General features: G+C 46.6%; 2 protein-coding genes across 3 annotated transcripts; both read right to left on the bottom strand.

Annotated features, from left to right (window-relative positions):
- Positions 1 to 1,671: 1,671 nt before the first annotated feature.
- LOC147100715 (transcription factor HES-1-A-like) lies at positions 1,672 to 4,366 on the bottom strand. The gene is made up of 4 exons (XM_085967576.1): positions 4,068 to 4,366; positions 3,879 to 3,974; positions 3,635 to 3,716; positions 1,672 to 2,292 (listed from the first exon to the last, which is right to left on the bottom strand). The coding sequence occupies exons 1-4, from the start codon at positions 4,137 to 4,139 to the stop codon at positions 1,793 to 1,795; spliced, it is 750 nt and encodes a 249-aa protein (XP_085823702.1). The 5' UTR covers positions 4,140 to 4,366; the 3' UTR covers positions 1,672 to 1,792.
- Positions 4,367 to 50,432: 46,066 nt separating this feature from the next.
- Positions 50,433 to 70,746, bottom strand: LOC147100714 (vesicle-associated membrane protein 3-like). 2 transcript variants are annotated; one of them, XM_085967242.1, is made up of 5 exons: positions 70,609 to 70,746; positions 58,833 to 58,920; positions 54,750 to 54,908; positions 54,176 to 54,227; positions 50,433 to 53,229 (listed from the first exon to the last, which is right to left on the bottom strand). In XM_085967242.1, coding segments are annotated over exons 1-5 (318 nt in total). In that variant the 5' UTR covers positions 70,611 to 70,746; the 3' UTR covers positions 50,433 to 53,212. The 2 variants fall into 2 exon arrangements, with proteins under 2 accessions (XP_085823368.1, XP_085823367.1); XM_085967241.1 differs by lacking the exon at positions 70,609 to 70,746 and adding an exon at positions 69,791 to 69,812.
- Between the last annotated feature and the right edge of the window lie 295 nt (positions 70,747 to 71,041).

Genomic DNA, 71,041 nt, shown 5'->3' with positions numbered 1-71,041 from the left:
AAGGAGGCCATTCAGCCCATTGCGTCTGTGTTGGCTTTTTGAAAGAGCTCTCCAATTAATCCCACTTCCCTGCTCTTTCTCCGTAGCCCTAGAAATTTTTCCTTTTCAAGTATATTTCCAATTCCTTTTTCAAAATTTCTATTGAACTTTTGTAAACCACTTTAAAATACCCAGCTTCCATCCCAAGGTTTCACCTATAATTGATGAATTACTGCACAACGAATCCATTCACCTCTATATAATCTTACTATTTCACTGGACTGTAAATGCTGCGGACACAAAGCAGAAGGGAATCCTATGAAATATTAGACAGGTAATATTCTAAATTATTAAAATCAATACATATTAAATATTCTTCTAGTATATAGCCACAAGTATTGATGCATTTTAATCCACAGTAGCAAACCAAGTTTCAAAGTAGCCTTCCCACCCCACCACCCCATCCTCATACAACCACATTGCACCTAGCAGTGATGGACTGATCATATCAGTAGCTGTCTGACATTTGATTGCTCATATAGCAGTGGATTGGAATGAGGGAGGGGTGCTGGAGCTCTGTACACATGCACACTATGTTCCACTCACCATACTCTGACTGTTTTCTGATTTTTCTGATGGAGAGGGATGATGAGTTAGTCAGCTCCGAGTACTTGTTAAATTTTATTCTTTGAGTTTAAAAGTTAGCTGGACTGGCAGTAGGAGGTACAATTGCCCCTAGCAGCCCTAGAATAGGAAGGTAAGAGAAGACAGGGTTCCACATCTCATCATTATCCAGTGACTCCTGCTACAAATCAGGCTCGATGTGATGCAGTCCAATAATGTGCTAACACTTGTTGCCGAGTTGAAGATTGGTCACTTGTGAAACCATAACCCACCAAGGATCGGAGCCTTGAAAAGGAGGAGCTGATGCTGGACAGGGGGGAATAAGCAACACCAGCTGGAGCTACAGTGCAAGGGATGCACACAGCACTGGGGTGGGGCAGTGTCAAGGTGCAAGTGCATCTCCTACAGGAGGTTTCATACCCACAGCAACTTGCTGATTTCTCTGAATTTAGCAACATTTTACATAACATTTATAGCACAGAAAAAGGCCAGTCAGCACATCTGGTCTGTGCAGGTGTTTACCCTTCACACGAGCCTCCTCCCACCCTACTTCATCTCAGCCTATCACCTTCTATTTCTTTCTCCCTCATCTGTTTATCTGGCTTCCCCTTAAATTCACCTCAACCACTCCCCGTTGTAGTGAGTTCCACATTCCCACCAGTCTCTGGGTAAAGAAATTTCTCCTGAATTCCTTGTTGAATTTACTAGTGACTATCATATATTTATGGCCCCTAGTTTTGCTCTCCCCCCCCCCCCTTTTTAGAAACATCTTCTCTCGGTCTATTCTATCAAAGCACTTCATCATGTTAAAGACCTCTATCAGGTCACCCCTCAGCCTTCGCTCCTCTAGAGAAAAGAGCCCCAGTATGTTCGGTCTTTCCTGATAGTTAGCACTGGTTTAATAGAAAACGCTCACAGCGCATTGACTCCAGGTAGGTCATAGAACCAGGACATAACTTCCCGAGCCCGGCTCTGCAAACCGTGGAGAGCCCGGCTCTGATCAAAGACGAATAAAACTTTGGGACAAAAATCTGAACGATACAAACTTTATTGTGTTCCAATAGAGGAATAAAATTTCAAATCATTTTTTTTACAAAACATTTACAGAACATCTTAAATACACAAAGCTACCTCAGATCATAGAAAGAACGCTGAATGTATACTATGTACATCGCGGAGAATACAATAGTTACCAAGGCCGCCAAAGGGGTTCAGAGTCAGGGAAAAGGACACTGTTGGTGGGACATTTGCTCTGGGTAATGAGGGGTGGGCACCGCTGGTCTTTTGCTGGTTCTGGGCTCGGTATCTTGTCCGTTTTCTTTTCATTCGATGTGATTTCCGCCACTTGCCGCTGGCTGTTTCTGACCAAGGAGGGAGGGGTGGGTTTGGCGGCGCTGTTCAGGCGGGCGGCGGAGGCGGACAGCTCGCCCGGCAGCGGTGTCGCCGGCTTGATGAGCAGCGGGTGAGGCCGGGGCGACCGAGCAACTTCCACTCGGCAGCCGCTGTCCACGGTGCTGAAACGCGAGCCGGAGAAGACGGGGAAAGCGTTGACCAAGTGGTTCAGCACCCCCAGGCGCAGGTGCTCGTCGGTGCTTTTGCTTCGGAGCAGATACTGGCTGACCCCGTTCAAACAGCTTCTGAATCCAGCCTGGTATTCCGCCACCCCTTCCTGAGTCAGCATCAGAACTCCTGAAAACCCAAGTACAGTCAATGTGAGAAACCTGCTTGGATCCCTTCACCCGCCAGTTATTTCCTTCTTTTAACACCCTCTCATTGCCTCACTGATGAGATTTTTATTTAAATGTTATATCGGAGTTCTCTATTTTTCTAATAATTTTTAAAAACTCATTAACCCCCCCCCCTCTGTGCTTGGAGTACCTGTTCTTCCCCCTCTCGCTTTATACCCACCTCTTGGAGTTGCTTTCCTACATTTCAACAGTGGCTACACTTCAGAAAGTACTTCATTGGCTGTGAAGCGCTTTGGGACGTCCGGTGGTCGTGAAAGGCGCTATATAAATGCAAGTCTTTCTTTCTTATCTTTCAATTCCAACGAAGGGTATGCACCTCAAACCCGTTAACCTGCCTCTTCCCAGACGCCTTCTGTCTATTTTCAGAATTTTCTGTTTGGATTTCATGGAATGTACAGCACAGAAACAGGCCATTTGGCCCAACCGGTCTAGGCCGCTGTTGATCCACACAAGCCTCCTCCAACCCCTCTTCATATCAGCCTATTCCTTTCTCCCTCATGTACTTATCCAGCTTCCCCTTAAATGTATTTCATTATTTTAGATGCCCCAGCTGAATATAGTTTAGTAGTCATAGTTTCCCCACATGTCTTCCTGTAAGAGCTCCAACTCTCCCGTGTAGACAGGAGCCAACTACGGTGCAACCTTAACATTCTGCCTCTAACTGGCATTGACTGACCTCTACTCATGCCTGCACATCTGATAATTAGACACAGCTTGTGGAGGATGGGCTTAAAGGATAAACTCACGAGTCAAACGCTAAATCTAACTGAACGAGACTATAATAGACAGACTTCCCCCCGGCAAAGATCACAGCGCCTGAAAATTGCCAACTCCTTTATTATATAATAAAAAAAATACTTCTCCCCCAGCTACAAAATACTTTATTCCATTGCAGGGTAGTGGAAATCTGAATCTCTCTCTCTCCCACCCAACTAAAAGGCTGTGGGTGCTGGGTTTTTTGGTAGTTAAGGGGTGTGGAGCAAAGGCAGGAGAATGGAGCTGAGGTGCCGATCAGCCATGATCTGATTGCATGGGGGAGCAGGTTTGATGGGCTGAATGGCCTCCCCCTGTTCCTAAGTTTGCTATCAGGAACAACTGTAACTGTTATCAGGTAGCAGCACAAAGATTGTAGAAAATGGAGTGAAAATCCCTTTAGAAATAAACAGATCACGTGGGAGAAAATGAAACTTACAAAAGAAATTCCTTCCCCCCCGAAATGTTACATCTCCCCTCTATTGAATACGTTTTGGTCTATTGAAGCTGAGTGGGCCCACAATGCTCACCTTGTCGAGAACCTTGCAAATCCCTCAGATGTTTCACTGTTAACTCCAAGATATCGGCCTTTTCTAGTTTACGCTTCCTGATCTGTTAGGGAAAAGAATATATATATTATTTAGACAAAGTTATCTGAGAGGGGAGAGAATTGAGAAGTAAAGAGTTTTTACAAAGCACATTCCAGAACACCCATCCTGGCGGGACGGCTGCAAGAGAAAGGCGCTGGGTGGTGTCTATAGTTTAATGTCTCACATTATTGGAATAATGTTCCTCCAGCAGAGTTTTCAGTTGCTCCAGGCACTCGTTGATCCGAGCTCTTCTCTTTTTCTCCATCAAAGGCTTTGAAATCTGGAGGCAGAAAATAAACCCGTCTAGACCCTTTGTAATTTCCACAATTAAATCAATATTTTTAAAAGGTGAGGCCAGAAACTTCACACCCACCTTCCTGTAACTGCACGCTTGTGTGGTGAGTGGGGGCGGCAATCGTTCCACCGGCTTGTTGGTATTTTTCATTTCCCGGTCTGGTTTTGGGGAGTTTGTTTTTCTTTTGAAAGCCGGGGTGTACTTGCCCCGTGAGGACGGGTGTGTGTGGTGGAATGCTCTGGTACACCGATGCCGAGGGGCTCCGGGGTTTTTATAAAGCTTCGGCACTTTGCATCTGAATACAGCGACTTGCCGCCCGCAGAAGCAGTCACTTGCTCCGGTTGTAAGCGCCTATTGTAAAAGGGAAGACAAAGGTTCTTGTCTTATTATTCCTCGCCACTGAATTTGAAACGCCGTGCTGATCTTCCATAGTCAGTTGGTCAAGTCAGTGCTTAAATGCTACTTTTAGGGCAGTGAAAGGAACCCTTTTATTAATCTGCGTTCACCAAAACTAGAAAACAATATCCAATTATTAATACATTAAGAGACAGAGAGAAAGGTGATAGAGAAATGGAACGAGGCACATTCTGTAAAAGATAGAAATTGGATTGAATGAAACAGCATTTGTTGCTGTTATTAAGGATTATTTGATACTAATTTTAGTATAGTTACTAAAAAGATGTTTGTGTGCAATGTTTTATAATTTAACTTAAGCACCCAATAAACGAAATGCATTGCGAGAGGTCGGGGATTCGCATCTTGTGCGGTAATGTCCCTCACACAGCGGAAAATGAACCGAAACATTGCTGCTGATCAGTGTGTGAGGGTGACAGGGCGGTGAAGGGGCTGGCGGCCAATGTCATAGTGGGGGTGCTATTCAAAGCTCATTTCTCGCTCTCTGGTAAATCCCAAATCCGTTTCACGCTCTGCTCTCAAAGCCAGCACCGTGCTAATGATCTCCATGTTCTGACACAATCACAATTTTCTGCTCAGAGTCACAGCGGCCTCCAGCTCCCCCCGACCTGAGCCGCTTCCCGCCGTGAACAGCAACAGCCTGCACAAGACAGAAAAGCTCCACTCACAGCTCTCTTAACCAGCCTTTCCTCGTCATTTGGGGCTTTCTCTGGGAAGTAGACACACTTTAAAGCAACTTTCTACTTCTTTTATTGACTAGTGCTGGTAATTGTGACACAGACCTGTGTTATTAAACCTACTTTTAGAAGTGAGACGAATGATACAACTTGCCCTCTCAGTCTTACATTTAAATTGAATTAACAACAACTTGTATTTGCATAGCGCCTTTAACGTAGTAAAACGTCCCAAGGCGCTTCCCAGGAGCGTTATCAAACAAAATTAAACATCCAATTAAAGTCCAAATTACACAGAAATCTTTAGTAAGGATTGAGGATAGATAATTAAATTAATTCTAAAAACGTGTTCACTGTTATTACTATGTTGCCATCATCGGTGATATCATCTACAGGGATGAATCATTTTTGGAAAGCACTGATACCGAGTGCAGAGATTCACTGGACTGAAGTTGGCAGCAACTCTTGTGACTGATTCCTGAGCCCCAAACCCAGGAGTGCGCCGTTAACGCAAGTCTACGGGAGGAGACCCGGGAGCTGATACATTTTTAGGGAGTTTTAAAGTTTTCTCTGTTACAAGTTTCATCTTTCATTGTTTCTTCCAACAATGATTGACTGAAGCAGGGGAGTGGAGTGGGGGAGTGAGGAGTGGGGGGAGGGGAGGTTGGGGGGAATATAAACTAAAGCGTACAATCCTGAAGGGGGGTGCATGAACAGAGAGACCTGTGGGTATATGTGCACAAATCGTTGAAGGTGGCATGGCAGGTTGAGAAAGTAGTTAAAAACAATTATGGGATCATAAATAGAGGCATGGAGTACAAAAGCGTGGGAATTATGATGAACCTGTATAAAACACTGGTTCGGCCTCAACTGGAGTATTGTGTCCAATTCTGGGCACTACGCTTTAGGAAGAATGTGAAGGTCTTAGAGAGTGTGCAGAAAAGATTTACGAGAATGATTCCAGGGATGAGGGACTTCAGTTAAGTGGATAGACTGGAGAAGCTGGGGTTGTTCTCCTTAGAGCAGAGAAGATTGAGGGGAGATTTGATAGAGGTGTTCAAAATCATGAGGGGTCTGGACAGAGTAGATAGAGAGAAACTGTTCCCATTGGCAGAAGGGTCGAGAACCAGAGGACACAGATTTAAGGTGATTGGCAAAAGAACCAAAGGCGACATGAGGAAAACTTTTTTACGCAGCGAGTGGTTAGGATCTGGAATGCACGGCCTGAAAGGGTGGTGGAGGCAGATTCAATCGTGGCTTTCAAAAGGGAATTGGATAAGTACCTGAAGGATAAAAATTTTTGCAGGGCTACGGGGAAAGGGCGGGGAGTGGGACTAGCTGAGGTGCTCTTGCAGAGAGCCGGTACGGGCTCGACAGGCCGAATGGCCTCCTTCTGTGCTGTAACCATTCTATGGTTCTATGAACTGATGAGCTGCCATATTTAAACAGGGTTTCAAACAAGGAAAGAGAATTGGAGAGGCGAAGTGCTTTAGGAAGAGAGTTCCAAATGCCAAGGTACCACACTTGTGAGTATTATGCACAGTTCTGGTCTCCTTATTACAAAAAGGATATAGAGGCACTGGAGAAGGTGCAAAAAAGATTTGCATGGATGATACCAAAACTGAGAGGTTATAACTAGAAGGACGGGTGACCGAATAGCGGTCTTTAAGATTATGAAAGGGTTCGATAGGGTAGATGTAGAGAAGATGTTTCCACTGGTGGGGGAGATCAAAACTAGGGAGCCATAAATATAAGATAGTCACCAATAAATCCAAAAAGGAATTCAGGAGAACCCTCTTTACCCAGAGAGTGGTGAGAATGTGGAACTCGCTGCCACAGGAGTAGTGGAAGCAAATAGCATAGATGCATTTAAGGGGAAGCTAGATAAGTACATGAGGGAGAAAGATATGTTGAACGGGTAAGAGGAAGTAAGAGTGGGAGGAGGCTCGTGTGGATCATAAACACCAACATAGACCAATTGGGCCCAATTGCTATAAGTTCTATGTTAAGCTGGCTGAAGGCTCTGCCACCAATGGTGGGTGGGGGAGAGGGAGTCAGATTGCAAGGACCAAAGGGTGTTGGGGGGGGGGGGGGCTGGGGAATGAGCACGGAGGTTGCTGAGACAGACTGGGCAAGGCTGTGGAGGGACAACACAATAATGAGGAGTTTACGTTGGGGGATAGGGAGCCCATGTAGGTCACTGAAAATGAGGTTAATAGTGCAGGATAGAATGCAAGCGACTGCATTTTGGACAAGTTGGCAATTGTGGAGGATGGGAGGCCAGAAATGAGAAACAATCGGGTGTGAAAGTGTCAGAAGCAAAGATAAAGGTTTGGGCAGCAGAGGGGCTGGGGTGAGGTGGAGTCAGGCGCTGTTCCCTGGGCAGCAAGAGGCAGTCCTGGTGATGGATAGGAAGTGCGGTGTGATGCTAATTTGGGGCATTTAAACCGTCCGTTAATAAATGTTTGAACGAAGTCTGTTCCCCACCGACCAACATTACATTTCCCTCTCTGTCGCGGTTCGCCCTCTCTCCCTCCTGTTTTCTAATTCAGCGACTTGTTCTTTGCTTCAATCTGTGGCTCAGTTTCTCTCTCACTTTGAATCCAGTCTGATCAACACTTTTACTTTCTAACCAGTTTCAAAGAACTTTTTTTTTGTGTGTGCGCGCTATTTAAAAAAAAAGAATCAAAGGAGCGATTTGCTAAACTGGAGCGAATCCCCGGGGCCTCCTGTTTATCATATTAAATGGGAGCCAGTCTCTGACAGCGGCCTTCAGCCAGGACGGCACCTCACAGCGAAGAAAATCGCAGAAACGCCTCCGTCTCATTGAGTTCACACAGCGCCAATTCCGTGCCCACAGAGAGAGACAAGTCGCCAGCTCCGGCCGCACAATAAATGTGGGAGCATCTCTGAAAAATCGATTCGATACTGCGAGAAATATCCCGAAGTGGTAAATTGAAGCCAGTTTTGGGAGCGGCTTGAGAGGGGGTTTGGCACGCGACAGGCCTTTGAAAGAACTCAAGACCAAAGACAACCTCGATGGACTCTTCTGGAGCTTGTTTAAGTCACTCGAGTTTGATTTGAGACATAAAAGGTCGATGGGGGGAATGAATAGCCGAGAAAGCCCCAATGAGCCGCATTAACATCACATTGAGTTCAGGCTAAGAGTTGAAAGGAGTTTGTGAAGAGGCAGCAGTGAGTTTATGGCCATCGCCCGGGACAATCAGATCATTGTCTTTTCTGGGCTGGTAAAAAAAAAGCGGCCGGCCTTCATTCTTAAACATGAGCTGCTTGCAATTGTTGTGGGCTGATGTGGAAACATCTGCTGGAGGAGGTAAAAGATACAGGCAAATGTTGGGAGTGGGTCTTGGCAGAAGAGGGATAACGGAGAAGTGTGTGAAGCAGGTGATCCTGTTGAAACCTGCGTCCGCTCGGGGCAATAACACTCGTCAATTGCACAGTAGGACGGTAGACCACGCCTCACTCATCCCCCCTGCCCCTCTCCTGAAATCAGCAATGCCTCCTCAGTTACAACCCCATCAGCCCGCAGGTACCTCTTCCCAGGGCCCATTTCCCCCAACGCGGGTCCAGTCGGATTTCCAACATCCGCAGTATTTTGCTGTCGTTCCAGTTTGTCTTCGACCCATATCCAATGGCCACTCTGCCTTCGAGCCCAAATAGTTGAGGCACGACTTGACAAAGGCAAGGCTCAGGACCCCCTCGGTGTGCACTGAGGTGCTTCTGGAGTTTATAGAATCATACAACACAGAAGAAAACCATTCGGCCCATCGTGCCTGTGCTAGCTCTTTGGACGAACTATCCAATTAGCCCTGTTCTTGCCCCATAGCCCTGCAACTTTCTGCTGTTCAAGTATATATCCGTCCTTTTGAAAGTTACTGCTTCCACCGCCCTTTCAGGCTACGAGTAAACGTCCCCCTGTTTGTCTTTTCCAGGTGATGCTACCCATTTTGGCATTCGCTCGAAGGGTTTTTTGGAGCTGGATGGTAAGGAAATCCTAGCCCCCAGTGGCAGGTATACCTACCCGGGTCCCATTAATCATCCACAGTGCCCTGGAATAATGGGTTTCTGCGGGGTCACTGAATCAACAGTAGGTTGACCAAGTTGCGAATTGCCATCGCTGGGCGTGTGATCATGGTCTGCCCCGACCCCCACTAACTTCCCCTACAAGGCAGGCCAGGCACCCGTGGGACTCAACCGCAGCAAAGCCTAGAGAAAACGGAGCAGAAATGAACAATACCAGCACTAAAACAATGATCTGTCCCTGACATGTTATGGTGCTTTCAACTGGAGACACTTTCCAAAAAGTTGGCGGATTTATGACATCCTGGGGGTGTCTGGTGACTGTCTTAACCAACACGTGGAGTTCCAGAGGGGCAGAGGAACGCTTTGATCGAGTTAAGGTGACTCCACCTTCTGCTTCAAAGACTTACCATGGGCGGGCCGGTGACCAGGCGTGCGTTTTAATGATTGTTAATTGTGTTACAAAGGAGGACGTGAGCCAAGACCGCTTGGTGTGGTGATGGTTTCTGCCGCTATTCAGATGCAGCAGCGAATGAATGTGGGCTCGCTGCACCTTTAACCAGATCAGCCTGCGGGACTCGGACACACCCAGCCCCGCTGGAGAAAGCGGCAGGGGGGCTGCGGGCATCAATTGATTCGGAGAATGACTGGGAATTGTGCACAAGCCATTTGGGATTCACCTCCTCCGGCCCTAAACTTCGGTTAATTGCTCCTTTGACTCTTCATAGCAGGTTCGGGTTAGGACTCCCGTAGCACAATGTCAGGGACACAATGAACCAAAGTGACTGAACTCTAATCCTCTACATGGCTCATCCACTGAAGCAGAATGGGGAAAACTAAGGTTTAATTGCAGTCTTAACACTAACACACACCCAAACACTAACACACACCCAAACACTAACACACCCGAACACTAACACACACCCAAACATTAACACACACCCGAACACTAACACACACCCATACATTAACACACACGCGAACACTAACACACCCGAACACTAACACACCCGAACACTAACACACACAGACACTAACACACACCCGAACACTAACACACACCCAAACACTAACACACCCGAACACTAACACACCCGAACACTAACACACACCCAAACACTAACACACCCGAACACTAACACACCCGACCACTAACACACACCCAAACACTAACACACCCGAACACTAACACACACCCAAACACTAACACACACCCAAACACTAACACACCCGAACACTAACACACACCCAAACACTAACACACACCCAAACATTAACACACACAGACACTAACACACACCCAAACACTAACACACCCGAACACTAACACACCCGAACACTAACACACACCCAAACACTAACACACCCGAACACTAACACACCCGAACACTAACACACACCCAAACACTAACACACACCCAAACACTAACACACCCGAACACTAACACACCCGAACACTAACACACACCCAAACACTAACACACCCGAACACTAACACACCCGAACACTAACACACACCCAAACACTAACACACACCCAAACACTAACACACACCCGAACACTAACACACCCGAACACTAACACACACCCAAACACTAACACACCCGAACACGAACACACCCGAACACTAACACACACCCAAACACTAACACACCCGAACACTAACACACACCCGAACACTAACACACCCGAACACTAACACACACCCAAACACTAACACACCCGAACACTAACACACCCGAACACTAACACACACCCGAACACTAACACACCCGAACACTAACACACACCCGAACACTAACACACACCCAAACACTAACACACACCCAAACACTAACACACCCGAACACTAACACACCCGAACACTAACACACACCCAAACACTAACACACACCAAAACACTAACACACCCGAACACTAACACACACCCGAACACTAACACACCCGAACACTAACACACACCCAAACACTAACACACACCCAAACACTAACACACACCCAAACACTAACACACCCGAACACTAACACACACCCGAACACTAACACACCCGAACACTAACACACACCCAAACACTAACACACACCCAAACACTAACACACCCGAACACTAACACACCCGAACACTAACACACACCCAAACACTAACACACCCGAACACTAACACACACCCGAACACTAACACACCCGAACACTAACACACACCCAAACACTAACACACCCGAACACTAACACACCCGAACACTAACACACACCCGAACACTAACACACCCGAACACTAACACACCCGAACACTAACACACACCCAAACACTAACACACACCCAAACACTAACACACCCGAACACTAACACACACCCGAACACTAACACACTCGAACACTAACACACACCCAAACACTAACACACCCGAACACTAACACACCCGAACACTAACACACACCCGAACACTAACACACCCGAACACTAACACACCCGAACACTAACACACACCCAAACACTAACACACCCGAACACTAACACACCCGAACACTAACACACACCCAAACACTAACACACACCCAAACACTAACACACCCGAACACTAACACACACCCGAACACTAACACACCCGAACACTAACACACACAGACACTAACACACCCGAACACTAACACACCCAAACATTAACACACACAGACACTAACACACACCCGAACACTAACACACCCGAACACTAACACACACCCAAACACTAACACACACCCAAACATTAACACACACAGACACTAACACACACCCGAACACTAACACACACCTGAACACTAACACACCCGAACACTAACACACACCCAAACACTAACACACCCGAACACTAACACACACCCAAACACTAACACACACCCAAACACTAACACACCCGAACACTAAAACACACCCGAACACTAACACACACCCGAACACTAACACACCTGAACACTAACACACCCGAACACTAACACACCCGAACACACCCGAACACTAACACACCCGAACACTAACACACACCCAAACACTAACACACCCGAACACTAACACACACCCGAACGCTAACACACACCCAAACACTCACACACCCGAACACTAACACACCCGAACACTAACACACACCCAAACACTAACACACCCGAACACTAACACACCCGAACACTAACACACACCCAAACACTAACACACACCCAAACACTAACACACCCGAACACTAACACACCCGAACACTAACACACACCCAAACACTAACACACCCGAACACTAACACACCCGAACACTAACACACACCCAAACACTAACACACACCCAAACACTAACACACCCGAACACTAACACACACCCGAACACTAACACACCCGAACACTAACACACACCCAAACACTAACACACCCGAACACGAACACACCCGAACACTAACACACACCCAAACACTAACACACCCGAACACTAACACACACCCGAACACTAACACACCCGAACACTAACACACACCCAAACACTAACACACCCGAACACTAACACACCCGAACACTAACACACCCGAACACTAACACACACCCGAACACTAACACACCCGAACACTAACACACCCGAACACTAACACACACCCAAACACTAACACACACCCAAACACTAACACACACCCGAACACTAACACACCCGAACACTAACACACACCCAAACACTAACACACACCCAAACACTAACACACCCGAACACTAACACACACCCGAACACTAACACACCCGAACACTAACACACACCCAAACACTAACACACACCCAAACACTAACACACACCCAAACACTAACACACCCGAACACTAACACACACCCGAACACTAACACACCCGAACACTAACACACACCCAAACACTAACACACACCCAAACACTAACACACCCGAACACTAACACACCCAAACACTAACACACCCGAACACTAACACACACCCGAACACTAACACACCCGAACACTAACACACACCCAAACACTAACACACCCGAACACTAACACACCCGAACACTAACACACACCCGAACACTAACACACACCCAAACACTAACACACCCGAACATTAACACACCCGAACACTAACACACACCCGAACACTAACACACACCCGAACACTAACACACCCGAACACTAACACACACCCAAACACTAACACACCCGAACACTAACACACCCGAACACTAACACACACCCGAACGCTAACACACACCCAAACACTCACACACCCGAACACTAACACACACCCGAACACTAACACACCCGAACACTAACACACACAGACACTAACACACCCGAACACTAACACACCCAAACATTAACACACACAGACACTAACACACACCCGAACACTAACACACCCGAACACTAACACACACCCAAACACTAACACACACCCAAACATTAACACACACAGACACTAACACACACCCGAACACTAACACACACCCGAACACTAACACACCCGAACACTAACACACACCCAAACACTAACACACACCCAAACACTAACACACCCGAACACTAACACACACCCGAACACTAACACACACCCGAACACTAACACACCTGAACACTAACACACCCGAACACTAACACACCCGAACACACCCGAACACTAACACACCCGAACACTAACACACACCCAAACACTAACACACCCGAACACTAACACACACCCGAACGCTAACACACACCCAAACACTCACACACCCGAACACTAACACACCTGAACACTAACACACACCCGAACACTAACACACCCGAACACTAACACACACAAACACTAACACACCCGAACACTAACACACCCGAACACTAACACACACAGACACTAACACACCTGAACACTAACACACCCGAACACTAACACACACAGACACTAACACACACAGACACTAACACACACCCAAACACTAACACACACCCAAACACCAACACACCGACATTAACACCAGCACACACCCAAACACTAACACACATTAACACTAACACACACACATTAACACTAACACACACACATTAACACTAACACACACCTGAACACTAACACACACTAACCCACCCCTAGCCTATAATCAAAAGTCATTTGCAAAGTTGAGGATGATATGATTCAGGACTGAGTTTGTGAAGAGGATATAATAACATTTCCTCCCCTGCTCCTCCCTTGAAAGTGGGGACTCAATGTCACAGGTACTGGCTGCCTTCAGATATCCCCCAACCCTGCGAGTGTCGAGCTATTCGACCTCAGGGGACGTCACACCGCATCTAATTATGTCTTCACTGGGCACACACACACACTCACTAGCAGTTGCTCATTAGCGGTCAAGTGCAAGAATTCCATTCTCTTCCCCATTTTTCCCTCCTCCCTCCCTGAACAGTATAGGATGCTGAGTGAATATATGCGGGAGTATCTGGAGAGCTGCAATAGTACACTCATACACAGATCCACAACAATTACAGGTTAACAGAAGAAAACTATCATCCCCTTTGATTAGAAGCACAGATGCCTTTTGCCTCAATACATCACACAGTTTTTGCTCATCATTTTACCCGCTCCCAGTCCCTGGTCTCAACTATGTTGGTGGAAGTCAATCCAGACTCCTCACTCACCTTTAGCAACTGGTTTCAGAGCACCTTTGGCAGATGCCCATGGGTGGGTCAACTGCCTGGCCCTTGAACCAGGGGGTGAGGTTTATCTTGGTTATACCCAAGAGAAAGGACACCAAAAAAAAGTGTATTTCACCCTGGAAAATAAAGGCAATGAGCTAAGACCTAGAACGTGGGTGAGTGTCACCAAGCAAGGTGGAAAAGTGAGGGCAAGGAAACAAGGAACATAAGAACACAAGAAATAGGAGCAAGAGCAGGAGTAGACCACATGGCCCCTCGAGCCTGCTCCACCATTCAATAAGGTCATGGCTGATCTTTGACCTCAGCTCCCCTTTCCTGCCCTATCCCCATACCCCTTGATTCCTCTAGAGTCCAAAAATCTATCTATCTCAGCCTTGAATATATTCAACGACAGAGCATCCACAGCACTCTGGGGTAGAGAATTCCAAAGATTCACCACCCCCAGAGTGAAGAAATTCCTCCTCATCTCAGTGCTAAATGGCCGACCCCTTATCCTGATACTATGACCCCTAGTTCTAGACTCTCCAACAGGGGAAACAACCTCTCAGCATCTATCCTGTCAATCCCCCTCAGAATCTTCTAGGAAGAGGACTGAATTCAACCTTTAATGACAAACAACTTTTACTTAATCCAAAATTTTCCCCCTCTCCTTCCAACCCTCCTCCCATTGATTGTAAAACAGGCACTTAAGTGAAAATAACTACTGGCATCTTTCTCGGAGATTTCACAGCATGGGGAAGAAAGGGTTTATATCAACACCAAGCGAATCTGCGTTAGCAGACAATGCTCTTATTGTTTGCATTAAGACGGTTCAGTTCACCCACTCGAGTACCATAGGGACCAGGAGACCCGTTCTAATATCCAGTTAATCTGCAGTGACTTGGAGTGTTTCGTTACTCAATGGAGGGCTACAATATGAACTCTCGTTTAAAGCCAGTGTTTTCATTAAGATTTTTTTGTGTCCTTTTTGAACCCCTCCCTCTTCTAAGGTGCCAACTCTCCACTTGCCTGGATGGGTGCAGCTGTAACAACACTCTAGATGCTCGACACCATCCAGGACAAAGCAGTCCGCTAGATTGGCACCCCATCCACCACCTTAAACATCCACTCCCTCCACCACCGGCGTACCGTGGCTGCAGTGTGTACCATCCACAGGATGCACTGCAGCAACTTGCCAAGGCTTCTTCGGCAGCACCTCCCAAACCCGCAACCTCCAATACCTAGAAGAACAAGGGCAGCAGGCGCATGGGAACACCACCACCTCCAAGTTCCCCTCCAGGTTACACACTATCCCAACTTGGAAATATATCGGCCGTTGCTTTACTTTATCGTCGCTGGGTCAAAATCCTGGAACTCCCTCCCTAACTGCACTGTGGGGGAAGCACCTTCACCACACGGACTGCAGCGGTTCAAGAAGGCGGCTCACCACCACCTTCTCAAGGGCAATTAGGGATGGGCAATAAATGCTGGCCTTGCCAGCGATGCCCACATCCCATGAACAAAGTTTTAAAAACTTGTGCTGGTGCAAGATTCCATGGCATCAGTTGGCTCCTGGTACCTGGACAAAATGCCCATTCTTCAGGTGTGTGGATGATATTTAACAGTTCTGATGAAAGGTCAACGGCCTGAAACGTTAACTCTGTTTCTCTCTCCACAGATGCTGCCTGGCCTGCTGAGAATTCCCAGCTGTTTTTATGTCATATTCCAGCATCCGCAGTATTTTGCTTTTATAAGATACTTAACATCCCGGGTTTAATTCCCAGTCTGTTACAGCCCCGCAGGTGCCGTCAGACCCCTCTGGTGCCTCCTCTAAGTGGCCCACCGTGTTTTAGCCTGGACTTACTGTGTTTACCTTCGTCTCCGAGTCAGAAAGTTGTGGATTCATAGTCCCACTCCAGGGACTTGAGCACAAAAATCTAGGCTGACACTCCAGTGCAGCACCAAGGGAGTGCTGCACTGTCGGAGGTGCCGTCTTTCGGGTGCTCTCTCAGGTGGATGTAAAAGATCCCATGGCACTATTTGAAGAAGAGCAGGGGAGTTCTCCCCGGTGTCCTGCCCAATATTTATCCCTCAATCAACATCACTAAAACAGATTATCTGTTCATTATCACATTAATTTTTTTCTGGTGCTTGCTGTGCACAAATTGGCTGCCGTGTTTCCCACATTACAACAGTGACTACACTTCAAAAGCACTTCATTGGCTGTAAAGTGCTTTGGGACGTCCAGTGGTTGTGAAAGGCGCTATAGAAATGTAAGTCTTTCTTTCTTTCAGCAAGATATTCAACCAAGTGTGGCATTACAGCTGAGCCTGAACCAGTCTTCACCTGAACCAGCCTTCACCTAATCTCTACAAACATGCACTATCCGGCAGAGGTCACCGGATGGTGATCAGGAGCGGGAGCCCTGGGTTATGTTTCCCGCCTTAGCCCAGGCGCACTGAGGTTTAATGCGGTTTCCCATTTGCTACCCTAAATCAGCAAAAAGCAGGGATCGAAGCCAGAACCTTTGCTCAGTGTCAGATAAAGGCACCATCAATGTGGAGTTGAGCACCCCACATGTATACATGATATAAAAATGGTCCTAAAAGGGTAAGGAGTGGTGCGAAGTGAACAGGTGCTGTCTGGTGTATTATGTTGTGAACAGGCAGCATACATCTAATCGTCTTCTGCATATTTCATGCTTTTTCGTGCACAGCAGGTACTATGAAAGGTTTCTGAAGAGATTGTTCGACTTGTCAACACATCTCTGAACATTTACTAAAGTTTGCAACTTCAGAAATGTTAGGGCAATGGGGGGGTTGGGCTGGAAAGAAAATCACAACTCAGATTATCCAGATCATTCTGTGGGTCACTGCATCAAAACATTGCCGTTTCAGTGTCCCCTGCCCATTCCAGCGAATGTGGGGTCAAAACCTTTGATCCCAAGAGGTCAGCTTTCGTCAACCCTGGGTCAGGTCTTTTTCCTTTGTTCCCTGCACACCTCTCAATGAATAAACACAAATGAACAGGGATAAACATGCTGAGCAAGGGCTGCTGAACAGCTATCCCTATATGTAGTGAATGGCCATTCAGAACATCACACTGGGTTGATTCTATAGATAAATAATTGAGATCTGCGAAACCATACTTTATTTCCCATAACTTATTGGAACAAAGTATAATCAGTAATTGCAAGTGGGACATAAAACGTAAAAGCACCGCTCAGTGCATACCAGGAGATCCCAGGTTTGATCACTCGTTTGCCCCTAGTTAGTTGATCTAAGGTGGGACAGTAGTTAGGGCGCGAGGGAGGGAGCTCCCTCTCAATCGCTATCCAGTTGTGGTATCCATCTACGAATCAATGTCCACAATCTGCACTATCTTGCTGGAAAGAGACCGTGGACACTGAATGAGGATGGGATTGTGCTCATCTGTAATGCCCTACATGGTTGAATGGTCTACTGATACTGAAAAACAGGCTAACCTGTGAGGACTGACCACTTACAGCAATTTGCGGTGGTTTGTGGCTTTGGAATGTTAATAATCTGAACATTCTCTTGAACTATTGCCGAGGTTTTGTGGATATATAGATCCTGAAACTCCTCGGGATTGAGTCTTCGTGCTCGAGCCAGCTTTGCGCCCATCTGTGCCCTCCAGTGCTGACACTGTTGGAACTTGCACGAGGCCGGCAGCAGTATGGGACCACAACAGGCACACCTCCAGCACCCACCAGCCCCATACGGCCCATGCCCAAGAGGCCTGGTCATGTCTTTCTTAGCGCCCTAAGAGGGTCAATCAGTAAAACCCTTTTCTTTGTGGGATCCAGGCTGCATCCCTGCCCTGGACCCCACTGGTGGAGCCCAGGTTTGCCCATCTGGAGGCTGGTCATTGATGTATTGTATCTTCGCAAGGCTACGTATGCCTTGGCATTATTGCTGTATTTGGAATTACAGGACTCAAGACAGGAGTTGGCAGCAGAGCAGATGATCCATCATTTGCGTCTCAGCACCACAGTCGCACATCACTGAGCTGCTCCTCCAATTCTGGTCTCTTGCGCATCCCCAATTTTCTTCTCCCCACCATTGGCGGCCTTGCCTTCAGCTGTCTAGGCCCTAAGCTCTGGAATTCCCTCCCTCTCTCTCCTTTAAGTCGCTCCTTAAAACCGACCTCTTTGACCAAGCTTTTGGTCATTTGTCCTAATATCGCCTTATGTGGCTCAGTGTCAAATTTTGTCTGATAACGCTCCTGTGAAGCACCTTGGGACATTTTACTACGTTAAAATCACTATATAAATGCAAGTTGTTGTAACTCCATTCCTAGATCATTACTATTAAGAACATAAGAAATAGGAGCAGGAGTAGGCCATACGGCCCCTCGAGCCTGCTCCACCATTCAATAAGATCATGGCTGATCTTCTACCTCAACTCCACTTTCCCCGCCCGATCCCCATATCCCTTGATTCCCTTAGTGCCCAAACTCTATCGATCTCAGTCCTGAATATACTCAACGACTGAGCATCCACAGCCCTCTGGGGTAGAGAATTCCAAAGACTATTGAACGACCAGTCCCATTGCAAAAGTGACCGAGGCATTGGCAGATGGGCCACGGTTCGGAGGTTCTAGCTGGGGCCCGATGCTCATCGGATGCGATATCCAGACCACGTGGCTTGTGTTGACGTGTTCTCCGGCCGTTAGTTCTCTATTGTTTCACACTGGAGTCGAGAGGGTTGGCAGACTACTCTGAGCAGGATGGTGAGGATCTGGAGGCTGGTACACCTTTGACTAACTCAGCACAGGGGCTCCACAGACACGCCAGGCCCTCACTGAGCCAGTGGGGCAAGAACTCCTGCCTTAGGGACTCTCCATCCCCAGCTCTGTCCCCGACACCATTTACCTCGTAAGGGGCGGGCGGACGTTCTGCTGGAAACAGAAGTGACATGGTGCAATCCCAGAGGAATGTTGGCCCCGGAACATTATTCACTTTTAGCATTATCAAAACAAATTTTGAAAAGTGAAACAATAATTAGAACCTGAATTGATAATCTCGGTAAAAATGAATTAAAACTGCAGGAAACAGTATCGCCATGTATCATCTAACTTCCATATCAATAGTCATTTATTCACTTTACATCACATCAGTTGGGGAGACTTAAATGTGTAAAATGAGAATAGTGAACAGATGCAACTGAACCATCGCCAGTGAACCATCCAATTAAGAAATAAGTTATAACAACTCACCAAGCTTACTCCGCCAGCACATCCCATCTCTGCGACCTCAGCCTCCATGAGGGACAAGAGGAGCAACATCATGGGAACACCATCACCTCCAAGTTTCCCTGCAAATCACACACCATCCTGACATAGACATATATGGCTGTTTCGTCATCAAAATTCTAACAGTATTGTGGAAGCGCCTTCACCACACGGACTGCAGCGGTTCAAGAAGAAGGCCCACCACCACCTTCTCAAGGGCAACTAGGGATGGGCAATAAATGCCGGCCTTGCCAGCGACGCCCACATCCCGTGAATGAATTAATAAAGATGAATTTATTTCTTTATTCAGTTACTTCTCCATCTCAAACAACGTTAGTCCTAAATAATTTTCTTCCCTTTCTTCAAACTAAACAAAGACTTGTCTATGTAAAACTAAGACTTCTACACAGTGTATCAAACACAGCACATTTTAAAAATTGTTCATGGGTTAGATACAGAGAAAAGCACCCTCTACACTGTCGCATCAAACACTCCCAGGGCAGGTGCAGCACAGGTTAGATACAGAGTAAAGCTCCCTCTACACTGTCGCATCAAACACTCCCAATGCAGGTACAGCATGGGTTAGATACAGAGTAAAGCTCCCTCTGCACTGTCCCATCAAACACTACCAGGGCAGGTACAGCATGGGTTAGATACAGAGTAAAGCTCCCTCTACTCTGCTACAACAGTGAGTGAATCCTAATTGTAGAAGAGCATTCACTTTTGCACCAGTTAGACATTCCATTTCCCACACTAACCATCCAAGTAGTCCCAATGAATGAGATATGTTTAGTGCCACATTATGAATGGTTTTGTGTAGTGGAGCTGGATCCATGGCGGGGGGAGGGTGGAGACAAAGACTGCCCCAATCTCATTTCACTTAGGACCCTCACAGCCAACAGAAAGTGGCGACTCTCGTCTCATCAATCTCGGCTCGATTCAAACCCGCAAACGCAAGGACAGCGCCTGACCTGTTGCACCATCCCATCTCCCAGCCCCTCATAGGAATGTAGCGACCATTCTCTATAGGTTTTCTCAAGACATGTTGCATTCCTCACCCGAGAGAGTGTGGGGTCCGCACCAGCTCTCAGGACTCCGCCAATACCAGAGGAGCGTTACGGGAGCTTTGTTCCATCCCAAGGTCGTGAAAGGCGCTATATAAATGCAAGTTCCTTCTTTCACTTTGGAATATCCTCTGTCTAGTCGGGATTGGTGGAAGCTGAGAACCTTTGATGATCTGTAATCCAGTAACATTTATTCTGAAGACCACAGGAGCTTCAAAGTTGGTTAAAAGGACCTGGGCGGGAGAAGAGGAATAATCTAGCAATGCCCACAAAACGTAAATGTGTAGATACTTCTATCTCTAGCTGTCCCTGGAGAGTGCTATTAAAAGTGCTGGAAATTCCCAGTCATCCACAACCGTGAACATATACATGTTGTCAAAAAACCTAGTAGAGTCCAAACAATGAACAAACAGAATCGCATCGCTTTGTCCAGGTGCTTTTATTAAGGGAACAGGAATCGTCCAATTAGCAAAGAGCGAGCCCAGGATAAGCCCATCGCTCCGACCGGATGATGTGGCGTTGTCGCGGTGGAGGGGACTCTGCTGCCCTCTGCGGGAGTTGCCGACGGAGCCTGGCTCGATTTCGCCTGCTTTGTGCATTCCCGCCGGATGGTTTGGCCATGGCCAGGTCAGAGGAGGAGGATTTCCCTGTATCCTCCTCGGGTCCAGAGCCTCGTCGAGGTCTGAGGCCTCGTGCTCTGCAGGCAGCTTTTCACTCCTGTCCAAAACCTCACCCCCTGTCCACTCTGGGGCCTTGGCATCGCATGTCCCAAGAACGCAGTCCGTCGAACCACATCCGCATTTAGCACAGGTCTGCAAAGGATCGCGAATAAGATCATTTCCAATTCATATTTAGTGTCCAGCAAACTAGTCTCATCACTCTCGGACCTCACTAGATTTAAACAATAATAACAACTTGCATTTATATAGGGAAACATCCCAAGATGCTTCACAGGAGCGATTATCAGACAGAATCTGACACCGAGCCACATTAGGCGATATTAGGTCAGGTGACCAAAAGTTTGGTCAAAGGGGTGGTTTTAAGGAGCGTCTTAAAGGAGGAAAGAGAGGTAGAGAGGCGGAGAGATTTAGGGAGGAAATTCCAGAGCTTAGGGCCCAGGCAGCTGAAGGCGCAGCGGAGTGATTAACATCGGGGAGAAGTTGTCTTGCAAACGGTACCTCAGCCTTACAAAATAATAGAATTGCCTTTATTTCATTCCCAAACAAAACAAAATTGTCATCGTTGCCCCTCTTTGTCTTTGCGCAAGACTTCTCCTTTTGTGTGACACTGGCCCTATCACTCTCGTAGACTGTGGCTCTTTAAAAGTTACTTACTTGAATCTACAACACAGAAACGGGCCATACGGCCCAACTGGTCCATGTCGGAATTTATTCTCCACACCAGAGGTGAATTTTTGTTAGGTAAGGGTGTCAAGGGATATGGAGACAAGGCAGGAAAATGGAGTTGAGGTGCAGGTCAGCCCTGATGTAATTGAATGGAGGAGCAGGCTCGAGTGGCTGAATGGCCTACTGCTGTTCCTATCTTCCTCTGGCATATTATGTTGTGAACAGGCAGCATATAATTATTTGTAATATTATGAGCACTGGTATGACTGCTTTCTCACTCTTAAGTTTTCCCATATATTAGAATCATAGAATCCTACAGCACAGACGGAGGCCATTCGGCCCATCGTGCCTGTGCCGGCTCTTTGAAAGAGCTCTCCAATTAGTCCCACTTCCTGCTCTTTCCCCAGAGCCCTGCAAATATTTCCTTTTCAATTATTTATCCAATTCCCTCATGAATTGGAAATATAATAATAAACCAATTTAGATGTATAAAAATAAGCCAAAGGATGTTCCCGATGGCGGGGAGTCCAGAACCAGGGGTCACAGTCTAAGGATAAGGGGTAAGCTATTTAGGACTGAGATGAGGAGGAATTTCTTCACCCAGAGAGTGGTGAACCTGTGGAATTCTCTACCACAGAAGGCAGTTGAGGCCAATTCATTAAATATATTCAAGAAGGAGTTGGATATATTTCTTAAGGCTAAAGGGATCAAGGGATATGGGGAGAAAGCAGGGACAGGGTACTGAATTTGGATGATCAGCCATGATCTCATTAAATGGCGGAGCAGGCTCGAGGGGCCGAATGGCCTATTCCTGCTCCTAACTTCTATGTTTCTATAAATCCATATTGGTCCCCTTGCCTTTAATTTACCCTCTTGTTTAGTTTCTGTAAAACTTCCCACCTCCACAACCCCAACTTTCTGCACCTCATGGTATCTATTTCAAAATGGTGACATGCCCCTCCCTCGTAAATCCATCCCCACACTCTGATGATATTGGTACTGGTTTGGGTTAAAAAAAGCTTGGACAGTCTCTCCCCATCCCATGGTTCCAGTCCAGCCTCAAGCCACGATGGCCTCGGAGTGAGACAGCCAATTCACTTCCAAATTATGGATAATCTCTGGGTTGTCGGTTCACACCCGCGAGGAATCGAGATGAGTGCCGGTTTAAATTAGAACCCTTACAGGCAGCAAAGATGAGATGACAGTAATCACATCAGTCTGGGATGGACACAAACCCAGACACCACAGCAACAGTATTCTGGAAGCACGTTAGGCTCTTTATACAGAGCCCCACGGAGATAGCAGTTGCCAACTCTGGTTGGACGTATTCCTGGAGGTTTTATCACATGACCTCCTGTCTCCAACCGGTTAAACAGCCTTTTTTCCAATCCTTCTCCAGTATTTTTTATAACTAAATAAAAAAACAAAAATGAAAAACTTGCACAATTTTGTAAACGTGATTTTTCTCCCCGCGTTGCTCACAGCAGTGTCCTGGAGATGAATCTTTTAATTCTTGGAGGCGCCAAGGCAATTGTTGGCAACCCCACACGTACAGTGAAAACACGGGACTGATTCTTGTATTTCCCTTACTAAACCCGGCTGCCTTATCCCGAAGGCAGAATCGCAGCCCCTGTAGTCAACATGGAAGACTGAATCTCCTCTTCATCAGCTTCAAATCTGACGAAAGGTTAGCTCTGTTTCTCTCTTCACAGATGCTGCCTGACCTGCTGAGTTTCTCAGCATTTTCTGTTTTTATTTCAAATCTGAGAGAGTTTGGCTGACATGAAGCGACAATATCAGGGGTCTGCCACCAGAGGGCCTCACAGCAAAGTTCATACGGCCCCCACTGGTGGCAGACGACCGGTACTGCAGCCACTCCACTCCGCAATCCCACTCCACTCCACTCCGCAATCCCCCTCACTCCGCAATCCCACTCCACTCTTCTCCACTCCGCAATCCCGCTCCACTCTTCTCCACTCCGCAATCCCGCTCCACTCCACTCCGCAATCCCGCTCCACTCCGCAATCCCACTCCACTCCGCACCACTCCGCAATCCCGCTCCACTCCACTCCGCAATCCCACTCCGCAATCCCACTCCACTCCGCTCCGCAATCCCACTCCACTCCGCAATCCCGCTCCACTCCGCAATCCCGCCCCACTCCGCAAACCCGCCCCACTCCGCAAACCCGCCCCACTCCGCTCCGCAATCCCGCCCCACTCCGCAATCCCGCCCCACTCCACTCCGCAATCCTGCCCCACTCCACTCCGCAATCCCGCCCCACTCCACTCCGCAATTCCGCCCCACTCCACTCCGCAATCCCGCCCCACTCCACTCCGCAATCCCGCCCCACTCCACTCCGCAATCCCGCCCCACTCCACTCCGCAATCCCGCCCCACTCCACTCCGCAATCCCGCCCCACTCCACTCCGTAATCCCGCTCCACTCCGCAATCCCGCCCCACTCCGCAATCCCGCCCCACTCCGCAATCCCGCCCCACTCCACTCCACAATCCTGCCCCACTCCACTCCGCAATCCCACCCCGCTCCGCAATCCCGCTCCACTCCACTCTGCAATCCCACTCCACTCCGCAATCCCACTCCACTCTGCTCCGCAATCCTGCCCCACTCCACTCCGCAATCCCGCTCCACTCCGCAATCCCGCTCCACTCCGCAATCCCGCTCCACTCCACTCAGCAATCCCATTCCACTCCGCAATCCCACTCCACTCAGCAATCCCGCTCCGCTCCGCAATCCCACCCCGCTCCGCAATCCCGCTCCACTCCACTCCGCAATCCCACTCCACTATCCCACTCCACTCCGCAATCCCACTCCACTCCGCTCCGCAATCCTGCCCCACTCCACTCCGCAATCCCGCTCCACTCCGCAATCCCGCTCCACTCCACTCAGCAATTCCACTCCACTCCGCAATCCCACTCCACTCAGCAATCCCGCTCCGCTATCCCGCTCCACTCTGCAATCGCGCCCGCTCCGCAATCGCGCCCCGCTCCGCAATCCCGCTCCACTCCGCAATCCCGCTCCACTCCACTCCGCAATCCCGCTCCGCTCCGCAATCCCGCCCCACTCCGCTCCGCAATCCCGCTCCGCAATCCCGCTCCACTCTGCAATCCCACTCCACTCCGCAATCCCAGTCCACTCCGCAATCCCAGTCCACTCCACTCTACAATCCCACTCCACTCCGCAATCCCGCCCCACTCCACTCCGCAATCCTGCCCCACTCCTCTCCGCAATCCCGCCCCACTCCACTTCGCAATCCCGCCCCACTCCACTCCGCAATGCCGCCCCACTCCACTCCGCAATCCCGCCCCACTCCACAATCCCGCCCCACTCCACTCCGCAATCCCACTCCACTCCACTCCGCAATCCCACCCGCTCCGCAATCCACCCCGCTCCGCAATCCCACTCCACTCTTAAAAGGAGGATCGAGAGGTAGAGAGGCAGCGAGGTTTAGGGAGCGGATTTCAGATCTTAGCGACAACCAGCTGAAGGCACGGCCGCCAAATGCAGAGCGAAGGAAGTGGAGGGTGCACAAGAGGCCAGAATTGGAGGAGCGCAGAGATCTTGGAGGGTTACAGGGCTGGAGGAGGTTACAGAGATAGGGAGTGGCGAGGCCATGGAGACAGGACAACCAACTCGACTCCGCACGACACTCTCAGTCACCGTCACTCCCCAACAGCACAACGGATATCACACAGGCTTTCTCAGCATAAACAGAACTCTCTACTCTTTGCAACTCCTCACAAGCCAAATTTTTAAAAATTGCAAAGGGACAACAATTTGCCCGTCGGTTCCTGGGACTGATGGGAGGGTCCACTGATGGGCGGGTCCACTGATGGGAGGGGTCTCCAGTTTGTAAGCAGCAAACGCGTCTTTGTTCAGTAGAGTCCTTAACACAGAGCGACTGGTCAGCACCTCGTGAGAATCACAGCGGGAACACTCATTTACCCAGAGCCCCAAACACTACCCTCTGAACAGTGCTGGCTGTTACAAGGGTCAGTGACTCCAGGCATAGAGAGGAGCGGAGAGGTTTTGGGAGGGAAATTCAGAGCTTAGGGAAGCTGAAAGTATGGTCGCCAATGGTGGAACGATTAAAATCGGGGATGCGCAAGAAGCCAGAATTGGAGGAGCGCAGAGATCTCGGGGGGTTGAGGGGCTTGAGGAGGTTACAGAGATAGGGAGGGGAGAAAGGCCATGGAGGGATTTGATCACAAGGATGAGAATTTTAAAATCAAGGTGTTGCACAACCGGGATCCAATGTAGGTCAGCGAGCACAGGGGTGATGGGTGAACGGGACTTGGTGCGAGTTAGGATACGGGCAGCCGAGCTTTGGATAAGTTTAAGTTTATGGAGGCTGGGAGATGGGAGGCCGGTCAGGAGAGTGTTGGAATAGTCAAGTCTAGAGGTAACAAAGGCATGGATCAGCGTTTCAGCAGCAGGTGAGCTGAGGCAGGGTCGGAGTCGGACGATGTAACGGGGGTGGAAGTAATGGATGGAGCGGATATGTGGTCTGAAGCTCAGCTCAGGGGTCAAACACAACACCAGGGTTGCGAACGGTCTGGCTCAGCTTCAGACAGTTGCAAGTGGGAGGGATGGAGTCGGTGGCCACGGAGCGGAGTTTGTCCGCTTTGCAGACGCGCTGCGCAGGGGAATGTCTGAGCAGCACAGGGAGACAGAAGGAAACAGAGGGAGGGTGAGACGTACAAGGTTTCAAAGGAGAGACTTGGGGGATTAGCCCTTTGAGGAGCAGCTGATGACTTTGTCCCCGGACCTGCTTCACATATTTAAGTGCAGGGTGACGGGCCTCTGTGGCGGCGGTGGTGGGTTTGCTGCGATTCCTGCGCTCCGCCATCCTACTCTTCATCTCCGGAACTGTTTGCGCCACTTCCTTGTGAACTCGATCTCAGACGACCCAATCACTGTAGACCCAAAGGCAGATCGGCACTTAAGGAAAACTTTTGTGCTTTAAAAAAATATCTTTGCAGCCCTTCTCTTCTCCCCAAGGCGTATGTTCTGCGAGGGGGAGGGAAGAGGTCCTACGGGTGATGGGCACCATACCCTACCCCGCCCAAGTGGCTACTGCACCCCATGAGCCCAGACAACAACAACAGCTTGCATTTATATAGCGCCTTTAACCGAGTAAAAATGTCCCAAGGCGCTTGACAGGAGTGATTATCAAACAAAATTTGACACCGAGCCATATTAGGACCCGGTGACCAAAAGCTTGCTTCAAAGAGGTAAGTTTTAAGGAGGAGAGGTAGAAAGGTGGAGAGGTTTAGGGAGGGAATTCCAGAGCGTTGAGCAGGGTATTACGACCAGGCTCGGGGGGGGGTTGGTGTTGGATGGATTTCACAGCAGAACCAGATCCTGTTATCACCCGACATTCACACTCACATTCTAGCAGGGAGTGTCGGACAGCTAACAGGAGCGGGAGCAAGCTGCTATTTCCTGAATCCAGGGGGAATCCAGAACAAGGGGGCACAATCTTAAAATTAGAACCAGGCCATTTCGGAGGGAAATCAGGAAGAACTTTCTCACACAAATAGTGGAAATCTGGCACTCTCTCTTCCCCCCAAAAATGCTGGGGGACAATTGGAGCTTTCAAGACTGAGATCGATAGATTTTTGTCGGGTGAGGTTATTAAGGGATATGGAGCAAAGGCGGGTAAATGGAGTTGAGGTGCAGATCAGCCATGACCTAATTGAATGGGAGAGCAGGCTTGAGGGGCTGAATGGCCGCCTCCTGTTCCTACGAGAGCCAGGCTGCAGGCCTGCTCCGCACCCCCCTCCCCCCACCCTGGATTATTGCTATAAACTCGGGGCAATCCTATTGCTGGGTTCACACGCCGAGAGCCTCGGGTAGCAGGTGATCTTTCTCCCCCTCCCTGTTCCCAGTTCAATACATACAAACAACCTCCAACCAACCTAAAGTTGGGTTTCAGCGAGTCAAGCATGGAAACGGCCTAGCCTTCAAACAACAAAAAAAAACAAACCCACACCAGATCAGCAATGGAAATACGGCCTATGGTGGCTGGCAGGTCCTATTGGAATTAAAATACTGTCAGCCTGACTCATTCTTACAAAACTCTTCCAATATTGATTAAAACAACTTGCATTTATATAGCGCCTTTAATGTAGTAAAACGTCCCAATCCGCTTTACAGGGTGTTATCAGACAACAGTTGACACCGAGCCACATAAGGAGATATTAGGACCGATGACCAAAAGCTTAACTGATTGGACATCTACCTGGTCTTTGTAATTCCTGCAGAGAAAACCAAGAGTTGCCGATTGTCATCCCAGAATTTTGTCTTTTACTTTTTGCTGCTTTCAGTGGTGTGGCCTTGGTTCCCAGTGAACCAGTCCTGGGAACCTTCCCATCTTCAGGGAGTTGCCTTTGCTGTTGCTCGGGAATGATGTCCTTCAACAAAGCCACCTGTGTCTTTAGGCTCTTCCTGCCGTGGTCCGGAGCTATGGCCGGGCACTTTCCTTGGACTAGATGCGTCCGCATGCCTTGATGTTGGGGTCCAGCAGACATTAATAATCCTTGGAAATCACAACCGGATCTATGGAAAGGGTCTCCCTGGCTCCTGCTTGTTTTGTTCCAGTCTCCCGCGACTCTTGATGACCTGTTGCCTCGGCTCTGTATCTGCACAATCGCTCTTTCTCAGGCTGTGGGATTTGAAACCGTGACGTAGGATTTCCTCACCATCATACCAAATAAAACCTTCATCCCACTAGGTAACCAGAAGCACTCATCTTTAAACAAATGCAAGTCACAAGTTACTAAACACAGCTCATAAAAAACAATTGTCATGAAGGTCTGGAGTTCTACTTAACCAAGCACAGCCTTGATAAATTGGTGTCATCCATTTCAATGTAACTATATGAAGCTAATGCAAATTCCAGGCTACAAACAATATCTTTTTGTCATAAGGTCACACCCGTGTGGTCCAGAGAATCTTCTTCTTTCCTATGGTAGTAGCAAAGCAAATCAAATGTCAATATCTAAGTCAGATATCCAGGCCAAAGCTTCCGGTGTCACAGCGTGGATATCTTGTAGGCTGCCTGTGAATTTCCTCTGCGGGCAGTGCTCAATGATGTGCTCCAGGGTCTGATTAGGAGCTCCACAGTCACATGATGGGGATGCTTTAATCTTCCATCTATGGAGAAGGTGGCAGCATCTACCATGGCCCGTTCTGAGGCGGTTGATGGTTGTCCACTGTTTGCGAGAAAGGTTTGATCCTTCAGTTTGTACTGTGGGGTCCTCTATAAGGAATCCATTCTGTATGTCGCAGTTCTTCCAAGCATTCGTGGTCTATAGAATGGTAATATCCTTCACCCTCACACTGCATTTAAAGTAGTGTAAATATTATGACAAGATGCTAAATTCTGCATCATATATTTATTGATGTTTTTGTACTAGGTCCTCCTTTCTGAGTCTATTGAGTCCATTAAAAATAGATTATCTGATCATTATCATATTGCTGTTTGTGGGAGCTTGCTGTGCGCAAATTGGCTGCCGCGTTTCCTACATTACAACAGTGACTCCACTTCAAAAGTATTTCATTGGCTGTAAAGCGATTTGGGACGTCCTGAGGTTGTGAAAGGCTCCTCACAAATGCAAGATCGCTCTTTCATTTTAACTTGAACCAAAATATACTGTCAGCTAGTGTCAATTTTTCCATCCCGTCAATCAAGCAGAAAGAGGAGCTCCCGCTTCGCCTCATGTGGTGGAATTGCTGCTGTTTCATTTCCTCAGAGGTTCCTTCCCCAGCGCTCAGCTGGCACTCTGTGTAACTGAAGCATGCAGAGCAGCAAGTGCCACATTCAATCCCCGGTCTGTGCTGAGTTCACCGATTTCAGCCTGGCCGCAGTAATCTGGGCTTGGGACGGGAATAAAAACAGCCGGTGTCCCTGTCCCCGATCGCAGTCCAGCCGCCCTGCTTGGACTCCCGATCTACACTGATGAAGAGGGCAGGGGGGTATGCAGCCCCTGTGGAACTGCACCCTAGCAACAGGCAGCAACTTAGGAAGAGGGGGCAGGAATCTCCTTTGCAATAAGTTGTCGAGGTGGCAGGAATGGGCTGGGGCAAAAATAACAGAAAAAAACACAAACTCAATGAGATAAACCAGAGCATCCAAATCTTATAGAAGCTTACTGCACAGAAAGAGGCCATTTAGCCCATCGTGCCTGTGCCGGCTCTTTGAAAGAGCTTGCCAATTAGTCCCACTCCCTGCTCTTTCCTCATAGTCCTGCAAAATTTCCCCTTCAAATATTTATCCAATTCCCCTCTGAAAGTTACTATTGAATTTGCTTCCACCACCTTTTCAAGCAGTGCATTCTAGATCACAACTCTGTGTAAAATAAATTCACATCTCCCCTCTGGTTCTTTTGCCAATTATCTTGTATCTGTGTCCTCTGGTTACCTTATTTCTTAAGGCTAAAGGGATCAAGGGATATGGAGAGAAGACAGGAACAGGGTACTGAATCTGGATGATCAGCCATGATCTCATTGAATGGCGGAGCAGGCTCGAGGGGCCGAATGGCCTACTCCTGCTCCTATCTTCTATGTTTCTATGAACCTCCTGCCAGTAGAAACACGTTCTCCTTATTTACTCTTTGCAAAACCCCTCATAACTTTGAGCACCTCTATTAAATCTCCCCTTAACCTTCATAAAACACTCCCTCAGTATCTGAGAGTTTAGTGCTAGTTGTTCATTACAAAGAGAAATGCATTACAATAAACACATGAACATGCGCCACAGAATTAAATTGAATAAAAAACTCTTCGAGGATATAAATATTTTTAAAGTGAAATGATTAATTGCACAATATAAATCTGAATGCAATTCATTTGCTGGTTTTAATGCAACCAATAAAAAATACCCCAAAAGATACATTTACTATCTTCTCTACCTGTTTGAACAGTTGCGATGCCTGAGATTGGATCAGATCCTGCTGCTGGTTGCTGGAATAAGATGAAAATTGCTCCGCTTTGTGACCACTTGCGGTGGACCATTGCAGGAGGGGAGACTGAGTGGCAGCTGTCAGCGGAGCCCGGATCTCCAGGGAGCGGCGCCTGTCAATCAAACCCCGGATCCCCGGGCTCTCACGCGCTCCGGGACCACATTCTCACCCTTTCGCTGCAACTTGACAGCTCGCCTCCCGAGGGTCTACTCCAATCCAATTGGTCGTTCCTCGCAAGGGGCCCCGCCCATCCGAGGGCGACGTTGCATTTTGATTGGGCAGGCTGCTCCAGTGAGATGATTGGTGGGCGGTGCATGTTTCTGTTGCCAGTTTACCTGTGTTAAGTGTTGAGGGAATTCAGTGAAGAACACTGACTCTGTTATTGCATGCACGCTGAAGCATTGACATTTGCAGCTGCACGCACTCGAAACATTGCCATTTGCAATTATACACGCACACAACCTCCTTGCAGTCTTTTAGGATAGATTAACAAAATTATATTCAATTTGATATATTACATAGAATATACATGGTGTGGAGATGCTGGAGTTGGACTGGGGTGGACAAATGTAAGAAATCACACAACACCAGGTTATAGTCCAACAGCTTTATTTGAAATCACAAGCTTTCGGAGTGCTGCTCCTTCGTCAGGTGAAGTGGAGAAATGCATAAAGACACAGCTTATATAGTCAGAGAATAATGCCAGATGTTTACAGGTAATGTTTCCAACTGCCATTTATCACACCTCGGCAGAGAGATAATCACAGCAATTAAAGGTGTGAATGGTGTCCAAACAGGTCAGTCAGGAAAACATTACATCAAAGAACAATGAGGTGGGGTCACAAGGGGTCAAATATTGCAGATGCTGGGGTCTGTATGAAAAACAAAAAAACAGACAAAAAACATTTTTTTTGCTGGAAATCACAGCAGGTCTGGCCGCATCTGTGTAGAGAGAACAAGCCAACGATGACTCGAGTCTGGGTGACCCTACATCAGGTGGGGTTACATGTAGCGTGACATGAACCCAAGATCTCGGTTGAGGCCGTCCTCATGAGTGCGGAACTTGGCTATCAGTTTCTGCTCGACGATTTTGCGTTGTCGTGTGTCTCGAAGGCCGCCTTGGAGAATGCTTACCCGAAGATCGGAGGCTGAATGTCCTTGACTGCTGAAGTGTTCCCCGACTGGGAGGGAACACTCCTGCCTGGCGATTGTTGCGTGGTGTCCGTTCATCCGTTGTCGCAGTGTCTGCATGGTCTCGCCGATGTACCATGCTCCGGGGCATCCTTTCCTGCAACGTATGAGGTAGACAACGTTGGCTGAGTCACATGAGTATGTACCATGTACCTGGTGGGTGGTGTCCTCACGTGTGATAATGGTATCTGTGTTGATGATCTGGCATGTCTTGCAGAGGTTGCTGTGGCAGGGTTGTGTGGTGTCGTGGTCGCTGTTCTCCTGAAAGCTGGGTAATTTGCTGCGAACGATGGTCTGTTTGAGGTTAGGCGGCTGTTTGAAAGCAAGTAGTGGAGGCGTGGGGATGGCCTTAACGAGGTGTTCGTCGTCATCAATGACATGTTGAAGGCTGCGAAGAACATGGCATAGTTTCTCCGCTCCGGGGAAGTACTGGATGACGAAGGGTACTCTGTTGGTTGTGTCCCGTGTTTGTCTTCTGAGGAGGTCTATGCGATTTTTCGCTGTGGCCCGTCGGAACTGCTGTGATTTCCAGCAAAAAAAAAGGTTTTTGTGTTTTTTTGTTTTTCATACAGACCCCAGCATCTGCAATATTTGACCCCTTGTGACCCCACCTCATTGTTCTTTGATGTAATGTTTTCCTGACTGACCTGTTTGGACACCATTCACACCTTTAATTGCTGTGATTATCTCTCTGCCGAGGTGTGATAAATGGCAGTTAGAAAGATTACCTGTAATCATCTGGCATTATTCTCTGACTATATAAGCTGTGTCTTTATGCACTTCTCCACTTCACCTGACGAAGGAGCAGTGCTCCGAAAGCTTGTGATTTCAATTAAAGCTGTTGGACTATAACCTGGTGTTGTGTGACTTCATAGAATATACAGCACAGAAACAGGCCATTTGGCCCAACTAGTCTGTGCTAGTGTTTATACTCGACTGGACAATACTATGTCCCTAATAATACATTAAAAACGTGATTATAACGCAAGTCATATGTTAAATGTATCCATTACATGCCCAAAAAAGCTGTCGCGCTTTACTGATTGTGTGCTGCCTCTCCCTCTAACTTAACCTCAACTGTATGTATTTAACTTACTTATATATGTATAACCTACCTGTTGGGGCTGTTGCCCCTTTAACTTACCTTTTAGGGCCATTGCCCCTTTAAGACGCACCTTAGCGTGCTGACGTCACGTCACGTACAACGTAGCGTGCTGACGTCACGGCACGTACGACGTGACGTGCGTGAGGCGGCTGCCGGCCCGACTCGGCCTTCCAGAAAGGCTGCCGGCACAGCCCGGCCTAGCGTCTTCGGCCGCATCTACCAGCCGCCGGGAGCGACGCGATCTTCCGCTCCCGCGGCAAGCATCGGCTCAGCCTGGCCTCCAGCTCCCGCTCCCGACTTCGGCCTCCACGGCCAGAAACGCGACCACGCGCATCACGTGACGCCCCAAGCGCGGACAACGCTACCGAGCGTGATGAGGTCATCACGCTCCCCACAGGACTGCTACGTAGTCCTCGTGGAGTCCTTGCTGGGACACAGACCTACACCACGGTGCTCCTACAGCAGCACAGGCTCCGGGCAGTTGTATTGTCCCCATGCTTGAGTCTTGGAAATTGTTTGTCTGTGAGTATTCTAGAATGCTATAGATGATTAATGTGCACTGTATGTTGTAGAAAATGTTTAGTTGTAACTTTTCTCTGCCTAGCTGATTAACTAGTAGCTGTATTTTCATACACTATGTACAGGGCTAATTTAAAGAGAATGCCTCCCAGTTTACTAAATGTACTGTGTTGCTCAGGCGTACCTAAATCTGTGTATACATATCAGTTATGCGCCTGTATACTAATGTGTGCTTCCATTTCTGTGTTGTATTTCAGTTTTACAATTAGAATCGTTCAGTAAAGCGTTACAAGAAAAGTCAAGCCTTGTGATTTTATTGGAAGATATCGAGTTGTTCGCTATCTGTCTAGCTCTGCATAGAATCGTGTTGCGAGGGCAGAACAGTAAAAAGACAACAGCACAGCGGGCTCAAGCGCAGGAAGATACCACTCAGCTACCATGAGTCTACGCTCAGGAAAACAATATACCCTAGAGGACGTCGACCAGTCAAGCGAGAAGCATGAGCCTCTCCTAGCAAACGATGCCAAGTCACAGCCCTCTAAAGTATCCCCTAGGTCATCTCGGCGGTCCAGCAGACCGTCGTCATCGACAGCTTCTGCAGCCGCCAAAGCACGTGCCAAGGCAAAAGCTGCCCAGGCTCAATTGTCCTTCGCTGAAAAAGAAGCTGACCTTATGAAGCAGAGAGCCGACCTCGAAGCTAGTATGATGAAGCAGAAAGCTGACCTTATGAAGCAGAGAGCCGACCTCGACGCTAGTGTGATGAAGCAGAGAGCTGACCTCGACGCTAGTGTGATGAAGCAGACAGCACAGTCCTCTAAAGTATCCACTAGATCATCTCGGCAGTCCAGCAGACCGTCGCCATCGACAGCTTCTGCAGCCGCCAAAGCACGTGCCAAGGCAAAAGCTGCCCAGGCTCAATTGGCCCTTGCTGAAAAAGAAGCTAGGGTTATGAAGCAGAGAGCTGACCTCGCTGCCAGTCTCCACATTCTCCAAAGCCAGAGAGCTGCCGCTGCCGCTAAAGCTAAAGCCGCAGCTTATGAAGAAGGTGAGGAGAACGAAGGCGGGGAGCCCAGCCAGGAAACATATGTTCTGGGACAGCCCCTCAGTCCAGTGCAACGTACAAGTGAGTGTGTCCAACAACACTCCAAATTGTTCTCCAAGGAAACATCCAACTATCTCAACGCAGAACCAGCTACTCAACACAGTAGCAAACAGCCTGTTTTTGGAGACACTGAGCTTAAAGGAGAAGAAACAAGCAAGACTTACCTACAGAGACCTCCACAGCACTCGGCCAATCCAGCCAAGCAGTCCTCACCCGAGCCACAGGGTACACAGGACCTCGCTGGGTGCCTTATCCGCCGAGAGTTGTTGAGTTCGGGCCTTCTGGAGTTAGATGGCCGTCCTGAAAGTTGTTGGCCATGGAAAGAGTCCAACCCGAGACTACACAAGGTAGCATCGAACAGTGGACTGGTGATGGAAGCCTTCCCTGCAGAGGACCGTGCCAAGGATCTGAAGGATTTGCACCTTGGAGTGGATCCTCCCCCCCTTCAACGGAGCCTGGGGCTCTCCTGGAACCTGGAAACAGACAGCGTCACATTCCTGGTGTCCCGTGAAGAAAGGCCATTCACACGGAGAGACATCCTGTCCACAGTCAACAGTTTGTACGACCCTTTGGGGTTCGTAGCTCCCATAACAATGCAAGGAAAAGCATTAGTACGGGAACTCTCATCGGATCAGAGTGAGTGGGATGCTCCACTCCTCCCAGAAAAAGAAGCAAAATGGAACCTACAGTTGATCAGAGACAAGATTGACATCGATGTGGGCGCCGTCAAGTTCTTCACGGACAGCAAGATTGTACTTGGTTACATCCACAACTCCACAAGAAGGTTTTACGTGTATGTTTCCAACCGGGTGACTCGTATCAGACGATCCACTCACCCTGACCAGTGGTGCTATGTCTCCACAGACCTGAACCCTGCAGACCATGCTACCAGGTCTATACCAGCAGCACACCTACAGCAAAGCAGTTGGTTCTCAGGCCCCTCTTTCCTGTCTAATGTCAACACAGAGGAGACTCCTGAGTCCAATCCCTTCACCCTTGTGGAGCCTGAAGCTAATACTGAGATTCGGCCTGAAGTTACGACCCTGGTCACCAAAGCCTCAGAATCTCAGTTGGGCTCACAAAGCTTCGAGCGATTCTCAAGCTGGAGAACACTCTGCCGAACCACAGCCCGACTCATTCATGTAGCAGCATCCTTCAAGGGGAATTCGGACAACATAGAACGCAAAGGATGGAAATGTTCTAAAGAAGTATCCAGCACAAGTGAGCCTTCACAAGCCAAAGGTGTGATCATTCGCTCTGTCCAGCATGATGTCTTCAAGGAGGAATTCAAATGTCTTGAAGAGGGACAGACATTCCCCAAGCAAAGAGGAGAGTATTTGTCCACCCTACAGAGCCGTAGGAAATGGACAGAAGACAAGCCAAACGTCAAAGTGAGAGACGTTGTCTTGCTGAAAGACAGCCAAGCACGCAGAAATGAATGGCCAGTGGGCCTGGTTGTCAAAACTCTGCCGACCAGGGACAAGAGGGTCCGCAAGGTGGAGGTGAAGATTGTCAAGGAGGGGCCTATCAAAGTGTTTCTGAGGCCAGTCTCAGAGATCCTCCTTTCTGAAGTAACCTAGAGAACGGACTCTGAGTATGTTGTAGCCAAAGGACGTTTTCTTCAGGTTTATTTTGTATCTGTAGTGGTACAATGGAATTGTACCAAGCGGGGAGTGTGCTGCCTCTCCCTCTAACTTAACCTCAACTGTATGTATTTAACTTACTTATATATGTATAACCTACCTGTTGGGGCTGTTGCCCCTTTAACTTACCTTTTAGGGCCATTGCCCCTTTAAGACGCACCTTAGCGTGCTGACGTCACGTCACGTACAACGTAGCGTGCTGACGTCACGGCACGTACGACGTGACGTGCGTGAGGCGGCTGCCGGCCCGACTCGGCCTTCCAGAAAGGCTGCCGGCACAGCCCGGCCTAGCGTCTTCGGCCGCATCTACCAGCCGCCGGGAGCGACGCGATCTTCCGCTCCCGCGGCAAGCATCGGCTCAGCCTGGCCTCCAGCTCCCGCTCCCGACTTCGGCCTCCACGGCCAGAAACGCGACCACGCGCATCACGTGACGCCCCAAGCGCGGACAACGCTACCGAGCGTGATGAGGTCATCACGCTCCCCACAGGACTGCTACGTAGTCCTCGTGGAGTCCTTGCTGGGACACAGACCTACACCACGGTGCTCCTACAGCAGCACAGGCTCCGGGCAGTTGTATTGTCCCCATGCTTGAGTCTTGGAAATTGTTTGTCTGTGAGTATTCTAGAATGCTATAGATGATTAATGTGCACTGTATGTTGTAGAAAATGTTTAGTTGTAACTTTTCTCTGCCTAGCTGATTAACTAGTAGCTGTATTTTCATACACTATGTACAGGGCTAATTTAAAGAGAATGCCTCCCAGTTTACTAAATGTACTGTGTTGCTCAGGCGTACCTAAATCTGTGTATACATATCAGTTATGCGCCTGTATACTAATGTGTGCTTCCATTTCTGTGTTGTATTTCAGTTTTACAATTAGAATCGTTCAGTAAAGCGTTACAAGAAAAGTCAAGCCTTGTGATTTTATTGGAAGATATCGAGTTGTTCGCTATCTGTCTAGCTCTGCATAGAATCGCGTTGCGAGGGCAGAACAGATTGATTCCTGGGAAATTTGATCTTTTAATCCTTCACTGTCTCCGAGTATCACTCCAAAAATGATGTTCAAACTCCAGCTGAGTTTGCCACCTCTGATTTCACTGTTTGAACCCACATTTTACCCTAAAACTCAGTCAGCAATGCCAAAGGAGATCCATCCAGTTTCACAATTTGCATGTCTTGTGAATTGAATTGTTAAGGTTACACTGGAGGCCATACCTCTGCTTCAGTGTCTTCTGAGGAGGTCTATGCGATTTTTCGCTGTGGCCCGTCGGAACTGCTGTGATTTCCAGCAAAAAAAATGTTTTTTGTCTTTTTGTTTTTCATACAGACCCCAGCATCTGCAATATTTGACCCCTTGTGACCCCACCTCATTGTTCTTTGATGTAATGTTTTCCTGACTGACCTGTTTGGACACCATTCACACCTTTAATTGCTGTGGATGAACTGAAGGTGTTGATAAACACATGGGAGTATGATATTGTTGCTATCACGGAGACATGGTTGAGGGAGGGGCAAGACTGGCAGCTCAATATTCCGGGGTACAGAATCTTCAGGCGAGACAGAGGGGGAGGTGAAAGAGGAGGGGGTGTCGCAATATTAATTAAGGAGTCAATTACTGCAGTAAGGAGGGATGATATATTAGCAGGTTCCTCTAATGAGGCCATATGGGTGGAGCTTAAAAACAAAAAGGGGGCAAGCACTTTGCTGGGAGTGTACTATAGGCCTCCAAACAGTCAGGGGGAGATAGAGGAACAGATATGTAGGCAAATCTCAGAGAAATGTGCAAATAATAGGGTAATAATAATGGGGGATTTCAACTTCCCCAATATTAACTGGGATAGTCAAAGTGTGAAAGGCTCAGAGGGTGTAGAATTCTTAAAGTGCATCCAGGAGAGCTTTTTGAGCCAGCATGTAGAAAGTCCTACAAGAGAGGGGGCAGTACTGGACCTAATTCTAGGGAATGTGGCCGGCCAAGTGGAAAAAGTGCTAGTAGGTGAGCACTTTGGTGACAGTGACCATAATATGGTGAGATTTAAGGTGGTCATGGAAAAGGACAGGGATGGGCCGGAAATAAAGGTTCTAAATTGGGGGAAGGCCGATTTTAATAGGATAAGGCAGGATCTGGCCAAAATGGACTGGGATCAGCTACTTGTAGGAAAATCCGCATCGGAGCAATGCGAGGCTTTCAGAAGGGAGATTGAGATCATACAATGGCAACATGTTCCCGTAAAGGTCAAGGGTGGTTCCAAAAACCACAGGGAACCTTGGATGTCAGGGGATATATGAGAATGGATTAGGAAAAAAAGGAGGGCTTTTGGCAGATACAAAAGGCTAAAGACGGAGGAAGCCCGAGAGGAGTACAAAAAGTGCAGGGGGATACTTAAAAAAGAAATTAGGAGATCAAGGAGGGGCCATGAAATAACACTGGCGAGCAAAATAAAGGAAAATCCTAAGATGTTTTAGAAGTATATTAAGGGTAAGAGGATAGCTAGGGAAAAAATAGGGCCCATTAGGGACAAAAGTGGCAATCTGTGTGTGGAGCTGGAAGATGTAGGAGGGGTTCTAAATGAATTTTTTGCATCTGTTTTCACTATGGAGGAGGACGATGTAGACATAGAAATAGGGCGGGGGGGGACTGTGATATGTTCGAACATATTAACATCGAGAGGGAGGAGGTATTGGCAGTTTTAGCAGGCCTAAAAATGGATAAATCCCCAGGCCCGGATGAAATGTATCCCAGGCTGCTGTGTGAGGCAAAGGAAGAGATTGCGGGGGCTCAAACACATATATTCAGGACCTCTCTGGCCACAGGGGATGTGCCAGAGGACTGGAGAACCGCTAATGTAGTACCATTATTCAAGAAGGGAAGTAGGGAAAAACCGGGGAACTACAGGCCAGTGAGCCTAACATCAGTGGTAGGAAAATTATTGGAAAAAATTCTGAGGGACAAAATTAGTATCCACTTGGAGAGACAAGGATTAATCAGGGATAGTCAACATGGCTTTGTCAAGGGAAGATCATGTCTGACTAATTTGATTGAATTTTTTGAGGGGGTGACTAGGTGTGTGGATGAGGGTAACGCAGTGGATGTGGTATACATGGATTTCAGTAAGGCCTTCGATAAAGTCCCGCACAGGAGACTGGTCAAGAAGGTAAGAGCCCATGGAATCCAGGGTGCCTTGGCACATTGGATACAAAACTGGCTTAGTGGCAGAAGGCAGAGGGTGATGGTCGAAGGTTGTTTTTGTGACTGGAAGCCTGTGGCCAGTGGGGTGCCACAGGGATCGGTGCTGGGTCCCTTGCTGTTTGTGGTCTACATTAATGACTTGGATATGAATGTAAAAGGTATGATCAGTAAGTTCGCGGATGATACAAAAATTGGTAGGGTGGTAAATAGCGAGGAGGGTAGCCTCAGTCTGCAGGACGATATAGATGGGTTGGTCAGATGGGCGGAACAGTGACAAATGGAATTTAACCCGGAAAAGTGCGAGGTGATGCACTTTGGGGGGACTAACAAGGCAAGGGAATACACAATGAATGGTAAGACCCTAGGCAAGACGGAGGTGCAGAGGGATCTGGGTGTGCAAGTACACAGATCCCTGAAGGCGGCGGAACAGGTGGATAAGGTGGTAAAAAAGGCATATGGGATACTTGCCTTCATTAGCCGAGGCATAGAATATAAGAGCAAGGAGGTTATGATGGAGCTGTATAAAACACTGGTTAGGCCACAGCTGGAATACTGTGTGCAGTTCTGGTCGCCACACTACAGGAAGGATGTGATCGCTTTGGAGAGGGTGCAGAGGAGATTCACCAGGATGTTACCAGGGCTGGAGCACTTCAGCTATGAAGAAAGACTGGGCAGATTGGGTTTGTTTTCCTTGGAGCAGAGGAGGCTGAGGGGGGACATGATTGAGGTGTACAAAATTATGAGGGGCATAGATAGGATGGATACTGAGGAGCTTTTTCCCTTAGTAGAAGGGTCAATAACTAGGGGGCATAGATTCAAGGTAAAGGGCGGGAGGTTTAGAGGGGATTTGAGAAAGAACCTTTTCACCCAGAGGGTGGTTGGAGTCTGGAACTCACTGCCTGAAAGGGTTGTGGAGGCAGGAACCCTCACAACATTGAAGAAGCATTTGGATGAGCACTTGAAATGCCATAACATACAAGGCTACGGACCAAATGCTGGAATATGGGATTAGATTAGACAGGGCTTGATGGCTGGCACGGACACGATGGGCCGAAGGGCCTCTATCCGTGCTGTATAACTCTATGACTCTAGTAGATGAATGCACTCACTGCTCCCGTATCTGCACTGAGAGCGTTGCAATTGGCCTCAGCAGCCTCAGATCCAATAGGGGCAAAGGGCAATCGTCCTCAATTGCTTTAAGGCTCAGCATGCTGTTTGGCTGGCTAAATTCAGACCTGAACACATTTTCAGGTGTTGGCGCATTCTTCGAAAAAAGGAGGGAAGGAAAACGAAAAATACAGGAAAAGTGGCAAAAATGAGGATAAACACGAACGTGGCTTTTGAGTACATAAGAGTTAGGAGCAGGAGTAGACCATACAGCCCCTCGAACCGGCTCCACCATTCAAAAAATCATGGCCTCTGTAGTGTCCGTGTGTAGATAAAGACACTGAAGACAGGAGTTGGTTCATAGGTATTTACTAAGCAAGTCTGGGGGGGGGGTTTCTAAAGGATATACACAATACACAGGCTTATATAGCCCAAGTGGCAATTACCGGCATTACGCACACCTGGGGCTCTTAAAGGCACATACACTATAATTGCTCTTAAAGGCACATACTCCACAATTCCTCCCCTTCTAGCTAACTAGTACATCATAGTTTAAGTAATTATTAATTACATGTTATATGCAAAATAATATACATTGCTGTATTAATTAATTATAAGTTAGTCTCTCAGGAGGCTTCCTGACTCGGTCCGGATAACGCCTCGGGGGTGTAGTAGTTTCTGGTGGTGTAGTAGGTTCTTCTGGCAAGGCTGATTCGGCTTGAAGGCCAGTGTCGGGTTCATCGGGCTCCAGTATCACCGGATCGGAGGTAGATATGGGTCTCTCTACTTCATCGTTAGATGTATAGAGTGGTGGTGTAGGTTGTCCCTTTTCGGATGACTTGATGATTTGGTCAGCATGGCGCCTTATTATGCTGTCTCCGATGTCCACGGTATACATCAGTGGTCCCAATCGTGTGCAGATAGTTCCAGGCTGCCATTTCTCGGTACGGTAGCCCCGGGCCAAAACCGGTTGGCCTATCTGGAAGGCCCTAGTTGGCCTTTCATTCATGCCCTGAAACTGCCGGTTCTCCACGTCCCTTCGGATGTTGGGCTTGACCAAATCCAGCCGGCATCTTAGGTTTCTATTGTAGAACATCATGGCGGGAGTTTGGTTAGTAACCATATGCGTTGCATTCCTATATGCAAATAAGAAGTTATCCACCTTGTGCTGAAGTTTTATGTCTTCATTACCCATGGCCTTGATGGCCTTCTTGAAGGTCTGGACAAACCTTTCAGCCAATCCATTGGTGGCGGGATGGTATGGGGCGGACGTGTAGTGCTTTACCCCATTGTTTTTTTAAGAACTTTCTGAATTCTTCGGACACAAATTGCGGTCCATTATCAGAACATATCTGCTCCGGCAGCCCATTCCTGGCAAATATGGTCCTTAATACTGTGATGGTTTTTTCCGTGGTGGTGGAGGACATCTTTATTACCTCCGGCCACTTGGAGTGTGCATCAACTGCGATTAAGAACATTGAGTCCATAAATGGACCAGCAAAGTCGATGTGCACCCTTTGCCAGGGAGATGAGGGCCACTCCCATGGATGTAGAGGGGCCTGTGGCGGAGCATTTTGGACCTTCTGGCATCCTAGGCAGCTCTTGGTCATGTCTTCGATGTCTCCATCGATACCTGGCCACCATACAAACGCCCTAGCTAGGTTCTTCATTTTCACTGCCCCTCGTGAAGCTCCTTTAGCACTTTATCCTGGAGTTTGAGTGGAATCACCACTCTGGATCCACACATCAAGGTTCCTCGGCACACTGACAGCTGTTCTCTTCTTTGCGAGAATGCTGGCAACAGTGGTTCGCCATGTGCTGGCCATCCCTTCACTGTTAAATCGTAGACCCGTGAGAGAGTAGGGTCATTTCTTGTCTCCCTTTCAATGGCAGAATTTGTCACCGGTAGACATTCTACTATGGTAGAGTGGAATATCTCTACTGGGTCTACTGTAGGTGCCTCTTCTATCGTTGGCAACGGTAGGCGTGATAAACCGTCAGCATTCCCATGCTGTTTTGACCCTTTGTATTCAATGTTGTATTGGTGTGCCCCTAGAAAAAGGGACCACCTCTGTAGTCTTTGTGCCGTCATAATGGGGACACCTTTTTTAGGGTTGAATATGGAGATGAGGGGTTGATGGTCAGTCAGCAAGGTAAATTTTTGTCCGTGTAGGTAATGGTTGAATTTCTTCACTCCCCATACCAGGCTGAGTGCTTCCCTGTCTATCTGGGCATAGTTACGCTCAGCTGAGTTCAATGAGCGTGACGCAAAAGCTATCGGCCGTTCCGAGCCATCAGGGAATCTATGGGACAATACCGCTCCTATGCCGTAAGGGGATGCATCGCACGCCAGTCTGATTGGTAGTGATGGGTTGTAATGAGCCAAAATTTTCTCGGATGTGATTAAGTCTTTACATTTATGGAAGGCACGTTTACAGTCTTCGTTCCATTTCCAAATCACTCCTGTCTGTAGAAGATCATTAAGAGGGTGTAGAATAGTTGATAAGTTCAGTAAAAATTTATGATAGTAATTTATTAATCCCAGGAATGACCTTAATTGTGAAACATTTTCAGGTGCTGGGGCTTTTATAACTGCTTCAATTTTTTCAGGTGACTTATGCAACCCTTCCTTATTAATTATGTGGCCACAATATGATATCTGATTTTGGAAAAATTCGCACTTGGGGCGATTTGCTCGTAGGCCCCGTTCTTTCAGCCTAGTGAGCACCTGCTCCAAATTGGCAAGGTGCTCGTTGTCGTTTTCTCCTGTTATAAGGATGTCGTCTAGGTAGCATTGAGTCCCCGGAATCCCTTGCAGGACTTGCTCCATAGCTCTTTGCCAGATAGCTGGAGCTGATGCTATTCCAAAAACCAGTCGATTGTACTGGTACAGGCCTTTGTGTGTGTTTATTGTGAGATACTTTTTAGAGGTCTCCTCAACCTCCATCTGTCGATATGCCTGTGCCAAGTCAATTTTTGTGAAACGTTTCCCTCCGGATAGTGAGGCGAAAATATCTTCTATCCTCGGAAGAGGATACTGTACCATGTGAAGGACCGGGTTTACAGTCACCTTAAAGTCCCCACAGATGCGAATTTTTTCCTGTTCCTCAGGGTTATTTTTCAATGTTTTTTTCATGACTGGAATGATGGGTGTTGCCCATTCGCTCCAATCTATTTTGGATAATACGCCTGCCTTTTCCAAATTCTTCAGCTCTGCCTCGACTGCCGGACGTATTGCGTATGGCACCGGTCTTGCCTTAAAAATTTTTGGAATTGCTGTATCTTCCACTTTTATTGAGGCGGTGATGCCTTTCAAGGTTCCTAGTTTCTCTTGAAACACTTCTTTGGCGTTGGCCAAGATGTCTTTTAATCGTTCAGGTATGATGTCATCATTGTTTTTTTCCTTACTGGTCACCGTCAGTGCCTGAATGGAGTGCCAGTCTAAACGTATCTTCCTTATCCATTCACGTCCCAACAACGGTGGACCACCATCTTGTAGAATGTATAAATACAACTTTTGTATTTCTTTGCCGTTGTACACCACAGGCACCCTTATTTTTCCTTTGGGGTAGACTTTCTGCCCCGTATATGTTTTTAAGATAATGGATGTGTCTTTTAGAGGTATATGCGAAAATAGCCTCTCGTAATCTTGTCGATTTATTACGGTTAGAGCTGATCCTGTATCTAGCTCCATTTTAACTGGGGACCCTGCTATTGTGAGGGTAACCCAAATGGTTTGGTAATCCTCTTTGGCAAGTACATTATGTAATTTGAGACAACTTAGTCTCTTGTTCCCGGAGTCGCTATCGCTATTCTGGTCTTCGGAGCTATTGTCCGTCATCATTTGTACCTTCCTGTACTTTTCTTTATTGATTTTTTGTTTTCTGTCAGTGGATTTATTTTGTCCAGATTGGCATACCCGTGCAATGTGTCCAATCTTACCACATTGCCTGCATGCTTTGCCCTTGAACCAGCAGTCCCTCTGGTTATGGGTGGATCTGCCGCAGCGATAACATCTTCCGAACTCCTGTGTCATTTTATGGGTGCCGAAGTCCTGTGTCTCTTGTTGTATCTCTGCAGCTCCTTTTGCTGCTGCTTCGTATGATACAGCCATACTGAAAGCTTTGTCCAATGTTAAATCTTTTTCAGAAAGCAGTCTTTTTTGTGTTCCTTCACTTAAGAGACCGCAAACAAATTTGTCTCGAAGATAATCCGATAGTCCTGCTCTGAATTGGCAGTACTTTGATAGCTTTCTTAATTCGGTTAGGTAATCAGCGTTACTTTCATTCTTGTGTTGATTTCTCTTGAAGAACTTGAATCGTTCCGCTATCAGCAGCGGTGTTGGGTTTAAATGCTCCTGCAGGGTATCAACAATTTCTTTAAAAGTCTTGTCCTTTGGTTTGGCTGGAGTGATTAAATTTCGTAACAGCCCGTATGTCTTCGCGCCCATTAAGTTCAGAAGTACTGAAGCTTTTTTTTCATCTGTTATTCCATTTGCAGTGCAATAAACCTCTACTCTTTCCACGTATGTGGTCCAATCTTCTATTTCGCCATCAAAAGCCTCAATATTACCAGATTTAGGCATTTCAGAAAAGATATGGCGCTTCCCGCGCTTTTTTTTTCTCTCTGTAGCAAAGATATGGTGCTTCCCGCGCTTTCCCGCTGCTGCTACCGATAACAACGCTGTTTTACTGTGGTTTCCGTTTATTCACTGTTGGAGACTCGTTCCCGACGGAGGTCTAAACGCTGACCTGCTTGCCGCGCCGGCCGTCTCTCGAGTGCACCCTCCCAGTCCGTTATTGCTTGCCTCCGATTTCGCTGCCTGTCTCAGCTGTAGAGCCCGCCGCTGGAGCTCCAGCCTGACGCCCAGGAAGGATTAGCGCAGTACCTGTCACCAGCTTGGCCAGCTGGTGAAACCACAGTTTCTCTTACTTCCTTGAGTCTTCTTGACGCTGGAAGAATCGATGTCCTTGAGGTGCTGCCGAATTGCAGGTAAGTCCGTTTCCACTTCGTCGCCACTGTAGTGTCCGTGTGTAGATAAAGACACTGAAGACAGGAGTTGGTTTATAGGTATTTACTAAGCAAGTCTGTGGGGGGGGGGGGGGGGGGGGGTTTCTAAAGGATATACACAATACACAGGCTTATATAGCCCAAGTGGCAATTACCGGCATTACACACACCTGGGGCCCTTAAAGGCACATACACCATAATTGCTCTTAAAGGCACATACACCACAGCCTCAGCTCCAGATTCCCACACTATCTCCATCCCTTGATTCCCCTAGAGTCCAATATTGCTACTTTCAACTCTCACCTGGCCATCTGACGAAAACCAGGATGAAAGAGCGTGGAAATTAAACATGGGTCAAATATTTTGTTTCTTGAACTTCTCAGCTGCCAATCTCAGATATGAGTCTATCTCTGCCTTCCAGCTGTCAATCAGTCCTTCCCAGTAGGATAAGTGGAGGCGGTGTCAGAACTGGGCTTTGTTCCCTTCATGGTGCAGCACCGCCCTGTCTCTGTAACCTCCTCCAGGCCCCCAAACAATGTTCCCGGTAATTTTTTTTTCGTGCGCGGCCCCTTTAACTGGCTGCGTGGCACATTCAAATTTTCACATATGCACAGTTATTCCCATTGAAAAGCCAGTGAGCGGCCTGTGCGGGACCTCCAGACCGCTGTGCGGCCAGTAACATTGCCTACAACCCAATGAAAACTCTGCACTCCTCCAACCCTGGCCTCTTGTCCATCCCCCAAGTCCTTTGCCCCATGGCCTTCAGCCTTCTAGGCCCTAAGCTCTGGATTCCCCTCCTAAACCACTGTGCCTCTCTCCGCCTTCTTTACGATGTCGCTTAAAACCTGTTACCTTTTCTAATTTGTTCCATCTTTAGCTCGGTCAATTTTTGCCTGATTATGCTCCTGTGAAGCACCTTGGGCTGTTATACTAGTTAAAGGCACTATATATATGCAAGTTTTTGTTGGTGCTTTAGTTTCAGGTGGTTTTTATAGAGTGCACCTTGCAGTAACTGGCACCTCCAGCCGATTTGCAGAACCGTTGTGTTCTCAAACTCTGGTTCATCCAATTCCGGCATCTGAACTGCTAGGATTCTCGCCACATTGCACTGTTTGAGGCAGAAGACTGCAAGCATGTTGCTCTTTTATTTTAAAACTAATTATGTGGGATTGACAATTTAAAGAAAGGAAGAATTGCATTTATATAGTGTCTTTCACACCCTCATGGAAGTATGGCAATGCAAAATACTAAGAGTAAAGAGTAAAAATATTGCATGCTCTTCCCACAATAAGTGGTGAAAGCTGTTGGTCTTTGCTTCTCCAGACAAGTTTTGGTAAATGTTTTGGTGCAGCATGCTTGGAAGCAGCAGGTGTCTTTGGACCAATGGTTCCCAAAGCTCTCCACGATCAGTGGATAGAAATCTTTATTCATCCACAACAGCACTTAAGGGATTATTGGGTCAAGAGAGGGTTGGAAAGGTAGGGCTGGGTACTTGTCAGTGTACGTAAGATTATGGGTTCAAGTCCCACTCCAGGCACTTGAGCACAAACTCTAGCCCGACGTCCCAGTGCAGTACTGAGGGAGTGCTACAGTGTCAGAGGTGCCATCTTTCGGATGAGACGTTAAACCTAAGCCCCGTCTGCCCTCTCGGGTGGATGTAAAAGATCCCATGGCACTATGCAAAGAACAGGGCTATTCACTCCCAGTGTCTAACCAACATCACTAAAAACAGGTTATCTGGTCATTATCATATTGCTGTTTGTGGGATCTTGCTGTGTGCAAACTGGCTGCCGTGTTTCCCACATTACAACCGTGACTACACTTCAAAAGTACTTTCAAAGACGCTTGGGGACATCCGGAGGTGCTATATAAATGCAAGTCTTTCTTTCTCATGCAAGAGCAGGCCCATGGAGCTGGACAAGAGCGATGCAGTCACTCAAGTTGACCAGAGAGGACAAGGAGGGATAATGTACAATGTTTGAAAAGCAGAGTTTCTTCTCGCTCAACAGTTTAACAGCAGCGCCCATAAGGTGACCAATATGTGCCAAGACGCTGTACCATTTCTATAATCTTAAAGTTTCTAAAAACTGAAAACCAGTTATGTCAAAAACTGAACGGTATTGGATACACCAAACATTGTCAGTACTATTTACATTATATTCTAGTTACATCATCACCCCCAGGACATTGAACCTTGCTTCACTTGAATATTAAATTTGGCGCTGAGCCTGTGCAAAGTCAAGGGATGATTGGGCTAGGGTGTGCAGATGTAATTCAGTCCATGTTAAAGACACATTCTATCCTTATTTGTAGATGATAAATTCCTGTATCTACATTTATAATGGAAATGGCCTAGGAGAATGTATGCTGTAATTATAACCCCCTGCCAGCAGGGGGCACTACAGAACCTCATCTGTGGCTGTAATTAGTGACATTTTACAAGGTCCTTTTCCATTACAAATGTGGACTTTGGACCTTACAGTGGAGAAGTTGATAAACACGCAATGATGCAAGATGTTTTAACAATCTATTTCATATATAATTAGTGATTATGTGGATACTGATGCACTCAGTATGAGAGCTCATTAAGCCCAAACCAACTGGACTCCTCATACAGAACTGATCCATCATAAAGAGTGTGTGACACTATGGAGTTACTGCTTCTACAAGCTTTCTAAAGAAAATCTTTGGAGCCACCTAACTACCAATACCTGCTTTACCTAGTCTTCCCTGCTTCCTTTCAAACTTGGTGTTGTTCCTGCACCACTCGTGCACTGGGGCATCACAATTTTCAGTTTAAAAATTATATTGGAGACAAGAGGGATGGTCTGCAGAGAGGAATAAACCAGCAGCCCTACATTGCCAGGACAGAAGCACGTCCTTTTGTACCTTGTGTTGAGGATATTTGATTTAAAAATGATAAGTTAGTAAAAGTAGAACAGCTATTTTCTCAAGACTATAATCGGTTACTTGATCTTTTGATTTGGTGCTAGTTTTAATCTGGCAGGAGGCTGCTACCTGGTTGGTCTCCACATTCTGCAGAGACAGAATGAAAGCAACTTGAGCCAAAGCCATGTGTGACAAGAGGGGTGGGGGGGGGGGGGGGGGGAAAGAGGAACACAGAGAGCAAGACACAAAAAAGTCTATGTCACCTCCAGATTTAACTATTTCAATCCTCCCCAACCAGCCTCCCATCCTCCAAACTTCATCTGAAACCCTGCAGCCAGTCTCCTATGCTGCACCAAGTCCCATTTGCCGTCAGGCTGATTATTATTATTTTTTTTTTATTTTTTTTTTTTTAAAAACTCATTCTTCAGGATGTGGGCATCAGTGGTAAGGCAGGGATTTATTGCCCATCTCTAGTTGCCCATGAGAAGGTGGTAGTGGGCCTTCATGGACATAACCTCGACCTCCAATTTAAAATGGTCATCCTCGTCTTTAAAACCCTTCACCCCTCCTGCAGCCCTACAACCCCCATTCCTCTGACTCGAGAGTCGCGTCTACCCTTCTCTGTTGTTGCATCACTAGCAGACATACCTCAAGCCCCATAGCACGAAGATTCTCCTCCTAAACCCATACACCTACCTACCCTAGGCCAAGCTTGTGCTCAACCCCTCCCAATCTCTTTGGCTCGGCATCCATTAGTGTCTGGTTATGCCTCTGATGCAGCTCGAGAAGTTTCTCTACATTAAAAGGTGCTGCATCAACGCAAGTTGTGGAGTTCATAATCATACAGCATAGGAGGCCGCCATTGGGCTCTTTGGTAGAGCTAGCCAATTAATCTCAGTCCCTTGCTTTCCCCATATCCCTGTAATTTTTTTCTCCTTCAATTATTTATCCAATTCTCAAAAGTTACTATTGAATCTGCTTCCACCACAGATCATAATGTGCTACGTAAAAAAAGTTTCCTCATGTCACCTCTGGCTCTTAATTACATTAAATGTGTCCCCTGGTTAATGACCCTTATGCCACTGGAAAGTTTTTCCTTATTTAACAATTTAACACCTATTAAATCTCCTCTGCTCCAAAGAAAACAGCCTCAGCTTCTCTAGTCTCTCCTCATCCCTGGTACCAGTTACTGCATATTTTTTTTGCAGTATTTGTGACAAAGGTTTTGCAATGCTTTGGTTGGAAAGAGATGAAAAGCTTCACTTGTGCACATGTTAATTCAAACTACAAGTCTTCTGATTGTGAAACATTTTATTAAATCTTCCATATAGTAAAATACAATTGAACAGGCTTAGCTGCAATGCTAACCTGGACAATTACACTTTTATACAAAGCTTAAGTGGGGCACTAATAACCAAGAGGCACTTGTCTGGGTTTCAGTAACTGCTGGGCACTTAAGCCAGAGTGGTAGTAACTACGGCACTAGAGGCTAAACAGCAAGTTCCGACAAGAATCAAGGCTCAATAAAATTTAAACCTGCTGGCTGAAGGCATTAAGGCACCTCCTCAAGTTTAAAAGTCACGTCAACTGGTGTTTTCAAGTGAAATTCATTTTGAAAAATACTGTTTAAAAAAAGTTATTTTTTTTTGGCGGTCAATTATACCGAACAATACAACAGTGATGGTTAATTCAAGTTGCAGTCTTCGCAAAACCTCAACAAGCCCAACCGGACATACATCACCGGTCAGACATTGATTTTTATTTATTTAATTTTTTTTTTTTTTTGCATAAGACATTCCTCTGGTCAGACCTAGTAAGTCAATGCTGCTATTCAGGTTAGGGTGTAAGGGGGTGGGGAAGGCATGTGATCAGCTAGGATTCTCCCTATTCCAAAGAGGGCAGCGAAGAATCATCTCGCTTAACGATTGGGTGACAATTAGTAGGCTTCACCTGAATGCAGCAGCTATGCTGGTCTTTTCAAAATACCCATCACCAATGTGTTGCTCACAATTTGCCTTTAGTGCAATACAACAGTGCTAGACAATTTTAAACAGTCATCTGAGACTATCAACAGCAAAATGAATGACAAGTGCAAGTGGGCCAACATGACTGGTCCACTAGACAGAGCGACTAGCGTGCAGCACGAGTCTAGCCATGAATGTGAATGTGTTGACATTTCTAGCTCAATACCAAGAGGATTCTACAAATTTCCTGTTAAAACACCTTTGTGCAAAAGAAAATTTTCCACTAGGTTCATGAACCCAGGCTAAAGACTCAATTGCTGGCGATACAACAATTCAAGGCTTGCAACTGAACTGGTATGGAAAAAGGCGACGAGCAAAACCCTCAACTAGCAAAGTTACTACTAAAGCAACAGCACATTGTACAGAAACATCAAGGTTTCTCCCCCTTTGCTCAAAAAAGTGTCTTTTTTACAAAAAGGAGGCAACATCGCCTTGTCACTTATCAAGATTTGTACATGGTTCATGCAAGTCCAACTCAAGTTAGCAAAGCACAGATTTGAAGTAAAGGCCCATATAAATTTTAAAGCTATAACTTAAATTCTAGTCTAGGATAAGGCACAAGGCAAGAGTCAAAATTAGCTTTTTTTTTTTTTTTTTTTGGAGTGTTCATGAAAAGGGGTGATGAGGCAACTGGCACATGGTCAGACAAAGTTTTGTCCTCAAATTAAAAAAATCCATTATTGCCCAAATCTAGAAGTTTGCAACACTCCATTACAGTTCCTTCCAAGGGAGCAGTGTCAGTACTCTCACCATCAGCTCAGAGGACAGGATTTGAACTAGACTTGTCCACACCCATCACTGACCATTGTGCTGCGTGATGGTACAGGCTGGATGATGAAGGCCACAATTTCCTTTACGTTCAGCTCCAAGAAGCCTGGGGAAGTACAGGGGCAGGAACCAAACAAATTCCCAGAAGAACAAAGTCTCCTTGTTCACTCAGCACTGGCTCAAAAAGTACACCACCTGACCTCGGGTGAAAAGGAGAACTTTCACCGGAAAGGAGCTACTGTGGGGCATGATATAAACCAACAATGCTCACTACTAGATAGTGAAATGAAACTGGAGTAGAGCAATGCAGACTTCAAATTCAGGACCCATTCTCCTGCTTCAACTCAAATCCCTCAACGTGCAATGCGGCAATATTTATTTTGTACACAAAAGGGAACACACCCAAACTGGCAAACTAGAACCTCTGGTTCTTTTAAAACCCACAGATGCAAGGGGGCAATACAATTGTTCAGGTTGAGCTGTCTAACTTGAGCAGCCAGACTGTGAAGGAATCATTTTCACCCCTCCTGTCTAGACTATCCCCCTCAAGGTTTGGTATATGGGCAGCCCAGGTTGCCACATACACACAGCACTCATGATCCATTACTCAATCTTTGCCTAGTCCTTGTTGTCAGGACTAGCAATTGCAGCCTGCCAACATTTTAAATTTGTGTTCTAGCTTGATCTAAAACCACAGACTAGATGGGTTTTAACTGCTAAGAATTTAGAAAAATTTTGTTTAAAAAAAAATTAGGGATATGGGGGAAGTAGGGGGGGGGAAATGAGAAGAAAAAAAAAGGCACATCTGCTCAGCTTGACAAATACAGACAACCATCCCGATAATGTTTGATCATGATCAGGAGTTCAAGTGTGTGGCAACTTCCTCACTCAGGCCAACGGAGGAGACAAGGACAATTGAGGATCTACAGCATTAGGACTTAAATCTCCTGTGGAAAGTTTGGTCCCACCCAAGCCCAAAGCAATGGTGCCCATACCAATGGACAGCTTTCTGAAGTTGGTCAATAGTGTCATGTTGCCTGGTCCATGTATCACTCAAGTTTAGCGTGCGATGGATGAGGGTCAAATTGAAAGGGAGATCAATGCTTAACAATTTACAACTTTATCTGAACTCCTGATTATAACTCAAATCTCCCCCAATTTTTAATAATGTTTAAACCAATAGACAAACAAATGAACTCTTAAAAACAGTAGATAAGGTGGGTTGAAACTGGAAAATCCTCCTTTGCCTCCAATTTCCAACAGGCAAGAAAGAAGTTGGTCTTATGTGGTCTGCCAAACTGCAAAGGAAAAAAGACAGTTTAGCCATGAGAAGAATACATATCTTTATATTACTGGACTACTTCAGGTGATTGCAGGGCTGTTATGCTGAATCTCTTCCATATTGAAGGGCAGATTCGACAGTGGGAAACTGCTCACGCGTTACTGAAATGACCATAGCCTCAGGGTTACTGCAGATATACAAGCCTCAAGTAGTACAACACAAGCCCACAGTGGCATGTTACGCAGGACGAGTTTAGTCTTGTTGCGAGTCTCCAATCTCAGCTTTACTGCTACATTTTTCTTTAATTCTCAGGATGTGGGCATCACCAGCAAGGCCAGCATGTATTGCCAGTCCACAGTTGCCCCAATTTAATACAACTGAGTAGCTTGCTAGTCCACGTGAGAGGAGTTAAGAGTCAAGCACACATTGGTTGTGGGACTGGGAGTCACATAGGCCAGACCAGGTAAGGACAGCAGGTTTCCTTCCCTTAAAAGAACATTAGTTGGGTTTTTATGATAATCCGACAGCTTCATGGTCACTTCTGCTGATACAGGTAGACTATCCTTTATCCGAACTTCCGAAAACTGAAAACCTCAAGTTTTTTCGTTCAGCATAAGTCGTGCGCACGACACCGACCCCCGGCCGACCCCCCACCCCCACCCCCGACAAATTTCCCAGTCTTATAAAATACCTTCTGAAATCCGAAATTTTCCGAAAACCGAAACACGGCTGGTCCTGAGGTTTTCGGACAAAGGATAGTCTACTTGTACCAGCTTTTTACTTCAGATTAAAAAACTGAATTCAGTTTCTCAAATCGAGGAGCTGATGATCAGAGGCCGGCTCTTCACAAGGGGCAGACCAGACAGGGACCCAGAGACAGGCCAGACACAAGGAGGAAAGATTGAGAAATAAAACACATCAACTATAATTAACAAAAAACTTAGCACAACATGGATACTCACTAATGATGATGATTATGATGATCAGGATGACAGCTATTAATATTGCCCACATCTGAAAGAGAAAGAGTGGCTCAGTGTCTCAACACTAAAGTATCAATGCAAGAGTCGACACTGCTGTAGAAAAAGTGTCAAAAAAAGTCAAAAGTACAAATACGAAGTGAATTCGTCTTGGAGTGACTGATGCGCCTTTTTACACCAACACTATCACACAATGGAGAGGACTAGTCGATCTGTTTCCAGCAGTGTTGGTTGTGGGAAGAACGTGGCCAGAACACCATGTGAATATCTTGCTCGAGTAGTCCTTTCAAAAAGGTCAATCCAAACAGCAGACAGGACCTTGGGTTTACTTGTCCTCACTCGAAGGACAACACTTCCCAACAGTGTAGCAGTCAGCACAGAGCTCGAACATACAACCTTCCAACCCAGACACATGCTACATAAATGCAAGTCCTTACTTCTTACGAGAAACAATCAAAAATTGAAAGAGCTATTTTTAATGCTGTACTGGGAAGGGCTGTACAACCAGGCAGATGGTGGCTAAAGTTAACTGCAAACAGAAGAATCATGACTTTACCTTGCAGTTCTTCCACCAATATTTGCGTTTTAGTTTTGCGGCGCTGGTCTCGAACTGAGACGCTCCGGCTTGAAGTGCATCAGCTCGGTCATCCAACTCCGTAAGCTTCTGGTCTCGTTCAAGGACTCTGTCTACATTCACTCTCATGATATCCACGACCTAAAGGTGGCAAAGCACATAGGAGTGTAAAGAGAAATCTCTCCATTTATGAAAGGGAAGTGGCATTTGACAAATCAGTTAACATTTTTTGAGGTTGTAACTAGCAGAATAGATGAGGGGGAACCAGTGGATGTGGTGTATTTGGATTTTCAGAAGGCATTTCAATAAAGTGCCACACAAGAGGTTATTAAACAAAATTAGGGCACATGGGGTTGGGGGTAATATACTAGCATGGATTGAGAATTGGTTAGCAGACAGAACAGAAAACAGAGCATGAATAAACGTGTCATTTTCAGGTTGGCAGGCTGTAACTAGTGGGGTACTGCAGGGCCTCAGCTATTCACAATCTACATCAATGATTTGGACAAATGGACCAAATGTAATATCCAAGTTTGCTGATGATAAAGCCGGGTGGGAATGTAAGTTGTGAGGAGGATGCAAGGAGGCTTCAAGGGGATATAGACAGGTTAAGTGAGTGGGCAAGAACATGGCAAATGGAATATAAAAAGAGGAAAAATGTGAAGTTAGCCACTTTAGTAGGAAAAATGGAAAAGCAGAGTTTTTTTTTAAATGGCGAGATTGGGAAATGTTGGTGTTCAGAGGGACCTGGGTGTCCTTGTACACGAATCACTGAACGTTAACATGCAGGTACAGCAAGCAATTAGGAAAGCAAACGGTATGTTGGCCTTTATTACAAAAGGATTTGAGTATAAGAGTAAAGACGTCTTACTGCAATTATATTAGGGCCCTGGTGAGACCACACCTGGAGTATTGTGTAGTTTTGGTCTCCTTACCTAAGGAAGGATATACTTGCCATAGCGGGAGTGCAACGAAGGTTCACCAGACTGGTTCCTGGGATTTTGGGGGGGGGGGGGGGGATTGTCCTATGAGGACAGATTAAGTAGACTAGATCTATATTCACTAGAGTTTAGAAGAATGAGAGGCGATCTCACTGAAACATACAAAATTCTTACAGGGCTCGACAGGATAGATGCAGCAAGGATGTTTCCCCTAGCTGGGGAGTCTAGAACCAGGGGTCACAGTCTCAGAATAAGGAGTCGACCATTTAGGACTCGGATGAGGAGACATTTCTTCATTGAGGGTGGTGAATCTTTGGAATTCTCTACCCCAGAGGGCTGTGGAGGCTCAGTCATTGAGTATATTCAAGACAGAGATTGATAGATTTTTGGATATTAAGGGAATCAAGGATATGGGGATAGTGCAGATGAGGTAGAAGATTGGGACACAGACAGCACAGTATGAGCGCGAGCGGGAGAGGACAAGCACCAGCGAGAGTCAGCCAGCAAGGACAGGGGTGATGAAGTGCGACAGGATACAGACAGCACAGTATTAGATAGGTTAAGATTGGCCAGTAGAGCACTGGAGGTTTTAAGAGGGTTTCAGCAGATGGGATAAAACAGGGAGAGGAGGGGGGGGGGGGGAAGGAGAGGAAATGCTCCCCCAATTTTAAATTTGGGTGCATGATCGCTTTAACAGGCTGCGCAGCCCAAAGTGCATGTGTGAAATTTCACATTGGAAAAGCCAGTCCCAGACTGCGCTGGACCAGCAAATAGCTGCGCAGCTTAGAGGGAACGTTGGATGGAGGTGGGTAATGTTATGACAGGGAGAGATAGCCTGGCACTCACTTTGTTGAATGGCCTCTTGGCATAGCACCAGAGGCAAAACTGGAACCAAAATCTCCACATCCACTCATGCCCCTCTACAGAATACACAGTATTCAGAACAAGTACACACCATTCACCAGGTCTGATCCTTCAATTTTATCTTGGCCGACTGAGTTTCCCTACACAGCTGGGTACAGATATAGAAGTTGAGACGGTGAAGAATCATTCATCCTACAAATGGCAGGGATCACAGAACTATTGCCCGAGGGGCTCACTCGAGAACTGCCCCCAGTTTCCTTTTATTCACCCAATTCATAAATCACTGGTTAGGCCCCAGCTGGAGTATTGTGTCCAATTCTGGGCACCACACTTTAGGATGTCCAGGCCTTGGAGAGGGTGCAGGGGCGATTTACTGGAATGGTACCAGAGATGAGGGACTTCAGTTATGAGTTCTCCTTGGAATAGAGAAAGTTAAAGTTGACCTAATAGAGGTTTGCAAGACGAGAGGTTCTGATAAGAGTAGAGAGAAAAACCACTCCCTATGGTGAGTGAGTCAATAACCAGAGGTCAGATTTAAAAATCATTGGCAAAAGTTCGACAGGAGCCGAGGAGAAATGGTTTCACTCCAAGTTATTGGGATCTGGAACGCTCGACCTGAAAAAGGTGGAGGAAGCAGATTCCATAAATAATTTTAAAAGAGTTGGACAGGTACTGAGGATAAGGAACTTACAGGTTATGGACAAATGCGGGGGCGGGGGGGGGGGGGGGAAAAGAGAGAATGTGGGACTAAGCACGACTGCTCTTTCAAAGAGCCTGCACAGGCACGATGGGCCAAATGGCCTCTTTCTGTGCTGTAAGTTTGTACGATTCCATGAACCGAAGCCGATATGGCACTTCCATCATAAACTGCCAACATTACACTGGCCAGGGATCAAAAGAGATGGTTAGTAAAGGCAGGAGTTCTGGTTGCCAGGACCAGTGACTTCAGACTGCCCTGGTATACCAGACAAAAATCAGTCTTCAGTGGCCAGTACAATCTGTGAGTGACTAGACTATCGCAGGCCAGCAACACAAGTTCAGTGCAAGGGCACTAGCAATGGTTGTCCAATTCTCAGCAGTGTAGGAGGTGAATTAAACCATTCGTCTCACACCAGCTATTTCAGTAAAACACACAAACACAGTTTGTACTTGGGAGCACATCCCAATTTTCCCCATTTATAATTGGAAGGAGGCTTGTGGAACACCAACACCAGCATGGATCTGTTGGACTGAATGGCCCTGTCTGTGCTCCCTGTCTGTGCTGTAAATACTATGTAAAAAATGTGCACACAAGAGAGGAGGGATACCACTGAAAGGTTAATGGAAGCAGATTAGTAACTTCAAAAAAAAGTGAACTGGATATATACTTGAAGGGGGGAAAAGTTATGGGGAAAGAGCAGGGACAGCGGAACGAAGGAGACTGCAATAAAGCACCAACAGAGGCAGGATGGGCCAAACGGCCTCCTCCTGTGTGGTTTATGATTCTACTCAGGAAGAGTGCTTGGAGAAGCTATCCAACCCCAAACCAGCTTTTCCACAATCCTCCATTCTAAAGAAACTATAAACACCAGCTTAAATGGAACATTCTGCACCCAATCTCTTCCTTCACGTCAAAGGGATGTTGCCGGTTTGAAAGATGAGTCAGTAGATTGACATTTAACACTTCAGGCCTGCAGAAAAAAAAATCGACAAAAGCACAGCAGTTGCAGACAGCAGATGCTGGTTCTGATGAAAGGTTATTGACCTGAAACGTTAACTTGGTTTCTCTCTACAGATGCTGCCTGTCCTGCTGTGTGTTTTCAGCAGTTTCCAGTCTTGATTTTGTATTTCCAACATCCGTAGTATTTTGCCTTTGTAGAAGCCCCAGGGGTTTGCTGCCAGCAAAACAGGGAGCATCTGGAAGCTTCTACTCCTTTCCCCACTGTCCTATTGTCTCCAGGTCACCATTTACAAAAGGTGCCATGAATATTGTGGGGCAATGCTATCGAAAGATCTTGTTAAAGCGCCATCAACCGTGCAGAACCACATATAGTCACAAATAAGGTATGGGTGCTTACCATTGACGAAAGGTCAACGACCTAAAACATTAACTCTTTCTCTCCCCCCACAGATGCTGCCTGACCTGCTGAGTTTCTAGCATTTTCTATTTTTTTTTTTATTATCTAGTGTATATGGAAGTGCTATCTGCAACTTTCTATATTCCAGTCATAAAACACATTGAACTGAAACACAGGAACTTGGTTGAACTCTTGCTTCTTACCTCATCCACTTGGGCCTGGGTCTGCTGCAGTTTCCTGTTGCTGCCATAGGGTCCAACCGGTGGGGTGCTTGATGGGCCTGGGGCAGACCTGAAATGGAGAAGTGGAACAGGTTAGTCCTTTGAAACGTCACAGAAGAAGTTTAACTTAATATTTCAGCTTGGGGCAATGTGACTTGAAATGAGTGAATGTTGGTTTGAGGTTAAAGCAGACTGGAGATCAGCGAGGTCAGATTTGTCCACCCATCAAGTGTGCAACTTACTAACACATGATTTAAGCTGTTGTACAGGAACAGCTACCCAAAAAGAAACTAGTACTGGCACCATGAGTCAGAATGGATTGGGGGGGGGGGGGGGCAAAGAAAGGGGCTCGAGTATGAACATTTGCATAGGGATCACAAAAAAAATCACTGCACAAACAACAAAAACATTACACAAAATCAGGAGCTAAGTGTCCCACATCTTCCAGAACAAGCAACATAGCAATCCCGATTACAATTCCTGGTCGGTTCCAGGCCAGCAGTTTGTAGGTGCTCCAATTAGTTTCAACATGTTTGGCAAGAATGATTGGAGAGGCGAGCAGGATTCCCAGCTTCCAACTTGATATTCAGTGACTACTACTGTTCACAAGCGTCAGGGCGAGGCTCAACTATGATGCCCTACACGGCTGAATAGTCTGCACACTAGGTTAACAATAGCCACTTGGGAAATGTACTGGAGCTGCCAGAGCCTGTGGCACCCAATCTCAGGAACAAATCAGGAGAGGAAAATGGAGGGTTAATCCCCACACCCAACATGAAGTGGGCTGCACAGCCCCAGAGAGTCTGGAAACTTTCCACATTACCCAACTGTTCCAAAGAACATTCCTCAACTGGACTAAGGTGCAAAGTGCAAAGATACTCCCAAGACCAGAATCACTGCGAAAGGACAGTCATGCACACTGGGATTGAAAATTCCAGACTCAAGTCCAGTGTAGGGTTGCAATTTAGAGAGAGAGTGCAATTTAATCTCGTGTCACTGGAGGGAGCACCGATCTATGTAACTGAACAGGAGGTTTGTAGAAGCAACAACGCCCTGCATTACAATTAGAAACATCTCTGCACAGCGACAATTAGATCCAAGACTTTTCTTAAAACTTACCCTACATCCAAGATCACAGGAAGTCAACCTGCTGCTCAGATACAACACTAGCCTCGAGGATGAGCACAAAGCTGGCTTTTAGTAACTCTGGATTGCTCCCACCCTCCTCATGCCCTGGCTGGGAGCAGTGGGAGATCACAGACTGAGCGTGTAGGGCTGAATGGTACACAACTAATAATTGTGTGTTCTAATCCCTGGCACATTGCACCTATTTTGTGGAAGGAATGAGGAAAAAAAAAATGAAGCTTAAGCGACGATGATCCCTGGATGGCAAACAAGGACTCAGAACAGATTTATCTGAAAATGGCAGTTTCACCCAGATATGCTCAGCTTGGGAGGGAAAAAAAAAAAATATGTGCACAGCCAGCTCCCACAAACAGCAAGTGGCACTGACCGGATCATCTGTTTTAGGTGTTGGTGCAGGAATAAATATTGGCCAGGACCAATGTTCCCTCTAATTTTATATTGACTCGCACGCCCCCTTTAACAAGCTGCGTGGGCCATTCAAAATTCCGCATGTGTGGTTTTTCCTATTTAAAAGCCAGATCACCAGCTGTGTGAACGCTGCACGGCCACACAGCTTAAAAGGAACATTGGCCAGGATACCAGGAAAAATTCCCTTCGAAAAGTGCCATGGGCTCTTTTACGGGGCCTCGGTTTAATGTCTCATCTGAAAGACAGCACCTCTGACTACTAGTACTAGCACTGGATTTTGTGCTCGTCTTCTGAGCGAGACTTGAACCCACAACCTTCCGACTCAGAGGCGAGGGTGCTACCCAGAGTCACGGCTGAGATTATTCGTGTGGCATTCACTGAACAGAAACAAACAGTTATGCATCCCAACTCCAATGCATGAACCCTTATTTTAACAGATCCTCACGTGAGCACACAGCAAAATTAGATATTGCACAAGAGTGTGAATGTTTGGAAATTCATGGATCAGTACTGTTCTGAGCAAAGACTGAATTAACAGTAGACTGTATTGATCTTCAGGTTTAGTCTATTCATACTGCACTAATTTAGAATCTAGACTACTGTGCATTATACCTGTACACAGTTTTAGTAAGTGACTTCCCTTACTCTGAAATTTACAGTGAGATGGCCTTGGCCTAACAGTACTTTCATTGTGCTGGGTCCACAATACAAGTCAATGGTTTTTTTTTGTCGTGCTGTCATTTCTATCGTCATTGCTTTTACAAATGACGATAGAAATGACAGCACAACCAATGTGTGTTGGGTGTTTATCCCCCACGAGCAACAATCCTAATCACGTGCCCACCCTGTTCCCATCTCTCGTCCATCAACCACCGATCTCATTTCTCAATGTTGACATGGTCTCCGCTTCAATCACTAACTCCATGCATTCCAGACTCTCAACCTTTTGAAAAAGAACATTACTCCTGCTCAGTTTGAAATCTCTTACTTTTAATCTTGTATCTATGCTGCGTCATTCTAGATCACTCACTGGAACAGTTTGTTTCTATCTACTGTCTCATCCCTTCATAATTTTAAGTATTTCTGTTAAAGCACCCCTTCGGACTAATGAAAGCAGCCTCAATTTTTCCAAATGTTTTTGTATTTCCTCACAGGCAGCAGGCTAGCGAATCTGCACTGTACCCTCAACTGTCTCATATCCTTCCTACAATTGAGCCTAAACTGTGCACACTGCTCCAATCGTGGGCTTACCAAGGTTCTGTCATCATTACATCTCAATTTTTATATTCTATACCTCTTGCCATAAAATCCAGCATTCCATGAGGTTTTAAAAAAAGTGACCACAGCCATCGGAGGAGCTGCTTTTAAAAGTCTTATGAACTTGAACCCCAAATCCTTCAGCTCTTTCACATCACCCAAACTTTAAATAAAAAAAACACAACTGGACCAGCATAAAACTATTAAAGTCCCCGACAAGCAGTTTCTTGTAGAATATCACCACAGGCTTGGAGACACGGGAATACTTTTTAAAAAAATCAGCAGACTGCCGCAGTGATGCTAAGCCAGGGCCGTGCAGATTTCAGAGCTGCTTTTATCCCTCGTGCAAGAGCATCCAGATAAACAAGCCCAATCTAATCCCCAATACTTGTCCACACAGCAGTACCTCAAGAGCTAGTACGAGTATGTAAAATCACTCCAGCTGACTGGTGCACCAGTTATCTCTGGGCTTCACCTACACATTGAAGATTTCCCCATAGAAACTTGCAGCGGAGACTGGTCAAACCCACACTGTGCACTGAGAACTGTACCTTGGTCACCCCCTCTCAGATGGATGTTAAAGATCCCATGGCACTATTTCAAGCAAGAGCAAGGGCACTCTCCCTGGTGTCCTGGCCAATATACATCAGCCAACTTGACATTGTCTCATTGCTGTTTGTGGGACTTTGCTGTGCACAAATTGGCTGCCGTTTCTAGGCACAAAACATGGCACGCACCCAGTGATGTCACACCACAGAATGGGGCACACCCACCCAGTGATGTCATGACCAAGGACTGTGTGTTGGATCACACTGCCTGCTGTGCATCTTTAAAAGTCACAATTAGACTGGCAACAAGCACCTGGACTCAGACAGGCAGGGCTTGGTCACAGCCAGCAGTGATGTATGGAAGCCAGTGCCCAACAAATACAAAACCAAACAAGCAGCAGAAAAAGAGAAAAGGCAGATTTTACACTACACAGGGTCAGGCCAGAGGTAATCCTGAACAGCTCTTTTAGAAACGGTTCTGGTGCTGGTAAAGATAAAACTACAACACTAAAGCTGGCAGTGCAGAGGACCACACCAAAAAGCCCAAGTCTGCCACTTTGATACAGGAACCATATTTAGCAGCGTGACCACCAGGAATGGATCTCCAAACTAAAATAGTGCCTACATACAACACACTAATAACACACCACTAGTGCAAGGTCCAAGCTCATCAAAAAACTTGCTAAAAACAGCACATCCCTGTATCCACTTCCTGCTGCGATCAGATTTACTAATTGCATACGCCGTAGATTGGGGCCAGGGAAGAGAAAATGGCTGACTGCAGCATTCACTGGAAAAACAGCAAGAGGTTTCTAGCAGACAGACAATGTACAGAAAAGCTCATCAGTACCCCTTAAGAATTACAAATTGTTATAATCAACAACCCTTTGTTTAAGCAGCAATTGCCAATGAGGTCACTGGGAGAATGGTCATGAACAAGTTACTTATGCAACTAGTGAGGGAATGGAATCATTTGATACGGTTATAACCCAGAGACAATGAAGCTCCTTATCTGTTTGCAGATGTCGCTGAGGAGTCAGTCTCCCTCATCTCCTCTGCTCCCACCACCATCTGCGTGGCTTATTCAAGAGACGAGACTAAACTAATGTCAATTCTTTGCATCAGTTTGAGATTAGAAAAAAAAAAAGGTGCCCTGATGGGGAGACTCCCAAGTGCAGAGCCTGTGCAAGGTGAATTAAAACATTGGTGTTGTTATCCAACATGCAGATCACTAGTTAGGAACCTAACTACAGTCTATGTGGAGAAGGTGCTCCCACAGTGCTGTTAAGTGGGGAGCTCCAGGATTTTGACCCTGCGACCATGAAGTAACAGCCGATATATGTCCAAGTCAGGATGATCTGTGATTTGGAAGAGATGTTGGTAGCAAAACATCCAGTGATTTGTTGCATTCATCCTGCACATCTAACTTCAGGACACCTTTAATATCAAACTGATGCAGAGAATTTACATCTGTTTAGTTTTGTCTGGTTGCTTGAATCAACCATGCAGATGGTGGTAGAGAGAGGAGAGACACAGGCTCATCACACCACAGACCAGGAGTTTCACTACTCCCTTGGGCTATAATCATATCAAATGATTCAGCCCCCTTGCTGGCTGAGTAAGTGCCTGTGCAGAGCAATCTGTCTTTTCCCATCACATGCCATCCCAAATAACAATCAATGGGAGAAAACCAGGAACAGTGACAGCTATAAAGAATGACTGACTGGCATTTAGACAGCACCTTTCACAACCTCAGGACATCCCAAAGCATTTCATTACCAAACAAACAGTGACTGCACTTCAAAAGCAATTAATTGGATGTAAAGACCTCCAGATTCTAGCACAAAATCTCGATTCACTCAGTGCAGTACTGAGGGAGTGCTGCAGTGTCGGAGGTGCCGACTTTCAAATGAGATGTTAAACAGAGGCCCGGTCTGCCCGCTCAGGTGGATGTAAAAGATCCCATGGCACTATTTTGAAAAGCAGGGGAGATATCCCTGGTGTCCTGGCCAATACTTATCCCTCAAATCAACATCACAAAAAAAACCCAGATTATCTGGTCCTCATCACATTTCTGTGCACAAATTTGCTGCTGCATTTCCTACATTACAACAGTGACGACACTTCAAAAAGTACTTCAGTGGCTGTAAAGTGCTTTGGGCGTCCCAGGGTCATGAAAGGTGCTATATAAATGCAAGTACCTGTATTTCTCTATTAATGTACCAGGCAAGTGTAGGACCAAGGGCACTTTTATATCAAAATGCCAAACAGCAGATGCAAAGTAGCCTCACCATTGACTCAATAAATTGACCTAACCTCAGGAGGTCACATGGCTTGAACCCCCATTACTTAGCGTTCCAGCAGCAACAGCCATGCTGGCTTGATACCAACTTTCAGTCACTGCCAAAAGTGATGCAAGTGTCGCAACAATGTCTTCAGAGCAAGACAGACCAAACACCACACACACTATTTGGAATTGTGGCATCTTGGGTGCATTTAAAAAGTTCTGCAATCCACAAAAGAGGAATAGGTAAAGGACCTATGATTGTTAGTCCTATGTCAACACAAGTGCAGGACTGAAGTCTTTTGGACAGGAGGCACCTCAAACCAGAGTTTGGCACCCTAACTCGCACCAAGTCCAGTTTACCCATCACCCCTGCGCTCACTGACCTACATTGCCTCCCGATCCAGCAACGCCTCTTCAAATTCTCATCCTAGGTTTCAAATCCCTCTATGGCCTTGCCTCCTCCAGCGATCTCTGCACTCCTCTAATTCTGGCCTCTTGCGCATCCCGATTTTTAAAAAATCACTCCACCATTGACGACTGTGCCTTCAGCTGCCTCGACCCCAAGCACTGGAATTCCCTCCCTAATCCTCTCCACCTCTACTCCTCCTTTAAGATGCTCCTTAAAACCTACCTCTGACCAAATAACCAAGATTTTGGTCATCTGTCCGATTATCACCTATGTGGCTTGGTTGACAACGCGCCTGGGAAGCGCCTTGGGACATTTTACTATGTTAAAGGCACTATATAAATGCAAGTTGTTGTTGCTGGCATGAAAGCCCATTTGTGAAATCAGTGGGACTGTCCATGCCAAGTCCTGCTCCAAGGGCAGAAGGAGCAAATCGGCAGCGCTAGATTTCTTGATTTCCCTCACCAGCCTTCCAGTATTACAGTTCCCATTAAGTAGTCCAGCAGCAGAGATTGCAAACAAGCCTGGCTTGCTGGAGGAAAAAAAAACCTACAGCCAGTAGAATTTATCCAAACTACATCAAGTCTGCAGCAATGTTTTATTATCTTTTGACAATTAAGATTGGGATTCCTAGGAATTAGGAGCAGGGGAGTTGTCCCGACCAATATTTAGCCCTCAACCAACACCACAAAACAAGATTATCTGGTCGTTAGCTAATTGCGGTTTGTGGGAGCTTGCTGTGTGCAAATTGGCTGCCACGCTTCCTACAGTGACTACACTTCTAAAGTACTTCATTGGCTGTGAAGCGCTTTGGGACTTGGAGATTACAAAAGGCACTATATAAATCCAAACCTCTCTTTAGTTGAGCAATATAAACTATAGAATCATAGAATGGTTACAGCACAGGAGGCCATTCGGCCAGTCGAGCCTGTGCCGGCTCTCTAAGAGCACTTCAGCCAGTCCCACTTCCCCACCCTTTCCCTGTAGCCCTGCAAAAAAAAAAAAATTCCAACAGGTACTTATCCAATTTTCTTTTAAAAGCCACAATCGAGTCTGCCTCCACCACCCTTTCAGGCAGTGCTTTTCAGATCCTAACCACTCACTGCGTAAAAAGTTTTTCCTCATGTTGCCTTTGGTTCTTTTGCCAATCACCTTAAATCTCTGTCCTCTGGTTCTCGACATGTCTGCCAATGGTTCTCGACATGTCTGCCAATGGGAACAGTTTCTCTCCATCTACTATGTCTTGACCCCTCATGATTTTGAGCACCTCTATCAAATCTCCTCTCAACCTTCTCTGCTCCAAGGAGAACAACCCCAGCTTCTCCAGTCTATCCACATAACTGAAGTCTCTCATCCTTGGAATCATTCTCGTAAAATCTTTTCTGCACCCTCTAAGGCTTTCACATCCTTCCTAAAGTGCAGTACCCAGAATTGGACACAATAATCCAGTCGAGGCTGAACCAGTGTTTTATAAAGCTTCATATAAGCCAGAAGGTCCCAGGATTGAGCCCTGGTCTGTCTAGATTTGCAGATATCACCCAGGAGCAGGCAGCAGTAAAGGCTCAACAATTAACCTTAGCAGCCTTGCAATGGAAGAGGCGATAAATCCCAATCACCATCCTGTGACCCAGGTGGGTGCATGGACATGTTGGAATAAGGACATGTTGGGACAATGACAGGGTGGACCTCAGCTGCAATCTGACCCCATTCTTCCTTGTAGTCATACAGTCTTCAACACTCGTGTCAAGTATTAGACAAGACTTGTTACGTGGAGACATTGGAGGGAAACAGCACCCCATGGAACCATACCACAAAAGGAGTCCACACCTTGGGGGCAAAATAAATTTGGTGAGGAGGAAGAAAAAGTGCAACCTGCAAATGCACTGTAGCCCTAATAGTACGGTCTGTATTGAGACCAGGACACCAGTAGTACAAATAGCCAGGTGCACTTTGAAGCACCACGAAAGAGTGGAGACATAAACCGAACCACTAATTGAATTTACATCATTACAGCTAGCATTGTTTAGGGAACTCCCTCCACTGCTAAAAGCAAGTCTTGTATCTCCCAGTATCCAGTCAGGCCAAAAAAAGTCAGCTGCATGCTACCCTAACAAAAACATAAAGGCAAGTTCTGGTGAGTTTCAACAGAGTCAAGATTACAAAGAACAGTACATTCAAGACCAGCCGCATGAATGGTGCAGCAGACTAGTGATAATGCACTCTTACACAGAGCAATGATGGCCCAGCCCACGAAGAGCAAACCTACAGTACACGGACACCATGCAGAGCATCTTGTGTTGCTGTCCAGACGCTTTTAATTTTATCCATTACTGGAAACTTCACTTGTGCATGGCCCTCTTTCCTGCCAGGCTATGTTTAGGGCCCTACCTTCCTCCATCTCAGAGGCCAACTATATCACCTTGCCCATATCAGAAAACAAATAAAACAGCCTACACAGGCCTCAAACAGCTGTTAAGAGGCGCACAAAGACATTTGTCACCGAAACTTGCATTTATAGAAGTGCCTTTCATGTAGTTAAAATGACCCAAGGTGCTTCACAGGAGTGTTATCAGACAAAATTTAATACCGACACACATGAGATCTTAGGACAGGTGAACAAAAGATTGGACAAAGAGGTATGTTTTAAAGGAGCATCTTAGAGGAGAATTAGAGCAGTTTGGGGAGGCATTCTAGAGCTTAGGGCCCAGGCAGCTGAAGGCACAGCCACCAATGGTGGAGTGATTAAAATCGGGGATGTGCAAGAGGCCAGAATTGGAGGAGCACAGAGACCTCGGAGGGCTATAGGGCTGGAGGAGATTAGAGTTAGGGAGGGGCAAGGCTATGGAGGGATTTGAAAACAAGGCTGAGAATTTTTTTTAAATCAAGGCAGCTGAAGCATGCAATAACAAAAACTGCAGTAACAGAGACCAGCGTTCCATCATTCTCCCAAAACTTAGACTTAAAAGCATCTTTGGTCACTCTCTGCCAGGACAGCACCAAGAGCACATGGATTTGGAGGAAATTTAGCAAAGTCCCATGACAAGTGCTCATGTAGACAGGTTAGACGCAAGCCATGATTACCAACTGCCCCCCCACCCTACTGACATAGCTGCTAACACAAGGTCCCCACATAAACAATGGCCACTTGGGTAGTGGAGTGCAAATGGCACCTGTAGAACTATGCCCAAGTCACAAAACACCTTGAAGGAAAGGGAGCCTGTCAAGTCCACCAGCATCTGAAGAGAAACGACAGGTTAAAACATTTCAGTTAGAGAACCTCTTCAGTTTGGAGTTTGTCCTTTCAAACAGTAAATGTCTGGAAAGGGAACTTCATTCTCCAACAGTAGGGTGAAACAGTGATGAAAACATTAAGACTTGAAATGGTTGAATCAAGAGTGTCAGATAAGCAGTATATCACAAGATCAAGCTTGCACCCTCCGTAAACTTGCTCATCCGAAACTCTGCTGCCCGTACCCCAAGTCCCGCTCACCCCAGTACTTGCTGACCTACATTGGCTCCTGGTCCAGCATTGCCACGATTTTAAAATGCTCATCCTTGTTTTCAAATCCCTCCATGGCCTTGCACCTCCCTAACGCTGCAACCTCCTCCAGCCCTACAACCCTCGAGATCACCACGCACCTCCAATTCTGGCCTCTGGCACATCCCCGACTCCCTTTGTCCCACCATTGGCGGCTGTGCCTTCAACGGTCTCGGCCCCAATCTCTGGAAATCCCTCCCTAAACTTCTCCACCTCTCTCCTCCTTTAAGATGTGCCTTAAAACCTACCTCTTCGACCAAGGTTTTGGTCACCTGTCCTAATATTTCCTTATGAGGCTCCATGTCAAAGTTTGTTTGATAATTGCCCCTGTAAGCACCTTGGGACATTTTACTATGTTGTTAAAGGGTTATATAAATGCAATGTTATTTTATTAGTTTAAGTGGTCTGAGTAGTGGCACTAAATAAGCTACAACACTAGATTGCTTCCACAGCAAGTCATGCCCTCATAACAGATCAGGATGCTTCAACATAGCTGATGACAAAAATTATGCACACTATTTTAGTGTCACTTCTTAGTTTCCAGGAGATGGAGGGAATCAAGTTGCTTGTTTACCATCACTAAATAGTTTGGCAATATTTCAATCACCAGTAAATAATGGCAATTAAGTCAACACTCCCCTCCACTAAACACAATGACTCATTCCAAAATAGGCTGCAGCAAATCTTCAGTCACCAAGGCTAATGCTGATTAGGCACAAGTCCACACACATCCAATTCGACAAGGGCAGTTGAACGGCTGCTAGGAACCAGGTCAATAGCTAATCTTCTCCAACTTTGGCCCAAATAGGTGGAGGGCCAAGAGAACTAAGCATGGTGTGCAGAGGAGTTCAGTTGTGACCGACCCACAGGCAGGCATCCATTGTTATTTAAAGCAGAATTCAAATTCTTAAAAATGATAGGATTCCTGCACTTATCGTGTGGAGTGCCATTTGCTTCCCAAGTAGCGCAATTTGGCACAAGTTGCAAAGACAGCAAAAAAGCCAGTGGCCAACTAGTCACTTACATTACTTACCAATGACACACTTTGACAGATGGTTCAAGAGTTAGTAGCAGTGGACAATAGCAAGATGGTTCAAGAGTTAGCAGTGGACAATGGAAGTTAGTAACTGAGTTTGAGTTTATTAACACTTAAATATTCCATTAAAATACAAAAACACCAAAATCTAAGAAGGAACATAAATCACACTAATTTGAAAGCCAACAAGCCTAATTGGGAATCCCCAACCAAAACATCAACTCAAACTGACTAAAAACCACCCACACATTCATGTAGAAACTACTCTAATTTCATACAAGACCCATATAGCAGAGAAGATGGGGTACACATACCTCATTGTTGTGTTGTGTTTAAGCTCAAGCACCCTGAAGGAGGGAGCCCCAAGCCCCCATCCTTCCCAAAAGACATTTTCCACAAAGTACCCAACTATAGAAGAGGAAGCAGAGCCACAGTGATCGTCCTTCTGTGTTCAGACAAGTATAACCCAACAGGACGAATTTCATTCATTCCCAACTTTTGAAGGCAGCATCAAAGAGTCTTCTGGGAATGGCAAGCTTTAATTTTCCAAAATTACCAATTCATAATATCCATAATGCAAAAGCCACACATTATGACTCAAATGTTACAAGACAGACAGCAATTCCAAGAAGGAAACTAGAACCAAATCCTTTTAACCTTCGAAATTATATTTTTTTTAAACTCTCTTTTCCGAATTGATCATGAATTGCAAAACCGGATCCCTTCCTTCATCAGGTGAGACAAGTCAAAAAGAAACTTTTGTGCTAATCCCAATCCAACTTAAGCACTTGTTGGGAGTGATTTGCCCCTTCATTTAAAAGTCTTCCAGTTAGAAGTTTGCAACTTTTACTTCCTAAATGTTAAATTTCAATAGATGATTGAACCCCATCAACCCCCTGGTTTCCAGACGATGCAACTCAACACAGCAAGCCGCCACCCCTGCGGCCTTGCCTCCAACACAAACCTGCGACCTCGCCTCGAAACTCGACGGGGCGCCACCGCCTCTCGCCCGGCATCGGTCTCGAGCTGGGAGCCGGTGCAAGAAAATTGATTAAAGAAGCGTGAAAACGGGTTACTGGAAAGAGGGGACGACAAAGAAGAAAAAGTTGAGGTAACGTGAGGACAAACTTACATGTTTTCCAGCAAAAAAAAACCGTCGAGAGAAGCGCTAAGGGAGTAAACCCTGGAAGTTGGTTGTTGTCAGCTGGTTGGAGACGTCACCGCTGCCCAACCCCCCCGCTTTTAGTCCTGTCACCAGCAATAAACCCTCCCCCAACACAAACTTCCACCTCCCTCTCATCTATTTCACCCCAATGCACCAATGAGGGCAACATTTGGGTCAATTTTAATTGGATATTCCTAATTAAAAAGCATGCAAGGAATGTTTGATTCATGACATGGAAACATAGACGATAGGAGCAGGAGTAGGCCATTCGGATCATGGCTGATCATCCAAATTCAGTACCCTGTCCCTGCTTTCACAGAATCACAGAAACCCCACAGTGCAGATAGAGGCCATTTCGGCCCATCGAGCCTGCACCGACACATATCCCACCCTATCCCCG

Source organism: Somniosus microcephalus, chromosome 25 (assembly GCF_052327205.1).
Source record: "Somniosus microcephalus isolate GS21.2 chromosome 25, FLI_Smic_1.0, whole genome shotgun sequence".
NCBI lineage: Eukaryota > Metazoa > Chordata > Chondrichthyes > Squaliformes > Somniosidae > Somniosus > Somniosus microcephalus.
This window is presented reverse-complemented; position numbering and strand designations above follow the sequence as displayed.

Excerpts from the sequence above, each read along its gene's own strand:
- LOC147100715 (XM_085967576.1), bottom strand. The coding sequence starts at position 4,139 with ATGAAAAATACCAACAAGCCGGTGGAACGATTGCCGCCCCCACTCACC. Across the intron at positions 3,975-4,067 it reads AAGCGTGCAGTTACAGGAAG|ATTTCAAAGCCTTTGATGGA; the intron begins GTGGGTGTGAAG and ends TTCTGCCTCCAG. Across the intron at positions 3,717-3,878 it reads AGGAACATTATTCCAATAAT|ATCAGGAAGCGTAAACTAGA; the intron begins GTGAGACATTAA and ends TTTCCCTAACAG.
- LOC147100714 (XM_085967241.1), bottom strand. Across the intron at positions 54,909-58,832 it reads CCCAGGCCCAAGTGGATGAG|GTCGTGGATATCATGAGAGT; the intron begins GTAAGAAGCAAG and ends TGCCACCTTTAG. Across the intron at positions 54,228-54,749 it reads ATTGGTGGAAGAACTGCAAG|ATGTGGGCAATATTAATAGC; the intron begins GTAAAGTCATGA and ends TTTCTCTTTCAG.